Below are 72,089 nucleotides of genomic sequence, written 5' to 3' on the forward strand. Positions count from 1 at the left end.
TAAAGACACGTAAAGTAAGAAAATAAATTTCTGACAGATGTGAGGTGTGTCTGAGCTTCATCAACTGAACACTTAAAGAAATGCATACAGAAAAAAACATGCACATGCTGTTGAATTTAAGCTATTGTGATACAAAGTGTGTGAAGAGTATCAATTTGTTATTGTTCACAGAAGAAGCTCATTCAGCTGGTTTGGGAGGAGCTTAGCTATGTGAAATATAGTTACTAAACACGAGAAGCTCTCGGGCAAGTTCATTTTGTCAAATTATATCTCCGAGGGCAAAAGGTTGGAGACCCCTGCCATTGAAGCTGCTATATTATCAGTTATATCACAAAATCTTCCATACAAAGATGGCAAGAATTGTCAACCGACACGCCAACTATCAGAATGCATGTATTCTATCTGATTGGTTAAAATTAGCCATTGATAGACTGTCAGGCAGATGGTTCATCCAGTCACCTGCTAAAGTAGTTTTTGAAAGTACACTTTCCCAAACAGTTTCCAAAGACAACTTATTAGACGGAACTGTGTAACAAACCATCTGAGCATTAGGTTAGGAAAAGTCATGGTTAAAGTTAAATGTTAACAAAATCATGTTATCTATACATCTTCAGTGCAGTTTTTTTTTTTTTTCAGTACAGCCAAAACCACAGTCTTTGGTGAACAGAAGCCAGTTACAAGTGCTTAAATATCACCATAAAAAAAATGCCATGCTTCAGTTAGTTTGTGCAGTTATAAGATTTTAAAAGCAGATATTACATATAAAAGAAAAGGATTGTTTGCAATGAAAACCCCCTACTTAAGTTGATAAAAACATAACCCAGAAGGCGTTACCTACCCTAAACCCCCTTTTGCAAATAAGTAGTGTATAAATGTAGGTTTTAAGAGTCAAGGTTGTACTATATTTACTCAACATGGGTGACAAATTCAAGGACATGTCTCCTTATTCGGTGAAACTTTGTCCTGTAAATATTTATAGCAGGTCAGTTAAGTCATCACCTTCCTCGACCAAACCACGAGCTACAACATACCTCTCATGTAACACATAGATATTTCTTCAGTACCAACTATACAACTGCAATTGCAACCTTAACAAATTTATTTAAAAAAAATAAAAATAAATTAGTTCATTATACACTTTTTAATTAACCAACATTTCAAATCAATCTGCCCAGCGGGTGCATCACATTTGATGGGGATTTTATTTTTGAATTAATTTTACATTTTTGTGTGGACAGAAAATTTTAACTGAAACCACATGGTCTAACTAATCCACACTGGTATGAACATGTTCAGAGTTTTAGAAATGTCTCTTAAAATTTGAGATACTTCATTTCAAATCTTACTCTGTTTGTTCCAAAAGACCCACTTATTTCTACCGGTGGCGGTGACCCCTCCAACATCGAGAGAGAGAGAAAAAATATACTACTGTAACATGTAAAACATAAATTAATAACATAATAATGGTTTGCTTGTAAAATACATGCGGTAGTCTCTCAGCACCTGTAAGCATTCAATAAAAAAAAAAATTACAAATGATATTTAGTTAATTTCTGTGTAAATACATATTCTTCCTGGTACGGGGTGCCGGCCAAATAAGAGTGAACGGCAACTTCAAATGGAACTGCGGAAAATTCTGTTATTTCTCGGGATGGGATGAGTACTCGGCTGAAACGAGTATCCGGTGCCGATAAGGTACTTTTGAGGAGTACGAGTATCATCCGAGTAAATGCATCAATATCCGTGTTGATGAAGGCTTCTAACAGACACTAGCTGTGTGCACACATTGGGGCCAGCTACACACAGAGCCCCACCTCCTCGTTTACGCAGACTGCTGCAGCTTGAGATAGACACACACTCTGTCAGCATCCACAGGAATTAACAATTCGCAACTGTTCTGGTTAATTTTCAACCCTGAAAAGAATGAAACCTTTTCTCAGAAACACCATGACTCAGGAGAGGCTGAAGGCGCTGGCCATGGTATCAATGGAAAAGAAGCTGGTGACTGAGATGACTGACTTAAACTGGAGAGTCATTCAGAAATGTCATTCAGAGAAAAGCTTTGGGTAACTTTGAGGATTTCAGTGTAATTTGGTTGAAAATATCTAAAGATTAAACAATTAAACAAGCAATGCACCAAGAAATCCATAGTCACCTATTTTGACAATAAATTGATAGTTTATGTCAATCATTTAGCAAACAAAACATTTTCTTTCTTTTGCCAATGTGAGGACATTCCTGTTTTATATCATTGCACCTGAATATTTTGGGGGTTAGGTTGTGGTCAGATTAAATAAGGAACTGTATGGAAATTGTTAAATTGGCATTAGGGGTAGTGTGCTGAAATTTATGGTTGATTTTTTTTTTCTTTTTTTTTTTAATTTACCAGTGGACCATTTGGAGCCCCAACTCTTCCAACATATTTATAAGTAAATAACTTGTTTTTTTTAAACACCACAGACTTTTCAAATTAAACGCGGTTAACCCTTTTATACAACACATTTACCTTTACAATTTTGATTTCTATTATGTTACAAAGGTTTATAGATTAGTAAAAACAAGACAAGTTTCAGTCACTGATGTGATTACGTATTGTGTTTCTCAAAACAGGCATACTGTGTAAGCTCCATGAGCTACAGTGTCCAGCAAATGTATGTTAACCGTAGAATTAAATCAACAAACTTCCTTTTAGCTTTTATTTCATTCTGTTCATATGCAAATAGCTTAAAATAGCACAGTACTATCTTAACAGCAGATTGAAACTCACACTGTACTGTTAATATACGTTTGGATATATATCAATATATATGACACTTTTGGATATCTATATAAACTGTATATGCTTTTTGCATATAAATAGCGTGAAGCAAAAGCTTAAGACAGTCTCTACTTTTTTTCACTCGTGTTTTGATCTTCCCACTCTTCAGCAAAAATAGAAATGTCACCATCCCCTCCCTTCCATTTTTTTTTATACAGCCCGACGTTTAAAAACACAACTTAAGTTGTTTTTTTCTCCAATCTTAACTTTTTTCTGACATTCTAAAGACTAAATAACACAGAAAATAATGGCTAGACTAGTAGGCGATAAAAATGATAACTCACTGCATTATCTTTTGCTACCCTACTTCTAAAGTCTTAAGACATCATTAATGATGTTAGTGGACTTTATTGTACTCAACCTTATGCTGTCAACGGATACCGGATTGGATATGGATCTAAAAGGAGGAAAAGATGCTCTCAATTGATAACCCAACCAATAGTCATCGACTGTCTGGTCAATATGTGTGTAACTATGACGAGGGAGGCAGTGACCGATTATCGACTCGCCATCTCCCTTGGTACACTCTTTGTTTGGGTTCATTCTTCTTCTTCTTCTTCTTCTTCTTCTTCTTCTTCTTCTTCTTCTTCTTCTTCTTCTTCTTCTTCTTCTTCTTCTTCTTCTTCTTCTTCTTCTTCTTCTTCTTCTTCTTCTTCTTCTTCTTCTTCTTCTTCTTCTTCTTCTTCTTCTTCTTCTTCTTCTTCTTCTTCTTCTTCTTCTTCTTCTTCTTCTTCTTCTTCTTCTTCTTCTTCTTCTTCTTCTTCTTCTTCTTCTTCTTCTTCTTCTTCTTCTTCTTCTTCTTCTTCTTCTTCTTCTTCTTCTTCTTCTTCTTCTTCTTCTTCTTCTTCTTCTTCTTCTTCTTCTTCTTCTTCTTCTTCTTCTTCTTCTTCTTCTTCTTCTTCTTCTTCTTCTTCTTCTTCTTCTTCTTCTTCTTCTTCTTCTTCTTCTTCTTCTTCTTCTTCTTCTTCTTCTTCTTCTTCTTCTTCTTCTTCTTCTTCTTCTTCTTCTTCTTCTTCTTCTTCTTCTTCTTCTTCTTCTTCTTCTTCTTCTTCTTCTTCTTCTTCTTCTTCTTCTTCTTCTTCTTCTTCTTCTTCTTCTTCTTCTTCTTCTTCTTCTATGTCCCCAACGCCACCACCTGGAAATCAGTCCCTCTCCCTTTAAGTGGGAGGTGAGCTACAGGGCGCTGCGGACAGTGAGCGTTGGGAACCCAGACCAGCAGATAGAAAGTCGCCGAGAGTGAGCGAGTGCGCTAGCTGTCTCCAAAACATTTACGCACCGCAACAGTATTTCGCTTCTCTGTGTTCTCTAGCCGTCCTCTTAAAACCACATAACAGCCGCAGCGACCGGCTCTCTGCACTCTGAAGGACCGGGAGCAGAAGTCCGCCCGCATACCGAGCAGCCTCTGCCCCAAACCACCGAGCTTTGCATGCGGTGAGCAACTAAAGCGGGAGAGGAAGAGGAGGAGGACGGAAGTTTATTTTTTTTCCCCCTCTCTCGTGGAGAGCGCAGGGCGCACCGGGACTGGTGAGTGCGGGCTTGGTGATCACAGTTCATATAAGTCCTAAGCTTTATCGTTAAGGTGTTTCGGGACCTCTGCACAGATTAGAACTCACCGGGAGTCTTTAAATCAAGCAACATCTGCTTTGACAACTTCCAAAACTCTCTCGAATCTTAAGTGATATTATTGATTGTGATCAGTCAAATTCCGCCTCATCACTGAACTTCCAACTTCGAAAAACTTCCATTCGTTCTATCTACTTTTTTCACTCTCTCCTGTGACTTCTTTATTTTATTTTTTTTCCTTTCGAAATGAGAGCGCTGCCCTCCTCTGCTACTCAATTATGTAATGGTAATGAAAATGATGATTATGATGAAGATGATGGTGTCAGTTCTGTTGGCAGACCTTAATGAGCAGATATCAGCAGCTTCACCGAGAATAGGTACAGGCGTCAACATTTCAGCTAAGGCATAAACACCCTTTTTTTTTTTCTCTTCCCTGCTTCAACAGATTGTCTAAAGTTTGACAGTGAATAATTAGAAACTTCATCAAGTTTCAGAATGATAGAATGTGTCCATGTAGTCAAATATTTGTATTTTAAGAAAGGGCAGTGCTAAAAATGTTTTGTAAAAATATGTAGTTTTAAGTTATTAAGTCACAAGGCAAAAAGAAGATACAAAAAAAAAAAAAAGTGACTCTCGCTGTACAGTACCAGGACAAGGGTCCTTTAAGAATTATCAGCTGATGAAAAGTGTCCAAAATATGTCAGGTGTGAAACAGTTCACAGACCTGCTACCAGTTCGGAGGTGATATCTCAGTCTGGGGGCAGAGTACAAAGTATATAAACGCTTGTGGTCATTGTGTCACAGTGTGGGTCACACTAAACACCGAAATTGAGGATTTGTGTGGAAAAAGAGTGCGTGTGTGTGTGTGTGTGTGTGTGTGTGTTAAAGGAGTGACTGCGCCTGTCTTTACAGTGACTGGCTGCATACAAAGCTGTCCATCAGCGGGGAGTCCCTGACCTTTTTTTCTGTGACTCCTTTCTTTCCTTTTTTGCTGTTCATTCCCATCTTCACACCCCCAGCTGCTGTCACCTCTCTTTGTCTTTCCTTTTTGGGCTTGTTACAGAGACAGCACTGCTGAATCTCCATATCCTATAACTTTCATGCAAACACTCCCATTATGATCTTCGATCTCTCTACAGTTTGACAACAGGACCGGGCAGTGCAGACGTTAATAGTGTGTCTGCCAACACGGCCACATACGGTGCGCTATATATCTCTCCTAACTCTGAGACACACACTCGCACAGACGATAATCTCAAGGAGTGGTTTAGCATTTCACCCTTCACCTCCACCACCACCACCCTATCGTTGGGAACTTTGTCTTCCCAGGTGAATGGGTTCACGCGGGGGGGAAAGGTAACCCGGGCACCTACTCCTTCTCGTTCTCTGTCAGTTGGCCTAATGTCTCATGTCACAACCGTAGGAGATACTAGTTTCTTATTGGCTGGGAGGTGTCCGTTAGAATAATCTCCCTAGTACATCTTAAAGTAGTTTTAGATCAGAACGATTCTAGACAAACTCCAAAGGTAAGGTAGAGTGCAGTGTTTTCGGTACCGGAACTCTGTTGGAGTACATTTTAGAGATTATAACATGGCTTCTCAGGAGAAAGGGAAAGTGTTTTTTACTGACTAGTAAACATAATGCGTCTTTAAAGATTGCTAGGCCTTTATTTTTTCAGGAAAAACATGTACGTTGTGCTGTGAGTCACATGTAATAGGTGGTAAAGTGCTATAGACGTGCAGACCATTTACCATTGTGATTAAAGCTGATAAACATTTATATATTTAATTTTAGGTTATTGCAGATACTGTGTATTAGTATGGGTGTTTGTTGGCCAACAGGTAACAAGACATTGCAGTACAGAAATGAGAGTCGGCTTGAGGTCCTTTATAAACTGCTGTCACCACTTCATCATATGTTCACCAGAGGGCACTGGTGTGCACTGAAGTGCACTGTAAAATGTAAAATGTGGCAATTAGAATGTCTTTTGGTCTCAAAAATAAGAAAATAACAAGGAATCTGTATTGTATCAACATTGTTGGTTTCCGTTATTAAGCTCCAATTACTATTTAACACCAAAAATCCCCAATAAGGGTAATAGGTGATGGGCTTAAACTGGAGTTATAAATAAGTGATCTAATACAAATCCTCAACAGCCATGTTATAATTCCCATAATGCACCTCAGAGCATTCCAATATAGAAAATAAGGGGGTACACATTCTTTTTTTTTTTTTCGTTTCTTAGTTGTTGTTGTTGTTTTTTATATCAACGCATCTGGTTGTTCATGATATGTTGCATTTGTTGAATTAGTTGCCACTGCATTTTAAATAGCCTGCTTGTGAGTGTGTGTGTGTGCGTGCGTACCGTTTCCTATACTTTGGACATCACCATAAGGACAGCAGAGCAGACCAAGGTTTTTTCCCTTCTCTCCTGCTGACCTTCTATATCCTCTGGACATTGTTTTCTGAATCCTATTGAGTCCACAGAGAAACACCACAATAGAGAATAATGGTGTGTTTTCGTGTGTGTGTGTGTGTGTGTGTGTGTGTGTGTGTGTGTGTGTGTGTGTGTGTGTGTGTGTGTGTGTGTGTGTGTGTGTGTGTGTGTGTGTGTGTGTGTCGCTCAGCCTGTCCTTTAGCGCAGTGAGGCCAAGCCAATCACACAGAACAATACTGGGTTCGGGAAAGCCTTGTGATCTTTAAAGAAAACTCGCTGTATTGTCTCCTCTGAAAGAATCACAAGATCTTTGAAAGTTTACACACTCAGCTGGGTGATAAACACTTTGATAGTCGACTGTTTTATCCACGTCTCTGATGGTTGCGTTAGGATCATGGACCCTCGCAGCCATGTCTGTGAAACTTCACTCTGGTCAGCATCAGCACTTGACATCATTTATCTATCTTGTGCATTTTATTCTTTTTACTGCTTATTTGCCAGTTATTAAACAATATACAGTGACTGAATCATATTGTGATAATATGATGATATTATGTTATCTTGCTACAAAGTTTTGTTGTTCAAATTAATTAATCTGACTGAGGGATAATTTAAAAAAAAAAACAGATGAAGAGTTACTTTAAGTAGGCATGGTTTATAATGTATTATTTTTAGAGCTGAAATTGAATAAATAGTTGCTAATTGCTTCACTGAGTCATGTTTAACCACATATTGCAAACAGTGGCTTGTTCTGTTTGCATTGATGTTAAGATTTGCTGCTTTTATCCAGTTTTGAACTGTTTCTTATTTGAAGACAATGGCCTGGATTCTTGGAAACTAGAGTTTACATTTCTTTCTAACAATTTTAGGTAAAACAAAAAAAAGATAAATTCATTATTACCTTGTGAAAATAAGTGACAGTTGTGGCTATTTTTCTTTTAAAAGTCATTTTATTTCATTAGTCATTTCCCTTTAGTTAACCATATAAGAAGCACAGTCTGACCAGGTTGATTATTGATTTTTTTTTTTTAGACCAATACTGATATTGATATTTGTTAAACATCAAAGTTTGATAGAACCATCTAAACAATGTTAACGTGGATCCCATTGATTCAGTTTCCATTTAAATTGGTGGCCAAGATTCATAGAAATCCAAAACAAATCAAATATTACCTTCATAGTCCATATTAAGTTGTGACAAAAATCCAATTGGCAACCTCCGGGGTTTAAACTTAAAGTCAACGGTAAAATGCTGGGCTCCAAAAGCGAATCAATCCCCATAGACACCCACGTTCATCGTTCAAATTACAGGTGAAAAGGACGTGCTCCCCTGAAAGCCTACTTTGAGACATTCTGGGGGAGTTCTGAATCATCGTCCATTTTTTGACAATTGATTTGTTGTCAAGGTTCCTCAAAAAAATAATAATAGTAAAAAAAAATGCAATGTTTTCTTTTAATTTGCTCGTTACATACCAATTCAAAATAATCACAAGCTGCTACAACGTGCTGCAGCGATGGATGTGAAAACTTTCTCGGTTTAGCACCTCAAAAAAGACACTGAGGTTTTTTTTGGACAGTTGACTTGAATTGACCAAAACTAGTCTGTCATGATTTCAAGTTCTTCTGCAGATATTTTCATCAGGAGGTGGCTTAAAAGCTCTCTTACCGAGCTTCTAGCGCATGCAGTAAGAACACACACTCATAAGAAAGGCACGTCGCAGTGATATGTTTTACTATTACTGAATCTGTTAGTACTTTATAAACTTTATACATTATATTATTTTTGTGCGATGTTACCATTATTGCGCTGGGATAAGTCAATTAATCGATCACCACAACTATTTTATTGCTTTTTATTTGAATTATCATTGGTGCACTAGTTTTCAAGCAAAAAATTGCACGGTTGCGTGAATGGAATATATTTGCGTTGACCTGGTGGTCTGTACATTAAAGTAATGAAGGTTTATTGCTTAACAATTCTGTTCAGTTGGATGAACTGACTTCTAAGAATTATTCTCTTTGAATTGATCTTTCTATTTAGGCTTGACTTTTGGTAAAGCGGCTTCTGTTCTATTCTGCACTGTAAAAAGTGGATGAAGTGAGATTATTCAAGTTAATTCTTCACATCAGCCTTGACAAGAGTGTAATATCGCAGTCAACTTCTATCCCTCACCATATCCTTTTTTGTACTGTCTAAAAGCCTGTTCTTCTCATGTTAAGCCACCATGAACTGTGAACATGGAGTCTTTAGTGATTCTGAACATCACGATCACCAAGACCAATTCTAGTACATTTTTAGCGCAAGTTTTGAGAAAACTGCTTTTGTTAGCTGAGCTTAGAAATTCTTGGTCATCGTTTAAGCGTCAGTTGTGTTATTTTTCTTAATCTTTGAGCCAAACAGTTTGAAAGAGAGCAGTAATTAAATGCAGAGATATTTAACATTTTCGGAGAAGCTGTTTGAATTCATGTCTTTGTAAAGAAAACATAAAGGTGGAAGGGGTACTCATCTCTCAACGCTCTTCACAGGAATTTTTTTTAAAAACACTTTCCACCTGTTGCCTTTGTAGAGGGAAAGAAAAAGATAACTGTACACAGGAAACACACACACACACACACACACACACACACACACACACACACACACACACACACACACACACACACACACACAGAGAGAGAGAGAGAAAGAACACACAGTGGCTCATGCTGGGTGGCTAATAAAGTGCAAGTGTTATACTGAGGATGAGCCACTTTCAGAGACACGCAGAGACAGCAGCAGCCTCGCACACACACAATCCAGTCAGCATCTTCACATCTTAAAGGTAAGATCCCTGCTTTACACACACTCACACACACACACACACACACACACACACACACACACACACACACACACACACACACACACACACACACACACACACACACACACACAAAACTTAAGTCTGTGTCCCTGCTCTCAAGGTTAAAAATGTCTTGAAACCTTTTTATGTGTTTAATGCACTTTAAAAGCATCTGATAAGTTGTGTGTAAAAGCAGTAACGTATTTGTTTAGGTTTCTATTCTATAAAAGCTCATTGTGTCCTTCGCATGCTGTTCACTTACATTCTGCCAGCTGCGCTTTGAATGTGCTCTCACTCATCTGCGAGTGCCGTCATAAGCTCATAATAACGCACTCATAATGCGGGAGTGAAGCCCCGCGCTCTCGGGGCTGGCTATTTATCAATAGCTGTAAATCAGTTTTGAAGAAGAAAGAGCGGAAGCATTCTTGAATGCTCTCCTGCGTTTCTCATGCTACTTGTGAACACTTTCTAATCCCTTAAAACAATTTCCAAACTTTTCTTATGTGCATGCACGCCTATGTTGAACGCATGTCTGTTTATTCAGCACGCGATGTCAAAAATACAAGCTCGTACAGGACTAAGGTGTGTTTCAATTGATGTAGAGGTTAGAGGGAAGCTTTTGTTGGGAAGTATGCAGTGAGTTTTAAGCACTAACTACAGGCTTCTTTTGTCTCACTGTTCCCATAATGCTCATCACATAACGGCCCTGTATTGTTTGGGAACCGGGGCATGAATGAGCAGGTTTTTCAGTAGCTTTTTTTGTGCCTCTGAATTTTCAGAACCTACAAACGTATAATGAGCAGATTTTGTGTTGATCATAATAAAAGTGGAATATTAAATATAATTAAATACATGGACTGATCAAGCTCATGCACAGTTTGACATTTCACCCCTCCACAATGACAAAAAGTCCTTTTAATGTTTCTTTTACTGCTTTCTCAGTGTTGACCAGTAAATTTGCATTGCCATCAGAGAAAGTCATGCAGACAGATGTTTTTGTGTTGGAAGATAAACGTATACGCCACCCTTTTTCCAGCCGATTTGTTTATTTCTGCGCCGATCGAGAGAATTCACAACCAGTCTATTGATACACAAGCTTTGCTTGCATGAATAAAAACATACCTGGTTCCTGGTTCATTTACATGACTTTCCCCCACACAACCCTGCTCTGTTGTGAAACATTGATTACAAAAAAACTAAACACAACACTCTATACTTGCTTGTTATGTGTGTTGCCCGTGTGTGTAGTGTCGTTTGCAAATGACCAGGAACCGTTTGTGCCCAACAACATGATTTGCATTTTATTTTGAAAATCAGTGAACTCTAGGATGGCAGGTAACCGTTTTGTACAAGATGGTTGCTTTTTAGACTTTTATGGTATATGTGCAACATATGAAACAGGCCAGTTGCCTTCTGACAGACTTCTTTGAACGATAATATCATTATGTCGTATTATTTGTGTTGTGTTTAGATGTTTGACACTTCTTTTGTCATCCAATAAAATGGAGAAAAGTGAATTTGCAGCATCTTCTGCAGCAATATGTCTTTAAAATGTGATCCTTTTAGTTGTGACAGTAAACCATGTTTCCAAAAGAGCTCAGAGGTTGTAACAGCTGCTTTTCTGCTTTTATTTCCTGCTTACTTAAGCTGAACATAATAACTTCTTAAAACCACACACTCACTTTTACGTCCTGTGCAGTGCGGTGTTATCTCTGACCCTGGCATATGTCCCCCATCATTCTCACTTTGAATTCTAAGGCATTAAACCTATGAAGTTACCACAAAAATAAACACAAAATGTCTGTATTACATTGCTTTCCTACTGAATAAATACAAACTGAGCTGAAATAGTGTACATCAGTGGTGGTAAAGCTGTGCATTGTCCTAGCACATCAGTTCCAAACACCAAAGTTTTGTTCTTACACATACTCACTTGTTTGCTGCTGTCGCTGCTGTTTCTCTGCAGTAAGATAAGAATTTCTTTCTGTGTTTTTAATTCTTTTTCATGTCTGAGTTTTATCATTGCTTGAAATGTAACACAATTGAAGGAGAAACCACCCAGATAAATTTCTGTCCGACTTTATCAGCCTGTCACCTCCAAAAACAAAGACTTCCGCAGCCTGGAAAGAATTGTGAACTTTCTCTTCAAGTTTTAAAATTATTTTTAGATTAGCCTCTGATCTGTTTCATTTGGAAATATTGTCACAATGTAGCAAATACTATTTTACAAGCAACGTGTCAAAATGGCACCATTCAAATACATTAACGAATAAAAGAAACCATTAAAAAAAACACACACAAACAAAGTTAATACAAAAAAAACAAAAAACTTTCCCAAAACAAGTGGGCACTGTTGTTTTTAGAAATGTTACTCAAACAGCAGGAAATAGTGCATTTGTTGGGGACTTTTTTTCAGCTGTGAATTAATACACATTTGTTCCTCTAGTGAAAATGTGTGTGTGTGTGTGTGTGTGTGTGTGTGTGTGTGTGTGTGTGTGTGTGTGTGTGTGTGTGTGTGTGTGTGTGTGTGTGTGTGTGTGTGTGTGTGTGTATTGAGTCACAGTAAAGTACAGTGTATGTTTATGGAAATGAAAGATGTCACTCCATGCAACAGTGTGGCTGATGATTATTATTTTCTTATGTTTTTGGAAAACGGTGGTGCTCTGTTGCACAGAGGACCTAAAAATGTACACAATTATTATTATTAGATTACAATAATTGTTAGTATAGGTCTTTTTGTGGAATTTATTTACCATAAGACAAATATAGAAAATTCCCAGACTTATGTTTGTAAAGTTAGCTGATGGGCATAAGAAAATATTTGATTATCAGCCCTAATATTACAGTTTTTCCACAATCGCTAATCCACCCTTTTCTCAAAACTGTAAACAGAAAACCCAATTTTCAAACAACATTCACAAAACTGCTACTGAGCAGTCATTACACAGAGCACCAAAAAAATAGAAAACACAAAGTTCAGGGCAATGTTTGTTTACAATACAGTAAATGCATTTTGAATTTCCCCAAAAAAGAAAGCATTTCATAACTCAACGGATCCAGCATTTCCGTACGGTAAAAAAATATAGCTGGGGAAAAGGACAAACACTAAACGTAAATGGGAAGATGTTCCATCGGTGGAGATGGTCAATAATGCAAAGGCTGACACTGTTGAGTCCTTCCAAAATTTGTAATAACTCTCTGGTGTATTTTACACAGTCTTAACGGTGTTGTTTTGAAGGGTCATGTCAGCTATGAGAGCCTCTTGCTGTTGGAAGAACACAGGTGTCCTTCCACCCTGCGGTAGAAGCTTATCAATTCTACAAAAAGTGAACGTGCAGTTACAAAAATATAGGTTAGTACGGTACAAACACTGATGGACTTTCCCCTAGTCTCCTTTACTCTATACTGGCGAAATAATGTACTGAAACATCTGTTTACAGTAGTAATGTAAATTTTCAACGACAGAAATTGTATCTCTTCCTTGAATCTCTAGATCATGGTGGACACAGAGAATCTGCTGATGTCGGGTTGTAATTTTTTGTTCCGCTTCCCTCAGTGTCTTTCCACGTGAAGAATAACATCCTTCAATCTATTACACTAGCTTGTGTTTCATTAGAAATTGCTCTTCCTTGACCCCTCATCTTCTTTCTCATACCCCACCTCTTTCTCTTCCTCTGCCTCTCTGATAGTTTCTGTCTTTGTCAGTGAAAACAGTCTATGGTTTTGCCAAAAGAGTTTGTGATTCAATAAATGGGTTTAGGGCACTGAGTGTTTGGTTCAGAGAATGGAGTTTAGTGTTGTGGCGCTTCAGAAAAACTGTAAAACGCATCCCGCCATAATTTTGAGAAGGTTTCAGAGCGTGGCACACCTTTGTGGCACACATCCTGAGGCTAATATGATTAGAATGGATGCAGAATTGTTGTGGTTCATTTCTGTTGAATCAGATTACGTAGTTGCAGTTGGGAATTTTTAGAACAGGTTCAACAGCATTCGTGTTTACTGACTTGTTAAAAAGCCATTATTCACTCTTTAATTTAGAATTTTGAGTCTGCGAAAAACCCTCCTGTGGCCTATATAGAGAGCATGGACAAGCAACTTGTCTGGTGGTAATATTTGAAAGAAGTGTAATAGTTGAGTAGTTCCCATTGAATATCTAACACTGTTTTTGATTGAAATGTCAAACCCTCATACGGTGAGGGGAAAGGAAAGTTTATCATACTGATTAAGTATTTTTGCATTGTTATGATACGTTGTTATTATAAAATATCAAATATAACTGCTTCACATACTATATGCATTTCAACCCTATAATTGCTAGTGCTCCCTTACTGTTCATGTTTCCGGCTTTCATCTGTCTGTGCTTTGTGAACTGACATCGGGATTTGAATTACTTTCTCTATGAACCCAACATAGGAGTCAGTGAAGCATACCTTGATTTTGGTTTTTTTCACTTGTGCTCCTCAGTGCTTTTCTATTTTCAGACAAGATCCACATGTAAGTGCTGTGTTGCTGGGTCTGTGGGCTGGGCCGGTGAACGAAGCCAGGCACCGTGTCATTACAGCGGTCAGCTCGCAACTTCAGGCATGATCTCCAGCTTATTGGAGCTGATTAAGACCTATGGCACTAAGTTGTTTGTAGCATAACACCACACTTTTGAGACACAGGCACACACATACACACACACACACACACACACACACACACACACACACACACACACACACACACACACACACACACACACATATATATGTATATATGTATGTATATATATACACGTGTGTGTGTGTGTGTGTGTGTGTGTGTGTGTGTGTGTGTGTGTGTGTGTGTGTGTGTGTGTGTGTGTGTGTGTGTGTGTGTGTATATATATATATATACACACACACACACACATACACATACACACACACACACATACACACATACACACAAAAAGACCTCCTACAGTTTCTCAATGCTGAGATGAACAGGCTCTCAGCAGAATCACCTGTTGTGCTCCTACTGCTCAAAGGCGTTTCCATAGTAACTCCTCAGAGCTCTGGCCCCTTGGTCTATAAGACCCTCAGCAAATATAGACCCCCACCACAACCATTACAAAACTCCTGAAAACACACGCACAGGCGCGTGCGCGCACACGCGCGCGCACACACACACACACACACACACACACACACACACACACACACACACACACACACACACACACACACACACACACACACATACGTTATGCACATTTGGGTGCTCTCAAGAAGTAGCAGTAAATGGAGAGAGGATATAAAGTGTGCCGGGCTAAAGGAGAGAGCACATTGTGAGTTGGGCCTCCTTTGTCTGAGCTAGCCTGAAGGAGTAGGGGGTGGAAAGGGAGTGGGGGCGGACTGGCTTTGTGAAGGAAGAGGGACAAAAAAAAGTGGCCTTCATACACATCCTTTCTTCCCTTTCTCTTGTTCTATCTCTTTATTGGGAGTGTGTTTGGTCTTCTCCCCTGCCCCCCCCTCCTCCCCCTTCTCTGATAAATGCCACAGTAGCCTTTCGCTAGCCGCCACAATAGGCGACCTGTTTCAGAGACCTCAATGAGAGAGAGAGAGAGAGAGAGAGAGAGAGAGAGAGAGAGAGAGAGATGGCTGCTTTTTAACCTGTGCCTCTGAAAAGCAGAAGAATAAAGGGCCTGTGTCTAAAGCCGTAGTCCTGTTCTCCTCTCTTTTCTCTCCCCTCGGTGTCTTTGTGAAGGGCGCAGTTGTGTCATCAGCCTATTCATACATCTTATTTAGAAAGCTTTTGAGAAGGAGAGACAGAGTGAGAGACTGTTCAGAGAGAGAGAGAGAGAGGCGTATGAAGTGCATGAAGATTTGAACACTGCAGACATTTGTTTGACATGTAATGTCAATCACTGTTAATGTATCCAAGTCATACAGTCACATTTGATCAGAATATCTGTGCTATGAAAGTATTTCATTTCCTGTGTAACAAACCCAATTGGCGCACAATTTTAATTATCAATGACTTGTGCTTTATTTTTGCTATAGAATATTTCCATTGAAGATGGCAGCAGGACGACTTATTCATACGCTTTAGTTAAATGAAAGTAGAAATACTGTACTATAAAATATACTACAACGCTGAGTATGGGATTTTAAACTGAAAACTTTTACATGGTATTTACATGTCTTTTGCCTGGTGTGTATGTGTTTATGTCTGTATACAAGGGTGGAACATACAATTTCATGAATGCAAGTTGCATGCGAACAATACACAGTGTTACAAATTTTGTTGCTTGAACAAAAACTGCACGGGTCACTATATATATATATATATATTTATATATACTTATGCAAAATTAAGTTCCAAGATGGCTCTTGGTGCATGCAAATAGAGTGCAGCACCATGACAATGAATGCCATTTGTGAGTAAGTATTTCTATGTCACTTTATCAACATCAGCACCTGAGTTACACATATTTATATATAACAGTCCACGAGGACCCACTTGATATAAGTTGCTCCCAGGTTACCCATAAGGCCACTTTGCTAAATGGAAAGGGTCAGTTAAAAACAAATGTTTCTGTAAGTAATTTATAACGCGTCTGACAAAGGGCGGATTGAGATTATTTTTTTTCCTGCCTGCCTATTTACGGAGCTATAGCTTCCCTGATATATACAGGTAGTTTGTTCCACATCTTTGGAGCGAAGCTGACAAAAGCTGAATCCTCAATTTTCTTCCGGCTGTTGCTGTGAATCTCCAATAAACCAGCAGCAGATGATCTCAGTGTTCTTGAAGGCTCGTAGTTCACCAGAGAGTTAGCAATATAACTTGGTCCAAGGAGGACCCTAAAGTCAGTCCTGTGTTTTACAGGCAGCCAGTGCAAAGCAGCTAAAACTGGACTGATGTGTTCTCTTATCTTGGTTCTGGTTAACACTCGAGCTGCAGAGTTTTGGATGAGCTGAAGTCTCTCTGTTGTTTTCTTTGGTAGGCCAGTAAAAAGTGCATCACATTAGTCCAGTCAGCTAGAAATGAAGGCATCAATCAACTTTTCAGCATCTGTCTGATTTATAAACCTTGGCTTTGTTTCTAAGGTGGAAAAAATATGTTTTCATCACCTTTTTAACGTGAGTCTTGAAACTTAGATCTGAGTCTTGTTTCCTCTGATTTTATCCATGGAGTTATTCGCCCCAGATCATTTTCTACCATCTCTTTTTTTGTTTGTTTTGTGGCCGACTAGGAGGATTTTGGTTTTATCCTCATTTAATTTGAGGAATTTATTGCTCATCCTTTTATTTATTGCTAAAAGACATTTAGGGATGCATCATTATTTGGTTCAGCAGCAATGAACAGTTGTATATCATCTGCATAACTATGACAACAAACATTGTGCTCTCTAACGATGTTCCCCAGTGGCAGCATGTAAAGTGAGAACAGTGAAGGACCGAGGCAGCTCCCATGTGGAACCCCACAGCAGCTGTCATGTTTCTCCAGTTTAAAACACTGTTGGACAGACCAACCAGCTTCTCAAGGCGATTGATCAGGATATCATGATCAATCGTATCAACGGCTGTGCAAAGGTCTGAGGATTAAAATCGAGACCTCATTTTCATCAGAGGTCGCTGATTATTTTATTAAGTGCTGTGATGTGCTCTAAGGCCTTACTGAAACTCCTCCGGGATGTTGTTTTCTTTTAAGAAAGGAGTGTATTTGTACTGAAACTATCTTTTCAAGTATCTTACTAATAAATGGAAGGTTGGATATTGGCCTACAGCTGGTCAATGCGTTGGCGTCGAGGTTGGGTTTCTGTAGTCATGGTTTTACAACAGCTGTTTTGAAGGCATCTGGGAAAATTCCTGTTTGAAGAGATGTGTTTATAATCTCAAGGACATGACTTGAAATGTTGTTGAATACCTGCTTAAAAAATATGCTGTTGTTATTGTGTCAATACAGGAAGTGGAGGAGTTACACCCAGTGACATTCTTACAAAGCTCAGTTAATGTGATGGAGGTGAATTTTTCCATGGTTGCATCTGTTTTACAAGATTTTTGAAGATTATCTGTGTTTACATCAGCAGCAACACTGGCTCTGATTGAAGTGGCTTTGTTTCTGAAGAACAGTGCTAGTTCTTCACATTTTGATGCCGAGACCTGCAGGAGGGCAGGGCTAGTGTTGAATAGCTAACTCAACACCAGTGACACTGGAGAACAATATTCTTAGACAACTATTTGGGAGCACCCTTAGCTACCCAATACATGTCTAACTGCTGAAAAGGTAATATAACCTGCATCACAGCCGTTGTAATCATTTTTAGCAATATTTTGTTTTGTGTCTTCGAGTATTTTGTTTGCTGTCTGTGGTGAACCAGCAGCAGCAGTTTATCAGTAACAGCCGATGTTATGTGCTATTGCGCTCTAATATGCTGTTCTTGTAAAAAAAAAAAAAAAAAAAAAAATTGGCTGATATTATCTACAGTTGACTGTTTTGTCTCAGCATACCCACGTCAAAAAATGATCCACGTTCTACAACTATTAGGCGAGTCTTGTTTTTCTTGTTGACACTGAAACAATAATTGTACTGAAAGCTGTGAACTTCACACTCTGCACTTACGCATACTTGTTGACTGAAAATAATGGTAATTGTTTTCTTGTTTAGAAAACACTAACATAGTTGTGCTGCTTCCATTGGACATCGTTGTAAACAGAAAATGATGTGACTTAGTATTCATGTCTAAAAAAGATAATGAATTTCCTGCTTTGCTCATTCTGCTCCATCTGACAGAGCTGCTCTTCAAATCGTGTTTTTTATGTAGTTTGACAAAGATGAGAAAATAAGATCATTTTGCAATTTTAGTCGATGAGTAAAACTGCATGCTTCTGTACTTTGTAAATACACGCTATGTCAAGTAGCTTCATAGGCTGTGGATACACGGTTTACACTGTGAGCTGGAACAAAGCCCGAAACTTGTATCTTGATTACGAGGATCTGATCATAGCATGTGCAGTCCATGTGCAGTCAGGTGATGTTCTCTGGTGTTTTGGTTGGGGTTTTGTCTCTTTGGTTAAAAGAGTGACACGAAGCTGTTTCTTATCAGTTCTGGAGAAACTCGGCCACACTGCACAAAGATGAAAAAGACAGAAATCACAATCCTTCATACTGTCACTCAATAGAACATAGAGGACAAAGTCATATGCTTCGGGCAAAGTGGGGTGACTGACTTTGTAACTCGATGCAAACTAAAAGCACTTCCTTTAATGACCATACATGTCGGTGATCAGTTATCGAATAATCATAAACTGCCACGATTGTACTGTTTGATAAAAGCCTAAACTAAAGTTATTCAACTATAAACACACAAAGATTAAAACAAAGCCTGACTCATACCTAGATTATTAAAACGTGTAGACCCCGAGTTAATTGAAAATAGACCAAAGACAACATATCAAATGTTGAAAATGAGAAATGTTATTGTTTTATGAAAAATATATGCTCATTTTGAATTAAATGCCAGCAACGTGTTTCAAAAAAGTTCAGACAGGGTCAACAAAATACACCTGGTGGAACCTCTCACAACTAATTAGGTTAACTCGCTGTAGGTTAGTAACATGATGGGGTATAAAAAGAGCATCCTGCAGAGAGGCGCATTTAAAATGAGGCTCATTGAGCAAGGATGTCTTATTTTGTTAAATGCCTGTTGCTTCAAATTTTATAAGTAGCAGTTTAATTATTGTCTTTGCCAATTTCTTGATAAGTCAACTGAATTACTACATATTGACAAATAGATACCAGTAAATATCCCTGGCTAAAAGGATCCTGATTCTGGTTCGACACATTCGAAACACATGCAGTCATTTAGTTTGGATCTCAGTAATCAAAAGAACTTGACCTATGACCTAGTGATCCGTCCTGGCAAGATCGGCTCACAAATGGTCAGCTTTAAGTACGGCACTTCACCACATCATGCACCCCAAATGTGCCTTGAGTAACCAGCTTATGATCAGATCTCACTTTCTCGCTCACTATTCAAATGACATCTAGGCTGCATCATGAAAATATACAAGTAGCCTAAATAAGCACATGAATACAAACAAAAATAGGAGGAGTTGGAGCATCAGGTATTTAACAAAATGAGAAGTCCTTGCTCACTAAAGCCGCATTTGAATGTTCTGTCTATTTCCTTTAATATATGACATGTTTCATGTCCATAAGTTTCTGAACACAGTTCAGAGAGTTAGTAATTCCTGCGCGTCTGGCTCTGTTGCTGTGAATAAATGAACTGCACGAGGGGGTGGCAGCTCTCCCACAGCTGTGGATCTGATGAGTCTCAGAAATTACAAATGAAAAGAAAAAAAACATTAACCCCGACGAGGCTTTGGTGAAACGAGCGTCAGGTACAGCCTGGGTTTTAAATCACTAATAAACAGCTGCTTTATAGCTGGGAGTTTGCAGGTAAATATGTCCTACTTTTTACTACAGTTTCGGCTTTGCTCAGAAGATTTACACAGGAAAATTCTATTGATAACAAACATATAAGCAGAGCAGGCAGAGATTTTTGGGCGTAAGAACTGTTTGGGTGCAGAAAAATAAACATCCAAAACTAAGGAACCTACTCGGATGCAAACGTAGGAATGTGGCATGGCAGCTGCATTTATTTTGTATTGCTTGTTCAGGGTACGTCAGTTGCATAGGCGGCCTTTCAATGTGGCCCAGGACGCACTGTGGATGCATAGCATACACACTGATAAAAGAATGTGGCCACATGCGTCCCAGACCACCTCCGGGTGTGGCCTAAGGAGATTGAATCTCAATGTGTCCTGAGTGCATCCACACCTGTATTTTTAGCTGACAAAAATGGATCTGATTGAATGTTAATGCCAAGTGTGTATCGGGTGTATGTCGAAGATGTTTTTGATTTGAGGGTTTTTCCTGTAATCCCCAAAACTGAGAGTACTAAAACTACTATAAAATTGACTTTTCTTTCCATGTGGGAGTTACGAACATGTTATACACTCGATAATTAAATGAGATTGGTGTTACAGTGGTAGATTAAGTGTTTTTAAAAAAATACTTCTTTTTTTTTTCTTCAGGTTCAAAGTTCATAATTGACTTTGAAAGCATAAACGCACAAATTCCACACAAGGGACATAGCTTTGAATCATATCTGATGATCTTCATCAACGGAGTAGCAATTAAATGGACTCGGCTGTGGTTTCCAAGGTCAACAATAAACGTTTTATTACATTGATCAGAGAAAAATGGAAGTTTGAATTTCTACAAATCCACAACAACTTCACCTTAATCATTTATATGATTGACAGCTCTGGAACAGCTGAAGTGAGCTTGTGATGAGAGGCACACCAGTGTAATACCAGCAGTAGTGGAAGACATGTTCATATTCCTTACTTAAATATATGTAGTAACACTACAAAACAAAGTTTGAAGTAAATTCACAAGTAAAAAATTATAAATTTGCCATAAAAAAACAAACAGCATTTCTTTGGTTTGTAAAGTTGGGTCCACCTCATCACACCACAGATGCAACTTGCTGTGTAAATTGTGTCCCTGGTGGATGCGCTACTTTGCAATCTTTGCAGAAAGGAAATGCCAGTGATTTAGCCTAGACTCCTCATATTTAAAAGCAGGAACATTCTTATGAGTCATTAAATATAACTAAGTTAATTCTATTCTCCTGATTTTTTTTTTTTTTTATACAACAAAACTTTTCTTAACAGAATTGTTTTTTCATCTTGCCACAACACAGGTCTGCAGAATGTGCTGTAGATCCGCTTCCTTCACTGTATGACCCATGGCACATTTCTCCTTAGCTTGTTTCACCACAGCTAATGCTTTAACACATTGCATTGTGGACGTGCTCTTATTCAGATGACTTGGTTAGCCGTTTTTTTTTTTTTTTTTTTTTTTCCCCCCATACAACTAGCTCAGATTTCAACCCAGTGTCATGGTGAAGCCCATTACAGTGAAGTGTATCAATGTGACATCATTGCTTCATGGGCGGTATCAATGTCATGGGCTTTAGGAAAACAAAACCAAATGAAAATCCATGTGGTTTGGGGTTAGGGAAAACACATTTTGATTAGAGTAAGGGTTAAGTCTAAAAATCCTTGGTAGGGTAAAGCCACGTGGTTACGGCCTAGGAAAAAAACCTCCAGATTCAAGCTCTATTCCCAGGTGTAATATGCCACCAACTGTCCCCCACTTCCCCTTTATGCAGATTTCAGCGGTCTTTGTCCCTTGTCTCATTAACTCAGTCACAGTGACGTTTGTCACACGACATCCGTCATGAGGCGTGCCTCTGTTTTTCGTACGTTTTCCTCTCATGCCTAGACGAGGGCAGGTTCCATTTAGTGGATGGGAGTGTGCATTACAAACTTTTGCTGTAAAACAGGGTCGAAGATTTACATCAAAAATAGAAACTCTCTCATCACACAGCAGCATTGCTTGACGATGTATTAAGATAATTTGCCACTGTAAATGAAAGTGTGTGAAATTCATCATTCCTCTTCTGGTTTTAATTCTATATTTGTCGCATCAGTTGGCAGGAGGTGGATTGGACTTGTCAGACTAAGATGTGTTGGAACTGTGTGTGTGTGTGTGTGTGTGTGTGTGTGTGTGTGTGTGTGTGTGTGTGTGTGTGTGTGTGTGTGTGTGTGTGTGTGTGTGTGTGTGTGTGTGTGTGTGTGTGTGTGTGTGTGTGTGTGTGTGTGTGTGCGTGCGTGCGCGCGTGCACAGTGGGCAGGCCTCCGAGGAGCAGCCCCTGAACTCCAAGAGTAAGTAAAAGGGGAGTAAAATGTAGTCTTTGTGATGTCTCTATCACTCAATCACAGTTCTGGAGTTCCCAACGCTGCTCTTTGTGTGATGAACTGACCACAGAACAACAGCACCTTATCAGAGCTTGTAGCTTTCTGTGTTCGCTTCTCAGTGAACACACACACACACACACACACACACACACACACACACACACACACACACACACACACACACACACACACACACACACACACACACACACACAAACACACTCGCATTCAGCTCAAGATAAAACAATTTTTTTTTTAAAACACCCCCCCCACCACAAAAAGAGAAAACTGCATGTGTATTCTTGATGAGCTTATTCTTTGGACTAGGCACTGCGGTTCAGTACCCTTGACATCAAAAGGCGAAGAGAACAGAGAAAGAGAGGGGAAGGAAAGGACAAGTGAGGGAGACTATTGTGTCTCCAGTCCTGAGAGCTTATTCTCTAATGAGGCCCAGTCAGCAATGCAGGGAAGCTTCTTCAAGAGCTGTGCCAGTCGGTTTCCGTGTACGTGTTTGTGTGCGTGTATCTTATTGACCTCTCCAATGGCAACTGATCTTAAAAAAAAAAAAAAAAAAAAAAAAAAAAAGGATCAAATACCCAAAACATACACTCACAATTCTGTGAGACCTCATCTGTCAGTGTGATCTTAAGAGTGTTCGGGCAAGTGTTCTGAGAGCCTTGAAACTTAATTGAAAAACTGCCATTGAACTGTTATAAAAAAAATCTTTCAGATTGTAGTAAATAAAAGTGACTTAAACTGTCACATGTTGCTTAAAGAAGCAAACGGCTGTAGTCGGAAAAGGTCTGCAAAAATCTGAGCATGTTTGAAGTGCCGGAGCCTGAAGTGTGATTTTTTTTTGTTCTGGAGGTCACTTGCAAGAGAGGCTTATCTCCAGCTGGAATAAGACTTGCTTTAAATCATAATCATTTTGGGGGCTTTTTGGGCTCAATTGACATCAGATTTTTTTCTAAGAACTAGAAAAAAATCTTCAGCCTGGTGTTAATTCTGACACCTAATGTTGATTCAGTTTGTCTTTAGATCAAAAATTGTATTCATATTTGTCAAATTAAAGGATTTTACAATGTTTTTTTGTTGTTGTTTTTTTGTCAACAAAAACTGAAACTATTTTAGTCTAGTTTTTGTCAAGGACTTTTTTTTTTTTTTGCCATGTTTTTACTTTTTTAATGTTTAAATCAACAGTTTGAGGATACGGCTGTTGCCGTGTGTGTATGGTTACATGTTACTCTCATTTATGAAGTTAAAAAAAAAAAAAAGCTCTACATTCTTGCTCTTTCGTTGTGCAGTAATGCAACAGATGCAAAAATCAAGTTAAAGTTATTATTTCTCTTGTTCTCACCCTCACCTAGCATTAGCATTAGCGTTACTGCACCGGATCCCAGTGAAAAGCATCCACTTATTTGCTCACACGTTTACTGAAACCCAATTTAACACATTTCTTCCAACAGTAATATGAAAGAAATCCTACTGACAGTAACCTTAATGTCACAATGACGTCACGTGTTGCACACTGTTACATTAGCGAAACTTTTTTTTACAGTATAATGTCGACTGCATGTTTGTAGCTGCTTTGTTGCTGCTTCTTGTTTAATACTCGTCGTAATTTGCAGATGACTTTAGTTCATACGTCTATGTCTTGGTAGCATAATATAATGTAGTGACAGACACACAACTGAACGTAAGGTACTTTTTTTTTATTAATAGTTGTTGCAACAGATATTTTGGGCAGTAAAGAAAATATCCTTGATAGCGCAGATGCTGATCTGTCTTTGACATTTTTGGTTAAACTTTTATTTCATTTCATCAATGTTTTTGTTTTAAAATACTACTTTTATTTAATTTTTTTTTTTTTTCAGTGTGGAAAAAAGGTTTTTCGTAGTTTTTGAATTTTGAAGTTTATAACATCTCCAACATCTTTATTCTAGTAGTTGGTCTTTACAATGACGTGGAAAAACAAAAATGTGCTTAACGCACCACAGCATCTGCTCTTCTTTATCTATTGAAAGACTTTTTGTTTTTGTTCCACCTTGTGTCCCCATATGGACGGGAAGCACATCACGAAGGCATCTTGCCAGGTGCATTAGATCACACGGTGTGCGCTTTATTTACTTTAGGGCTACACTTTCTGAGCTTTGGAATGGTTATGTAATTTTCTTTTAAAGATCAATCAGCTACAACTCTAAGAATAATTCTGTGTCTTGCATAACACTTGAATTCTCCACATGTTCTGTTTCAGATCTACCAATTACATTTTCTCTGTACTATACACCAATAAGCTCATTACACCACCTGATTTCATGGCTCCAGGCCTCACCTGCACACAATGGACACGTATAGTGAATGCAGATGTGTGGATGTGCTCACAGGCATGGGCTAACGATGAAATATATTTAATACTGCGGCTTTGTGTACTTAAAAAGTAGAAAGTGAGTCATTTGTTTGTGTGAATGTTGTTGTTTTTGTTTTTTGGGGATTTTTGGTTTAGTTTATCATTCATATCAAATACTCTAAATTGACATGAATAGTGTGGTCCATTCATTTTTCAAATCTTATTAAGCAGTTAACTACAAGTTGTTTAACTCTATTTAGAATTATAAAAAAGAAAACTAATTTCCACTCCATTTTTCACTAAAGTGAAATTACATAACTAACAAGTCCTGTCGATGCAAAGTCGTATTCCCCCGGAGGCAACTGTAACAAACAAAGCGCAAACATGTACCCATTCAAGAATAAGGATATTTCTTCATTTGACCGAACAAAATCAGAGTACAGAAACATTTAGGACAAAGAACCTTCATGACAACTTCAATTGGTAAAGTCACGAATAAAAACGATAAAAACTTTTACCTATTTAACGATAGGAATGTTGTGTCTACCACTTACAATTGATGTCTACTTATAAATATTTTCTACATGTTCCCTTATTCCCTTTCCTTTACAATACAGCTCTGACATTAATCTGACCTGTCTCTTCTCAGTTTTAGCCCATGTCCAGGAAATCATGATAGATGATAAAGCTGACTTTGTTAGAAAGTGCCAGAGGCTGATAAAATGTTCTTATCTCACCGCAATCACACCTGCTGGTTAGTTGACTTTCGATCGGTATCACACGCATCTGTGCTGTATCAAGGCTTACCTGCAACAGTGTGCTAATTATGCAAATGAAGACCTTTTATGGTGGGATTTGAAGAGGCTCTTTGTACTTCCCCTCTTGAGAGGAGAGATGGGGGGGTAGGGGCGGATTGGAGGGTGGGAGGTGGGGTGGAAGGGTTGGCTGGTTCAGAGGTAACGGAAGAGTAGAAAAGACAGGAGTTAGTCAGTCAGTCAGTCACTATGACTTGTGTCAGCAGCTCTGTTCGAGTCAGGGAGCGCAGTTGGATCTCCTCACATCTACTCGGCCCCACCAGGTCAGTACAGAGAACTAGAGGGTGGGAGGAGGGATGGAAGTGCTACATTCATTTCATCGTGATTGTTTTGACATACAATCAGATTAGTTGTCAAAATGTCCTTTTTAAACTCGGCTCCGATATTTTTTTTAAACTTTACTTTTCCCCCAATGAGCTGAGTCCAGGCAAAGTGACATCCCTCAGTTTTCAATCAAAGAGGAAGATGCATGTCAAGAGAAACCAGATGAGTCACAGGTGATATTTTCCAGTTGAGATGCTGTATACTTGATTGATGTTTCAGTTTTCTGGGAGCTCTTGGTGTGATAAGCCTGAGCCAGGCCCTGTGGGCAGATTGGCTCTTGCTGGTGCAGTTTGCTGAATTGTGTTATCATCCCTAAGCAAATACTGTTAACTATGAAACATTTCCCCAAATATTTGTTTATACATTGGTTCACACTTGTCTTAACACGACTGATCAGCAGGTTGGAAACCGAGCCGTGTCACGAAATGCAGCTGATAATTAAACGGTGTGTGAGAACGTTTTCTGCAAATGTTCCTCGTTCAGGGATAAAGTGTAATAAAACGGGTTGTGGAAATTTTGAAGCATCAGGGTGTGGGTTATTTTACAGTTTGTTTGATAGATTGTGCTCGAGCTAGCTGACTGAGCCGCGTTATTGTTCTCTGTCTATGATACGTTCCTGCAGGGAACCTTCTGTCATTACAGCTGTCAGTCTCAGGGTTGACAATGAGAATGTCTTTATTTGTTTATCACCAAGCCTCTTTAGATGTCTAACACTATCCTGCTGCTCTCAACTGCCTAGACTGGCTCCTAGCACTCTCTCTCTCTCTCTGTCTATTGTGCACTCTACTCTGCTATTCTGCATCAGGCACTAGTTGGAAAGTGACAAGGACGATACACAACAAGCTAGTCTTGACAGGAGGGGGGGGGAGGCAAAAAAAAACTAAAAGAGCAGTGAGAGAAAGAGTAAAGAAACAAAGAAAGGGAGAACAACAGAAGGGATTTGCATTGCCAATCCTCCACAGGGGAAATGTTAGGTTTTACGTGTTACAACTTGTTGGGTAACTGAAGGAGGTTTGGGTGAAGTGATTTTTGTGTCGTGGGAAGTGCAAGGTTTCAGTGTTGTCAGTGCTCAAAGGAAAGGCACTGATTTTTATCGGAGGGCAATGGCATGTTCCCTCTGTCATCCTCCAACAGTTCCCTGTCTGCTGCGACAGGAGCATTGAGCTCACAGAGGGGAATAGGACGAGTGTACTTCTGTAACAGTACAGCTATAACTTCAGTCCAGCAGTGAACAACTGCGGATTTGTTTTAAAGTCAGTTCACCGCTAAGTTTCTCCTCAGATATTTAGATTATTCTTAAAGTTCTTCGGCAGGCAAACAAATGCATACGATCTGAAATGTATTGCTGTGACAAAAAAAAAAATGACCCTGCAAAATTACAGCAAAATTTAACAGTAATTACCAAAGGTGTAGTGTTGCCTGAGTACACCGCAGCAATGCTCAGCCCTTTTTTCTTCTTTTTTTTTTTCAAGTCGGGAAAGAAAATGTAGTGTTTCCCCCACCCTTATCGTGGGAGGGCAGAACAGAGGATGGACACGGGTGGACGTTACTCGAGTTGATAGCAACTACACTCATTATGTGTCTGTAATAAACAAGTGCAATCAAAGCGCAAAGTTAAGCTATCAGTGGCCTGAAACTGCTAAAAAGCAGACATGAATATAAGCATTTTTTTTAAATGCACCTTACCTGTATCTACTGAAAATAGTAAAGATCCTATTTTTTTTAATTTTTTTTTATAATAACCCTATGTCGAAGAGCTGTTGTGCAGTGAGCTGCATCAATAGTGATGCGAAAACTCTTATCTCCTATTTTTCCTATTTTCATAAAAAAGATCCTAAAAGAAGGGCTTCATTGCGCCACTCTATACAAGGGAAGACAACGGGACGCTGCGGGTCACAATGCAGTGCTATTGTTTGTTCACATACTATTTGTAGAGCAGGACTGAAAAGTAAAATATTTCACTTGTAATTTGCTCACCTCGTGACTCAGTAAGGTCAAGTAGATGTTTGCGTTGGAACACCTTTGACCAATGAGTGAGATGAAAGCACAGGAGACTGAAGGTCACTAAGGATGGTTCAAATTCGACTTTTTTTTTATCTTATCTAAAAACACCATGTCAAGTGAATATTTGTTCCCTCGGCAGAGTGAACAAATATTTACTTGACATGGTGTTTTTGTGTCATTTGTAAACTAATTTAACTGTGGTGGTTTTTAGAAGTAGTTTGGTTTTGTACTGCTATTTTACAGTAAAATCTTTGTCGAGGATAACCCCCCCCCCCTCCAAAAAAAAAAAAAAAAAAAAGCCAAAGTCCATCTAAAAAGAAAAAAAAATCAGCATTAATTTGAATATATGCCTTAAAAAAAAATAATAATAAATAAAAAATCGGGGTCATGTCTGTTTGATTCACAGGTCTGTGATACAGTCAGGTGTCTGTTATCAGTTGTGATGTGAGGTTTCCAATCAGATCAGGTCGGATCCACTGCTTGCTCCTCCCCAGCTCGTCCAAATATGGTCACTTATGGATCCACAACTTATGGATCCACACCGCTGCAAACCAGCAAGATGGCGGCAGCCAAAATCCAAACTCCAGGCCTCCTAACTTCAGTTCACAAACCAATGCATGATGTAACTGTTGGTTGGCATGGGTTCACTTCAGTCAAATAATACTGTGTTGGGAGGTCAGAAAACTGCACACCCAGACCTACTAAATTTCAGGTGCACCTGTGCAACCAATACAAAAATGTTTAGTTGTTCTTAGACACATTTTTGGTCACGTGCAATGAAAATGGCAAGCACACTGGTGCCCTATTTTATCAGAAGTTTTTCACTGCGGTGGGGATGACAAGAGCAGAGTCTAAACATCCATCTAAATTGGGGTAAGGCTAAATTACCCCAATTATAACCCTGTTATTATAAATAAATTTGATTCATGTACAGCTCGGTGACCGACTTAACTATTTTCTAAAATTAGCAAGTAATTCTGTGAAAAATAACGGATGTTAGTGCATTTTTATCGAATGCCCTCTCAATTGTGTTTTCAGGAAGTTCCTCCAAACAGCTCCGAGTTTAAACACAACTGAATGATGGAGCTCACACTCCTTTTAAAGCGCAAACACAATTGAGAGCACAAATCACCTACTCAGGTGGTTTATTCCCTTTTTTGTTATTATTATTATTATTTTTTTTTTAGCAGAACTCAAGAGAATGGTTACACATATCTCTAATAGAAGATTTTGGTCACTGTGTTCTACTTGGTTTTGCTGAATAGTTGTGATTTCTTAGCAACATGCCGTGAGCGCTTATAAAAGCTAAACAAATCTGTAGGCGGTTGGAAAAGAGTTCTTAATCAGATAACCTCTTAAGAAGGCAATGCTATGCAAATCGAGCAACACAAACAATGGAGACATGCATAGACAAGGTCAGGTTCCACATGGGTGCAGTCGGCTGCAGTTAGGCTAAATGTATTTAACTAGATGAGAGTGAAAGCGATAACCTTGACTGATTTGTATTGTTCTTGCGAAGAGGCTTAAGGGCCGACTGTTGTTAACAAAAACAATTACACACACACACACACACACACACACACACACACAAAAAAACACCTTTGTGCTTGTAAAACATACATGTACCTTGACACGCATTCCATGCTGTCAACAGCTCTGTTGGTCCCTGAGATTCTGTGCATACCTCTGGACTTGGTGACAGGCACACTCACTCACTTGTCCAGGCGTGTGAACACCACCTGTGGCAGCTCTACAGTCTAGCCCCTGTGGAACGTGGAGGGGAGACCCAGGAATAACTTACAGCGTGGGACTGAACTCGGTATGTTGCCGCTGAGACCCCCCCCCCTCCTTTCCCTGCTGTCACACAATCAACCCCTCGCTGGCACCCAACGTCTGCTGCAGAGTTGGATAAATACTGCACAAAACTACACACCACACCTGAAAATAATAGTCAAACAAGATTAGACAGGGCTTGTTGGCGCTTTAAAGCGGCTGTTAATTTATTCTAAATATGGCAGATGAAAGTATCAGTGTGTTTGAAATGACATTTTAATTATGGGCCGGTAAAATTGAAGGGGAAGCTTCTGCAGACAACGTGTTTGTTGTCTAGGAGATTTTGACCAGAAATCATGAATATAGCTGTAATATCACATTCAAAGTCAACAGTATCAAGCAGGTGGCATAAAATGAGTTTGAGTGCTGCTGTTCCTCCTGCTTGCAGCTGTGTTTAATGTGCTACAGGGATTTTTTTAGTGTACTGATAACTGTGTAAATGAGATCTTTTATGATTTTATGATTTGATTTGAATACATGCATATATATATATATAAATGCACACACACAATTCACACAGGCTTAGAGTTTGTGCAGGCAGGTGGCTTTGTGTTGAAATATATGAACAAACATTGTAATGCATTTGCCGCAGCGCAATCCTTTTTTTTGAAATTTTATTTTACGTTGCCTGCTTTAAGGGAGGACAGCATGTCAAACTCCAGGAAGTTTTTCATTTATACTGTGTGGTTATCTTTATCATTAAAGGGGTACACCCAAGCCAGGAAATGGTCAATAGAAAAGAAACTGGTGACTGAGATGACTGACTTTTTATGCAGGTCAGAAGGAGAGGAGGGCAAAATTTATGTTCAAGTCGTGTTACGGCAACATTAGTGTGTTGTCTTGTTTTTGGATTTATTTACTTTTGGGCTTAGCTTCAGTTTGTTTGTCCTGCCCACAAACACTGCGCCCCCCCCTCCTCCAACCCCCAATTTCTTTTATCAACAGCCACCACTGTTATGAAGGTTGTAGCTTTCCCCTGCTCCGTGCACATCACTGTACTGAGCTCCATTTGGGCACACCAGGTCCAGTACAAAGTAGTTTGTTGAGAAATGCAGCATGTGAAGTGTTTGATTTTTTTTTTTTTTTTTTTTAAACTCTACACAGTTAAATCTAAAGAGGCTTTTCTTTGCAAAAGAACAATAGGTTGATTGTATTGTGCTGTTACTCCAATCTACTGTCAACATGTGGATTAACTTGTGTGGCATGCTGATGGTCCAACTTTTTCTGCCTGCACTTTTGTTTTGAAGACACTTTTGTGCTGCACTACTTAGGTTTTGAGTCATCACTTGTTGTGTAGAGAAGGTTTTCAGTAGTGACCACAAAGAGGTGCATCTCATTCATACCTGAATTTTATTGTGCAGCTTTAAACACACACACACACATACACACATGAATATACATCACTGAGGTTTGGAGCCTTGGCCCCTGGTAGACAGGTGGCTTTGTTCCGAAACACAGTATGCAGGCTGGGAGAGCTGGGCGAAGTGGAGGGGGGGCTCTCTAATCATTATTATGCTTTCCGTAGAATGGTGGTGCTCCGCATTTTTTTTGCCGTGTTCCCGAGTTGGTCGGCACATTCCACTGGCATTGTTATCCAGCCTGTTTCCTGCGGCCGGTGGCTTTTGTCAGCCTCTCCCCCATTGTCCCAGCTTCCTTTGTTCCCCAGCTCCAACAATGGCTTTTTTCTGCCTCTTTATATATATGTGCACTTTTTGCCCTTGTGTGTTCTGTTTGTTTTGTTCTGCTGTCTGCTGTGTTTTTCTTTCCTCCTGTTGTAGCGCTGGGAAATAACACACAAGCATACACACAAGCCTGAGTTGATTTGTTCAAGTTCACTGTGGTTCAAACCTCTCTCACCCAACCTGTCTGCTCTTCCTTTTTCTCCCTTTGTTCCTCACTGAGATGTTGTCTGTCTCTCTTCGCTATAACCTCCTATTATTCATTGTCACATACTTGTGCAGACACGCACCCCTCAGATAATACATCTTGCTGTGGCTTTAACACCACCACCACATAACCCTTGACCTTGACTTCTGGAGTCACACAAAACAGTGGATTGCAATTACTATTGTGAATCAGACAGCCTGAAAGACATGATTACAAAACACTAGACCATGGAAAAAGTTTAAATCTTCTAGAGACAATGCAAGTGCCACACCACACCCAGATGACACCTGGTATTGTGTGTTGTGCTTGTCTTTCAACAGAATGGTTGAGCCTAGCCCTCCAGCACTTCATCTCCTCTCCAGCGGGGATGTCAGCATGGCAGGTGTTGGTGTCAAAGTAGAACAGGAAGAGTCCGGGGGAGAGGGTGGAGTCAATGCCAACGCTGAGCCTCTGAAGAAGTCTCCCTCACACGACTGGTCAGGAAATCAGCCTCTCGAGGCCCGCCAACTGACCCCACCACTGTCCCGCTCCCCTTCAGTAAGGATTATTACACATGTGGCAAGTATACTTTTCCTTATGCTGGTCGGATGTCTGTTGATGTTTTCTTTCTGTGTCCTGAAAGGAGGGCTCTCCTGGTAAGGAGCTCCCTCACAGGCAAAGCCCCATGAGACTGAAGGAGGCAAGGATGCATGATCGATCAGAGGGACAATCCAACTTCAAGGAAGGTCTGTCTAGACATAACCACGGTCTCCCTACGCTCTCTGTTCTGCAGTCAGGACTAGTGTTGATAATACTGCCAAGTGGTCATTTCTAAAAAGAAGCTGTCCTGGTGATTGTTTAGTGATAATATAATTTTAAAACTGGAAATATCCCTCCTCTTTGTGGAGGTAAAGGTGTAGCTAATTTTATTTAGAACCTCAGCTGTGCAGACTGTTAATTAATTAATTTATTTTTTGGCCTGACCTATCACTGTTGATATTAAACTACTGTTTTAAATAATCTGACAAAATAATCTCAAATTTCCAAATTCCTCTAAAGCTTTTTGGACATATTGTAGAATTTATTTTTCAAGCATCTATCAGTAGCTTAAATTTGAGTGGAAAACTATGTATTTATGCTTCGATAACTTAAATGTTGAGCCACACTGGTGATGTGGTGTAAATTGCGCCAAAGTCTATGGATCGTCAGTCCACCATGGGCGCACAAACAAGGTGTGCTTTTGACAATTGGTACCATATTCAAGTATGTTTGAGCCCAAAGTCCACATAAATTACACTTGATGGTAATGTTGTAAAAACAGGTTGTTTCTACAACAGGGTGAGAGACGTACATGTATACGGATCTGCACAACAAGTACTCACCATTTGCCTCAGTATTTATTGGATTTGAAACAGTTTTATCAGTGCACCTTCACTGTCTGTTTCCTTTCTGCACCTCAATTCTACTTCCTTTGATGGCTGTCTTATTCTGTTACTCACGTATACACAAGTCAAATACAATTTTCCCAGCGACCAGACTTTGATGATTCCATATCTTATGAGTTTAAGTGCACTATATTCCGCTGCTATTCATCATTAAACAATGCAGTCTGCTGAAAATCGATGTGGAGAAGTGACAGTTTGTCTAGCAAAGCATGGGTGTTATTTTGGTTCCTAAACTCGATCAGATTCGATTTTTTTTTTGTCTGATTTTGTTCAATCCCTAACATGTGGAGTAAAAGGCTTCTCTATGAGCTGCTCTCAAGCCTCTCCCTGCCCTCAAGTCTTTCACCAGCCTGCACTCCTCGCCTTAAAATCTTTCTCAAATTTGCTCCACTCGCTGACCTTGGATTGTTCTCAGTCCAAATATTGATCCACTCAAACACTCAAAACTTCTCCCTGATGCACAAACAACCTCTGCCCTTCGACACCTCAAATGTCTTCTTCGATCAATGCCATTAGAAAGGCAGGAGAAATGCTCAGAAAGTAGTTTGGTGTCTGACATATTTAATTTGACAGAATATGTTTTTCACAACGTCTAGTGCTGCCCAGTGCGATTCTGCTGAGTACCTGTTGTATCCTGTTAACAGTTATGCCCACCATTGAGAAGCTGCTGAATGTTGACTGGAAGGAGAAACTTCTGGATAAAAGCACAGCAGGGGCAGGACAACTGAAAGGTCAGCTTTCAGGCAATACCAACTTTATAGCATTTATGTACCATATATATGAGATTATACATATGTCAGTCTTAATTTTCCGTTTACGTTTTAAAATGTAATGTCAAATGTTATATAGCACACATTTCAAAAGCATGCAGCAAAGCTGTCCGCATGCATTAGTTTGGTACTCCATCAGATGAACAATTGTGCAATCAAAATTGTTGGTGCTAATTTGGCCGTAATCTGAGTATCTCAGAATTAATCACAAAATTCTTCCCCCTTTTAGTTATAGTCTTTGCCTTTAGTTTTGGCAATTGATGAAACATACTAAGTATATTATGATACATAAATCCATATATAAAGTGAGAATGCTTCCATTCAGAGAACATAATCCACCATTTTTCATTTAAACAGTTTGAGTTTGGTAGAGCAGCGCGTTGCTGCCACCGTGACAAAAATACATTTCCGTTTCCTGTCACAGCATTTTTTTTTCTCATTATCATGAGATTACAAGATAACAATTTATTCAGTTTTACAAGAATATCTTATGACAATATATAACTCAACACAACAATGTGAAATCAAAGTATCTCTTATATCGTGATGATGGTTTTGTGAAATAATACATACATACAATAATGTAATAAAAGAAAGGGATATGTTGTTACAATGAGAAATGTTTCTTGTAAAAAAATTTATAAATTGATCGAATTTTAATGTAAACGGAGCCTGTACAAATTTGATACATTTTTTTCTAACTTTCTTTTAAAAATATGAAAAATATCTTGTTACAACAAGAACTTTTGTGGTCGAAAATAAGTTTTCCCAAACAAGAAAACGGAGAATTTTTTTGCTAGGGCTTTTTGCCATAACATGTTTGTAAGTTATATATATAATTATAATTATAATATAAATATATAAATGTGCTCACAGTTTTTAGAGTAAGCTGGTGCTCTGACTCCTCCCAGGTACCCCTGAGTCTCTAGCAGAGAAGGAGCTCCAGTTGTTGATGATGATCAACCAGCTGAGCGGTCTAAGGGAGCAGCTACTGGGAGCCCATTCTGAGCAGAGGAACATGGCTGCCCTTCTCCTGGAAAAACAGCAGCAGCAGATGGAGCTGGCTCGCCAACAACAGGAACAGGTATCTCTTCGAATCTCTGTATATTCCATCATCCTCACGAGAACATGCAAACTTTAAATTTAAAAACAAATTTCTGTGTCTTTACTGTTTATTATCTTGATGAAAACTATAATGGGCCTTTCTAGCCAAATGGACAAACACCCCTCTTTCCATTGATGTTTGTGTTGTGTATAGTGTATATGAAGGCAAATTAGAAAGAACGAGTTCAAAGGCGATCTTTGTTTGAGATGTCATTTCATGCACAAGAGCACAGTGTCATCAGCTTGTTTTTTTTTTTTAGAATTCCTCTTCCTTGTAAATCCTGGCACCTACCTAAAATGCTACTCATGCATACAGTGCTGTGCTAGAAGCAGATAATGAACATTTCTTGTGTTTCAGATTGCCAAGCAGCAGCAGCAGCTGATCCAGCAGCAGCACAAGATCAACCTCCTTCAGCAGCAGATCCAGGTCAGCTTCTCTCAAGACCTTTCACCGTGTCCTCATATGTCATAGCAAGCAGCGCTAGAACGGGATAATCATTACAAGAAGCTCTCACTGCAGGTCCGGCAATTAGTATGTCGGACAAATGAGGCTGGAACCTTTATGTAAAGTATGTTTGTCCTGCTTTGTCCCAGCAGGTGAACATGCCCTACGTAATGATACCGGCTTTCCACGCCAACACCCAAACCATCCCGGTCACCTCTGACCCCCAGATGACCTTACCACTGCAACCAATCCCCTGCAAACCAAGTGAGTCATCAAGTAAAGTATCAGTTTTGGAAAAAGTTGGATTCCACACAATGGTTCCCAGTAAGTAAAATAAATATATAGAGCATACAAAACATGCAATGGATATCAGAAGTCCAGACCCATCTTTAATAGTGCATTTTCTGTTGCCTTGTGGTCTTTATAAAACCAAATCTTGGGTTTAGATTTTTTTTTTTTTTAAACAAAACAGCATTAAAACAGCTTAAGTTGTTGTTTCAGGAACCAATGATACAATCAATGTTGGGAAGATTACTTTCAAAATGTGAAAGCTTAGAGATTACTCGTTACCCTGTGCAGAATGTAATGAGTAATGTTACTGTTCATTACTTCTTCAGAATTTGTTTTTATTACTTTTCTGACAAATGTTTCAAAGTGGACAAAAAAAGCTTAAACAAAATCCCCAAAAAGATCAATCTAAACTAGTTAATCAAAACTTTGACAACAGTTCTCAACACTGATTATTGTTAAACTTGTATTAACAGGTTTTCAATACAACTTGAATTAAGACTGAAATGTTTTGATTTTAAAGCAGAAAAAGGAAAACAAGTCACAGCTATGTAGATCACAACTGACTGCAGTAAAGGAAAAATGTTCCCAGAACCTCAAACAACATCTGCAACATACATGGCGGTCGGCTCCATGCTGAGTGATGACAGAACTATCAACAAAGCTGGCTACCGTTCACAGGTTTTGACACTGGTTCCTAAATGATTCTCTTTATTTTGTCCAACGACAATACCATCTGCCTTAGTGTGATTTCTAAAAGCAATACACATTGCTTTGATTGGCAGGTGAGAGGCAATGAAAATTCAAACAAATCAAAAAATAAAGCTGCAAGAAGGGGCCTTTGCATCCCCTTGGCCGTTGGTAGGCACGGCTTTGCATTGCTATGCATTTTAGTTTTCAGACATTGTCCTGCGTGGTGTGCATGGCGGTGTACATGATGGACATAAATGCACATTTTCGATCACTTCCTGTGTCCACAATGTGTCACTATGTGTAGCATAATCATGGTCTTAAGAGGTGGATCTAGTTAACCTGCAAACGCACATGAAAGCATAAAACATCTCCTGCTGCCAGTAGGTGGTGCTACGACTATGACCAAATATAGGCTTGTCGATGTCCTCAGGCTAGCACTTTAATCAAACAAATATTCTGGAAAATATTAAACAATGGACAATAAAGTTGTAACAACTTAAAGTTTAATGGCAAAATGTGCAATATGGCCATCATGACATGGACCCATCTTTCAAACAAAAGAGAAGCTTTATGAAAAAAAAGTGTTGTCACAAAGTTCTTAAGATTATACACAAATTCAAGTCGGTTGGATAAATTGTCTTGGAGAAGTTCATTAAAGTACAACATGTGGAAATAGCAAAATATGGACACGAAATTCAGTGGCCTTCCTGTTGAGTTTAGGTTATGGTGCCAAGAGACTTTTTTTTTGTAGATCTGGATATGATACACATACCTACCAAATTTTGTACATGTTGGTGAAAGTAGCCAAAGGGGCTGCAATTTAGGGTGGGCTACCAATCCACGTACAAAAGCCATATCAGATGTAAATTGTCACCACTTTGGACGCGTGTGCCAAGTTTCATCAGTTTTTGAGTTCATTAGTGATTCAAACATGTTTTACCATAGGTGTGAATGAGACAGTGAATGGTCTTTGTTTCTGTCTGTCTTTCTGTGTTGGCCCTGTGATAGACTGCCTATTTGTCCAGGGTGTATCCAACCTTTGCCCAAAGTCAGCTGGAATAGGCTTTGAAGGCCGGAACTTAGTGCTGTAAAAATATTGCTATCAGTGCAGCTCCATAAGTTGCCATCCATGATTGTTTTTGGAAGAGAAGCTTAAGCATATGTATGTGCTTCAACTCAATCGCTTATTTTATAGAAATGGAAAGGTATCCAGGAGACTTCAGTCAAACAATATGTTTTTTCACACGTGTATGCTTGTACAGTTAGCAGGCTATAGAGGGCACAGCTTGGAAAGCCATAGCTTTGTGCAGTCTTTCTTTCACAAGTCTTAAAAGCTGTGCTCTTTGGTGACCTTGTCTTGTCTGTCTTTTCAAACTTAGAGACACAAGGCAAGCTTTTAAAACAGTGTAGGCGTAATTTAAAGATAGACATTTATTTGATTTTCTTTATTTCAAGAAATGCTTGTGTACATGTGAGTGCCTCAGAATGTTTTTGACAGATGAATGTAGAAACATTTCAAAAGACGGTTCTGTAGAAGAGGTCAGCTGTAGCCAGAAAGCCCTTTCAAGATATGCACAGAGTGAAGCTGTGAAGCAGAGTAAAGTGTGCTATTTGCCTATTTCATTTTGGTAGTGTCTTCCTTGTGGTTGTACATTTGCATATAACCTCACTGGCAATGGGGGTTTATATTTTGGGGACTTTTCCTGGAAGTCCAAACTAAAATCACCTCTTTTTTTTGTTTTAATTGCATTGTTCTTGTGTTGTGCAGGAGGTCAAAATAAACTTTATAGGAAAAGTGAAAGCACGCCTAATACTCTAAACTAAAGACATACTAAGAGGTCACTAACATTTCACTGTTGGCAACTATTGCAAATAGTCACCAAACATTTTGTTCAACAGCAGATTGTTTAAACTAGATTCTCTGTGATGCTCCTTTTCTTTCTTTTTTTTTTACATCTTAAGCTATGTTTGAATCTATGCATTTATGGTTTGCGACCAGTGAAAATGCTTTTCACCTTTCACAGCTCTGGATTATCCAATCCAGTTGATGCCGAACACTCACTCCACCCCTCTGAAGAGGAACAGTGGTGCCTTCCGACAGGTACAATTTTGCTGTTGTATATAATAAATATCAGCCAGTTTGTACTGTTTCAATGGACATATTACTGAAAGGGTGTGAGAAGGTTTACTGTAGTGTGTGTGTGATGTTTTGTGTACGTGTGGTTTAAGAAAAGAAAGTGACGCTCTCTGGATTGAACAAATAATATTCTTCTCTGGTATTTGGGAAGCTGAAAAGCTTTAGGAATACACCACACCCTTTGTTCAAAGGTCTAAGATGTGTGGTATAGGTGTGTGTGTGTGTGTGTGTGTGTGTGTGTGTGTGTGTGTGTGTGTGTGTGTGTGTGTGTGTGTGTGTGTGTGTGTGTGTGTGTGTGTGTGTAGCATAAACTATATTTGCACAGCAGGTTCTCAAGCATGGATAGACCAACACAGCTTAGATAAACAAAAGGGAAGAAAGGATGACAAAAGACCAAAAATGCTACAAAGGTGTGACAAATACGCTCTGACATGCCAAATGTGCCGTGCATAACCGGAATACACGCACACCCTTGCCCTTGGTGGTTACGCCTGAATGTGTGCAAGTAGCCCCACCCGTGCTCATCTGCTCTCACTGTGTGTTTAGGAAGCCAGTCAGCCCTTGAACCTGACCTCCAAGCCAAAGGGGCTGGAGCTGGGAAAAACACCCAGTCCGCAGGGCCTGGAGCTGGGATCGCTGGTGCTGCATGGGGCCTACAGACCCAGAGATCTCCAGAGAGAGGTGTCCCACAGCCCACCACAATCTGCCCTCAGTAAGTTATGCAGACAGTTACAGTGCTGTCATAGGTGGGGAATTTGTGGTCGCAAAGCTGAAAAAAGTCGAGCTGCGCTGTCTTGCTACGAGTGTTTACCCCATGCACTGCACAGAGCAGTAAAGTAGTTTACCTGAAATGGTAATGAAGCTCCAACTATATACTATATATATATATATATAAATTCTTCACAATAAAAGCATCCCACCGGTTGGAAAGCTTTGCAAATCTCGGGAAGTGGAAAATCACCCTCTGAGTTTCAGGTTTGTCACAGTAACAGAGTTTAACTGCCTCTTTATTAGCCACATGAGCCCTCTTTCAGTGAGCAGGGGCTGTTTTCTTTTTCACCCATTGCACTCACTGATATGGTTCTTAGTACTTAATGTCACCAGTTATCAATGTGTCAGCAACGGCTCAGAAGACTTGCATGGATATAAACATGCACAAAAATCAGTTTCGAACATTTATTCGTTCTTGAGTACTTTAAAGTCACAATGTGTAGCCTTTCTTTCAAATTATGGTGATGACATAATTTGTGGCTTAAGCAACTGCAACTGTCGGTGCTGACATTTTTAATTTTACTACTTGATGTGCCAAAGTCAACCATTTTAAAAGTCTACACAGTAGCTTTAAATTCAAAGGAGTGACATACAGTAGTCCTTGTCACTTGTAATCCAACAGCCACCGACAGCTAATATGAATAAATAGACAAAGAGAGAACTGCCTATAGAGCTTGATTGGCAACAAACATAGTTAAATTTAAAGCAGGCACTTTTAAAATCATACTTCAAAAACAAGGACCACGGTCTGGACTTTTGTTTGCATATGAAAAACTGAGCATTAATGACTTTCTGGCATTTCCAGACAGAGGATATGAAACAAATCATCATCTGTAGGTGACTGGTGATAATATCCGTGATGTCTTTCTATAGGAGGGCTCCTGATGATGGCTGATACTTACCTTTCTCCGTCTCATTAGGGGTACAAGCAGCTAAGCTGTGCAAAATGTATTGTTTTTGTTCTGATTTTTCTTATTCTGCGCTAAAAGTGATTCGACAGCAAAAAACGTAAGGCCTCGAAACACCAAAATCAGCAGGTGTGTTGGTAATTTCCCCCACTACCCAAGTCCCAAAAGATAATTGGCACTTTAAAAATTCAGTTTGCATTTTTCCTCATAGCTCAGCAGTGTGGCCTATGGTCAAATTTCTTTCTTGATGTCAATCGCTGAATTCATCTGCATCTTTGTTTCACTGGTCTTCTGCTCTAAAAATGTCAAGTAACTTTTTCTCCATTTTCTTGAAAACCTTTTTTTTTTTTACATTGTGTTAGTCACCGCTGGAACAATAATTATGAAACTTTACCAAGATCATCTACACACTTTCCTGATGTACTTTTGTGAAGAAAACATCCAAGAGAAACTGTTTGAAATTACACAACCCAATGAATCTTTATGAAGACTGGCTGTGGCTCAGACGGTAGAGTTTAATGGATGATTCTTTATCAAAATGTCAAAGTACAGTAGATATTGTATGTCTCGCCAATGCATTTTCAACATATCACCACAATATGGTTTACCTAGCTTGTAGTCTTGATAATTCACCAGTCTGATAGGATGAATTAGTGGGTTAGATCAAGAAGGGACTTGGGGTTTAACCCCATTTTAATATTTAGAGGAGTTCCCCACCTAGAATCTTATAGGTTTGGTTTTCTAAATGAAACAAGAAACTAGCTTCCAAATGCTTCAGATCCACTCAGACCCTTATTTTTGCCACTTGTGGCTATATTTTTCCTTTCCTTTTCTTCATCGCCATGATTTCCGTGTTCCTCACTGTTTGCTCTTCTCCTCCCCTTTGCTGTGTTTTTGTCTTCAGGTTTCCTGGGAGATGGTGACGTGGTTACTCAGGCCATCCACGATGCCCAGCAGCTCCTGCGGAGTCACAGCAGTGGTGGGCAAGAAAGGGAGAGGGACAGGGGGAGAGATGGCAGTCGAAAGATGGTGAGCTGATGTTAACACTACACAGTAGTCCCAAAGTTTGTTTTGAGGTCTGTTCTGACATCGGCCTTATTTTGGAGATGTAACGGTAATTTTATATGTTGCCCTAATTTCTGAAAAAGCTCCTGAGACGCTTTTAGGTTAGGTTTGACTAAACCTTTAACTCTTACAAAATTGCAAAGACTAAATGCCTTAAGATCATCTTACAGGGTATAGCAGCACAAAATAAAACATGCACAGACAGAAACTTAAGACTGGTCACGTGATTTATCACTATTTTTAACTCTCCCACACTCTTACCTGACATATTTTTACATCTTTTTCATTTCTGTGCAGTCTTGTCCCTTAGCACTCCAGGTTTCCTAGTTCACCTCAGATAACGTAGCTTATTTTTGTTCCAGGCCTTGCTATTGGGAACTTTCTCTACCAAATAGGCCTACTATTACAACTCCGTCTCCATCTGGAAACTGAGGAGAGCAGTTGCTCGAGGTTTGAAAGTGAAATATTGTCCAATTCCTGCCTTAGTCAGGCCAGTTTAGCACCTGGACTCGTCTTCTATAGAGCCATGCTGTTGTAATACGTGGAGAATGTGGTTTGGCATTGTTTTGCTGTAATATGCAAGGCCTTCCCTGAAAGAGATGTTGTCTGGATGGCAGCATTTGTTGCTGCAAAACCTGTATATAATGTTCAGCATTAATGGAGCCTTCCCAGATGTGCAGGCTATCCATGCCACGTGCACGAATGCACCCCCATACCATAATGGATGCTGGCTTTTGAACTGTAAGCTGATAACAAGCTGACTGGTATTTTTCCTCTTGAGCACGCAGAGCGTGGTGTCCATGATTTTCAGAAATAATTTCAAATTTTGATTTGTCAGACCACAGGACAGTTTTAGACTTCGCCTCAGTCCATCTTAAATTAGCCCAGGTCCAGAGGAAGCAACAGTGTTTCTGGATCATGTTTATGTATGGTTTCTTCTTTGTGTAGAAGACTTTTAACCTGTGTTCACCGAAAATATTTTTTTTTAGAAGTGTTTCTGAACCAATGCAGTGATTTCCACAATAGAATTGTCTGTTTTTAACGCAGTGCCCGAAGATCACTGCCATCCAGTGTTGATTTTCAGCCTCGTCCCTTGCATACAGATATTTCTGTGGATTCTCTGAATCTTTTAATAATATTATACCCAATTATGTTACTGATTTGTTGCCAGTTAACCTAATTAGTTGTGAGATGATCCACCAAGTGTGTTTTAGCATTACACAACTTTTCCTGTCTTTTGTTGCCCCAGTGGGCCAAAATACTGCAGATGCAAATGTGCATGCATGTCCCTTTAGATATGAACCCTGATTTAAAGGCTACTCCCACACTAGCAACAACTAGGAGACACTTAACTCTCATCCTTCTGTGGTGCACGGGCGTCCAGGGTGAAGCCACCGCAATGCGCTGAGGTTCCGAGTGGCATGCCTGGATCGAGTGGCACCCGGTGTCACTTTCTCGTGTACCCCGACATCATTTCTTTCAGCCGTGGAGCAGGCCGCCAAAATTTCTTTTGGACACGGGGTTGTCCGGTCGAAAGCAAGGCCCAGACTTGAGTTGTGTTTTTAACACCGGTCTTGCAAGGGCAACCGCCAATCCTCTCTGGCAGCAGCCAATGCCAGGATAGGTCTGCAGCCATGGATGGGGGGGGTGATGAGAAGCCCAGGCGCCCCCCCGCCCCCCTCCCATATCACTCACGTCGGGAAACAAGAAGCCACAGAGTGAGCGAGAGGGGGTGACGAGCCAGTATATCAACAAAGAATATAGTCAAATCATAATGTAAATAGATGGAGTGTGGAATGCAGATACCTTCTCACTGATCAAACTGCAAATGAGGAAGCAGTCTCAGTCTGCCTCTCTTTCTTTGACTGACATCTAGCGGTCTAATCAGTGGGTCAGAGTCTGGTTTAGAGTTACAGGGAGTCATGCTCCTCCTGAGCATTTAATCAACAGACAAATACCACAGCTGTGGTGTACCCACCTACCCTGTTACAGCTCGGCGTAAGTAAACAGTTATTCTACCGTCACGTGCTGCATTGAAAAAGTAAAACGTCACAGATTGAGTTTGCTGTAAGTGCTATTAAAACTTTTAAAAACTGCCGATTTTTCTTGGGAGCCTGATTCTAAAAACACCCAGTTGTTATTTTTTTGTTTTGGTTCTTGTAAAAATGGTCTTCTATTCTGGTCTTGGTTTTCATTCTCTGAGGTGGCTGAAGCTGTGGTCTCAGCCTCGTCCTGAGCAACAGCTGTTGCAGCCTCACAATACCACAAAGGCTTCAGTGTGGCATTGACTGAGCCACCTGCCCTCCCTCTTTGTCCACAGTAATACTGTACTCTCTGTCTCGCCTCCTCGTGTTCCTCCTTTCCTCCTGCTCCTCCATTATCTTGCTCCATCTCGCCTTCCCTGCTGCATTAATACCAATACTGTTGACTAACCTATTTTAGTATTACTTTCCACCCCGCTGCATGGGGATCAAAAAAAAAAAAACATTTTACAACACAGGAACGGGTGATAGATAATACACCAATGGTGTGGTAGTTTTGAGTTTAGAGTTGCCACATATCCATCTCTGCCCGTCTCCTTCACCTTACCTTCGTCCAACAATAAACACCATTCTTCCTCGTCCATAGCATTATGGTTTCCTGTCTTTGCATTTACAGCTCTACATTTAAACAGCAGCTGATATGGCGAGCGTGCCATGTCTTTACCTTAAATAGAGCTCTGTGCAACACATGCATGCTCTGAACGCACCCCTTGAACATTGGGTCATCTTTTTTACTGCAGTCCAAATTCAAATCGTCCCTTTGTGCAGGAGTGCGAATAGTTGTGTGACTGTACGGCATGTCTGACTTGATCTGTCTTTGTCTTTTTTTTTTTATGTCTGCAGGAGTATAAAGGTTCTCCCCACAACGAGAGAATTTCACGCTGTGAGCGGAGTAAAGACAGACACGGCCTGCCGTCCGCAGAGGACCACCTCAGCAGTGACTCGGAGGGTAGGTGGCCCTGGAGGACCCTGTTTAATACTCGGCATTGCTCGATAACCTGCCAACCAGAAATGTTATCATTCAAACATGTTTTATTATTGCTTCATCTGAATATCACGTTTACATTTGAACATCGAAAAGTATCCACGACCTTCGTTTTACCTTTCCATTGTCTTTGTGGTTCAAACCTCAGGGTCGAGAGTGTAGGTGTGGAAAGTAAATCGTAACTGTTTGTGAACGCTGATGTTTGTGGGAGAACAAGAAAATGTTATGATCAAGAACTTCCAATTCAGGAAGAAAGAAATGGGGATGTCCTGAGGCATGATACTGTTAGGTTCAAATAATCGCCTGATTGCGATTGTTTGAGTTGCCCGCAATCATTTTGCAGAATTGTTAGAATCGTTTCCCTTCATCTGTATGAGCTTGATGCCTCGATGGAGCTAACCAAAATGTCATATTTTCTTGTTGTTGTCCACCATTTGAGGTTTAACTGGCGCCCTTTTAATATGTCGTCTTATTGCATCTTGGTTTAATGGCACATGAGTGAAGAATTAGTGGTGCCGACTGTTTATGTAGAGGCCCTTAACTTTGGACTGTTGCATTTTTATGAGCATCTATTGACATTAACATCATGGGTTTATATGCGAACCCAAACACCGCAGCATTGCTTTCAGCACATTTTCATTTTAAGCCAAATAAAAAAAAGAGATCTGATCATTTGAAAGAGGAGATTTGCCATATTTGCATCAAAAAAGTGGCGGTCAAAGTAAAATGGATTTTTTTTTTTTTTTAAATTTAAATTAATATCAATTGAAAATTAATGATTGTGACAGTCTGTCAATACTGTATTCCAAACCCAACCTGTAACCTTGTTTCTTCTAGGTACACTGCCTGTCTCGGTCCCAGGCAGCTACGCAGAAGCCCGACCCCCTCCCTCCTCGGGCCACATCAAAAGGCCCATGAACGCCTTCATGGTGTGGGCCAAAGACGAGCGCAGGAGGATCCTGCAGGCTTTTCCTGACATGCACAACTCTTCCATCAGCAAGATCCTAGGTGAGCCCAGCACTGGGTAGGGGTGGGTTTCTCTCTGTGTCTCTATTCTGAGATGCTGCTTGGCACATGTGAGGACATGAAGAGCCACCTGCTTCTCCAACCACACACACACTCATACACACATGCACACCAATTTTGCACAAATAAATATATACTTATACTATATTTTTACTAATTACTTGTTAAATGCTTCACGTCTGTATGAAGCATGGTTTATTCCAAAACACTACAATAGTGGGATGATTAAGACACAGATAAATTAAAAGTTGAATTCAGAAGTAGTGAAACACGTTGCGCCGTTCAATCCATCGCAGGGTTTTGCAATCAACATGAAACGTAGTAGTATTTAATATGACAGAAACCATATTTGGGAAAAATGTATTTGAGGTGTACTTATTGTACTACTAGTCTACAGATATCTGTCTTGTGCATATTTATGTACATTTGTCCTTCGAATAGCTTAAGAACTGTTCATCCCACCTGCTTCAAACTCGGTGGATGTGTTGCTGGGGACCCGAGGGGATGCACTGGTGAACTTAATGTAATTTGGACACGCAACACTTTTGATATTATAAAATTTTCATAAAAAGGCAGCCGCAAACTTTGCAACCCCAGTCTGCTTACTTGGAAACCCGCTTTTTCTGCAAGTGTAGGCGGAGTCCCCATTCTGATGCAGCAGCAGGTCCGCAGAGCATGAAAGTGGACATAGTCCAATGTTTCTTCAACCTAATTAAAAGCAGCGAGCTTTTCTCAAAAAGCAGGATTTGTCCTACTATTAAAACACTTAGGAGCAACACCAAGTCACTTTCACTTTGCACCAAAGCCGAATAAAAACTACGGCCGTGGCGAGGTCGAGCGGGGAGGACAGACAGAGGGTGTTAGAAAGCAGAATACTGACAAGCGATCGTGACACCGAAAGGGACAGACCCTAAGGTGGGAACAAATACCGAGTTCAAATTAGTTAGTAACTGGTCACACTGTCTCGTGTCCTCACAAACCAGCATATACTCCCTAAGCAGAGCAGGAGGACAGAGAAGTGACCTATGGCTTGTAGGGTGACTGATAGTGATGACTGATGTCTGTGCTGTTAAAACAATATATTGTCATATTTAAAATATAAGGTAGTAGAACCAATAAGAGTACTGATAAAGAACCAGACTGATAAGAGTCGCCTATGGATAGCATAACCAAAGACGGTTTAATCATTAGTAATCATAAGTCTAAAATTCTGTAAAAATGCAGTTTTTCATTAAATAGCTGCAGCTGGCTGGGCTGGTTTGAGGAAAGAAGAAGAAAAACTGTTAAATAAACAAATATTTAGTGTGGAGAACTTAAATAAGGTTTAAGCCTGTCTGTCTACTCAATCTTTGTTTGCTGATTTCATAACAAAATCACATCTTAATATTAAATCATTTCAGGGATCCTTTCAGTGGTGGAAGAAGTATTCAGATCCTTAAGTAAAAAGTACCAATACCACACGGAAAATATTGCTTTACAAGTAAATGCCCTGCATTTAATACCTTAATTAAGTAATAGTATGTAGTATGGCAAGTACAAGTGAACACTGTGCAGTAAAATGGTTCCGTTCAGTGTTTACTATTATGAAATGTATTAAGGTGAAGATTACTGCTGCATTATTGTTGTGTGTGATGCATTTTACGGCTTTAGATGTTTAAGGTTGTGCTACTTTTAATAACTATGTGCTTGGGTAGTTTAATCTAAAGCATTACTATACAAGATCATCATATGTTTAGCAGTCAAGCACGTCTATCCCTACGCCCGCAGCAAGCTGCTGTGACCCACATTGCCAGCCACCAGGGGGCGATTGAAATGTTTTAGCTTGACTACTGGGAAGCTATCATATCGTCCATTCATGGTTGCTGTAGAACTTTAATTAGACAGTTTCTGACTTTTTTCAACTTTTGTTACTTTTACAGACTGTTTTGACTTGTTAGTTATGTAGTTCTGTTATTTGAATGCTCTTGCTGCAAAAGTAAAACTTTGAAATAGCATCACTAATAGGCCTGTTGGCTGAAAGTGTTTCGCTAATGTTGACATGCTTTGTGAGGTGATCTCTATGAACCAAGAGTTGAAAGAGATTACTTCAATTTCAGGTACTAGAAAATTAGGCATTATACAGTCTCATGCAATTTGAGAATGTTCTCCCAACATTTCTGAAAATATGACGGTCTGCTCACGAGGCAAGCCAGCAAGTCTAGAGTAGGATTTATATGACTTAAATTTCAAAAATCTGCCCGCCTTACCTTTTAAGATGAATGAGTTTTTTGTCAGTTTCACTGTGCAATAAAATTCTTAGTCCGCATTCCTTCTGTTCACCAGGAGGAGAGAGTATTATCAAAATATGAACAAAAATAGACTAAATATAATATATACCTGAGGTTAATCGTAGCAGATGTGTGCAATAAAGAAGAGACATTTCATATCGGTGACTTTTCTTTCTCATAATTCCAAGAAAAGATCTCATAATTAGATCATGTATAATGGTACAGGAGGGAGTATTTACAGATTTTGGTCAAATGATTTTGGAATCTCGTCATAATTTAAGTCACTTTCTGTACTATTAGTGCTGCTTCTATACCACAGAGCTGGTCTATATTCTGGAGGCCCAGACGCCTCTAAAAGCAACAGGCGAAGTTAGTTTTAGAGTCAAATATCAGGAGTCAGTTCTGAACAACAAGGAATAATTATTTATAGATGTGTTAAATAAACTTTTTGAGAATATGATTATCTTTTTTTTGTCCACTGCAAATAAACACTTAGAAATCTCAGAAAAAAGAAGCTTCGGGGCTTGCCTGACAATCATCACGTTTTTGTGTTTTCATTGAGGCAATTCAGTGATAATGGTCAGTACATCCAGTGGTACATAAAAAAATGGAATTGTAATTTGCTAATTCAGCGTGTTTCATTTTCCAAAGATACTTGATTGATACTTGATTAAAATGTTTCATGTTTAAAAACGGTGACATTAATATCCCATTTTCTCAAACCAAGAAGGAAATCAAAGTGTATTAACCACACCTTAACTTTTTCTCGCATGAGAACCTTTGTTATAATAACAGGAAAGAGGGTCTGGACACATCTCGAAAAGAATTTAACCAAAAGATCAAAAGCTGTTATTGAATGACAAATTTCAGTTTTTGTGAAAGGTACATTTGACATAAAACAAATTACATGATGCCAAAAATCAGACTTAAAAACCTAAATCTGTGAATAAGACTAAAACTAACACTTAAACTGGAGGCCAAAAAGGCATTTGCAGCATACCTGACTTTTAGTCGCTATAAATGGTCTGTAAACCCGCCTTCCGTTGTGCCAATGTGTGTATGTCTACAGGGTCCAGGTGGAAGGGCATGTCCAACCAGGAGAAGCAGCCTTACTACGAGGAGCAGGCGAGGCTGAGCAGGCAGCATCTGGAGCGCTATCCCGATTACAAATACAAACCCCGGCCCAAAAGGACCTGCATTGTGGAGGGACGAAGGCTGAGGGTGGGCGAGTACAAGGCCATGATGAAGAGCCGCCGGCAGGAGCAGAGAGCAACCTACACACACAGGTAGAAACTACCGAGATAATGTGAGAGAATTTGTCCCTGACAGACAACACCCGCAATTCACTCCACTGACAAGAGTGTGCGCTGCACCTTCACACGCCGTAGACAATGCCAGCAGCTCTTGAAGCTCTCTTTTTTTTTATTATTATTATTATTATTATTATTTCTGAAGACACAAACAAAAGTGGAGTATTAAAATGGCAGCTGGGCTGTTTTTTAGTCTGTCCTCGACAATGAATGGAATCCCTCTCCATTAGTCCCTCGAACTCCTCCAATAATGGCAGAGGGGGAGGAGGAGGAGGAGGAGAAGGAGGAGGAGGTTGGAACTGTTAACAGCGGTCGGTTTTGAGTGCTTCTTCCGCCTCGCCACATCTTTTCTCCTTTAAACTCTGTTAGAAATAAAAAAAACATCAATATCAAAATGTCACAATGAGCTAAGAATTCTAATTTAATTACTTTTAAAGTTTGTACTGGTTTTGGGGCGAGTTACTGGGATATACTAGGATATACTAGGATAACAGCAATTGTTATTTCTGGTAGATGGTAGGTTCAGCCTGATGTGTTGGATATGTTGTTGCTCACCAGCACACGAGGGCAGATCAATAAGTTTCGAGGCTGCTGACCGTGCGCAGAGCGCAGCGCGCAGCGCCACGACGTGCACAGAGCAGAAGGAAGATACAACACTTAACGTGTAAGCGGTACAAATTTAGTCGCTTTCATCATCATCATCATCATCATCATCAGTTCCCGAGTCGCACACACATTCTTGTGAGCAGTGGATCTCGTGTGACCGCCATGTCTCCGCGGACATGGTGGTCAACCTCTCGCCACCGAGCTATTCTGTGATTTTTTTTTTTTTTTTTTTTTTTTTTTCTGAGGCGTCTGAGGAAAAACAGTTCGTTCAAAATACCTGAACTGTTGCGCAATGGCACTTGGGTTCTCCAACACGACGGGGCGCCAGGTTCACAGCTTGTCGAAAATGCACAAGTTTCTCGCCCACCAGAACGCAACCGTCGCTCCCCACGTCTCCTGCTCGCCAAATGTGGCTCCCTCCTGCCTCTTTCTGTCCCCCCCCCCCCCCCCCCATCCACTGCTCACAAAAAAAATGTGGGTAACTCTGGTACCGATGATAATCAAGCGATAAAAATGTGTACCAGTTACTCATCGGGGTTACACCTCTCTCCTGCTCCGTTCACGTCAACCCTGCTGTGCTTCCATGCGGACGTCCCGGAACTTATTGATCTACCCTTCGGAAGCGCGCCGTATCAAATCGTTCACGATAATACCGGTATCATTTTCAGACGATATATATAAAAAAAAAAAAGTACATCGTGATGAAGGCAATTTTCCGACCTCCTGGCGTAACGACGTCACACCGTTACGCACCGGAAACGTACGGCATACGCTTGCCGCTTTATCGGGCGTCAAACATGGCTGAGAGCCGCTGTATTCTCCAGGTTTTCAACTTGGTGTGAGTTTAATTGACGGTCGCGCTATTTCTCCTCCGTTCCTCCGCTGTCCTCGCTGATGTTTCACACCGGGCAGCTCCACCCTGCTCCACACACACACACACACACACACACGCGCACACACACACACACACACACACACACACACACACACACACACACACACACACACACACACACACACACACACACACACACACACACACAGAGCTGCACACACACAGAGCTACACACACACACGCACACGCACACACACACACACGCACACACACACACACACACACAGAGCTGCACACACACAGAGCTACACACACACACACACACACACGCACACACACACACACACAGAGCTACACACACACACACACACACACACACACACACACACACACACAGAGCCACACACACACACACACACACACACACACACACACACACACACACACACACACACAGAGCTACACACACACACACACAGAGCTACACACACACACACACACACACACACACAGCACTGCAGAACGCTCAGGTGAACAATTCGACTCGTTACAAAATAAAAGTGCTACAAAAGCCCAAAACTACGTCATTAATGGACAAACGTCGACCCTAAACTTCAGAACATGGCTGAATCTGCCGACAGCGGTGAGGAGGTAATTAGAAGCCCTGCAAGTGATCGTGGTCGTCGTCCTGGCAGAGCAGCAGCTCCCCTGCACCCCTAGATTCTCTCTCGGCGCTGTTTACAGGATCTGAATCTCACCGAGATACTGTTGTTCACAAACCGAAGTGTTAACAGTTCATTTTTGCTTAGATTTAAATGAATATTTGAAGGTGCAATGTTACATTTATACTGACAAAATCTATTAACACTTTTGTTTAAATTTTATGTGATCAAAATTAATAATCAAATATTTTTAGGATTTTGTCAGATCGTAAAAAATAATCCGTTATCGCAAAAAAAAAACATATATTTTGATGTTATTTTAAGGCCATATCGCCCATCCCTACAACCCTTACACACTAGGTAATGTGCTGTTGGTCCTTCAAGTGAGGTGAAAACAGCTCCGACCTGTCAAGGAGCGGATTCGACAAGACCTCGAAGGGCGTCCTGTGGTATCAGACACCAAGACGTTTGCAGCAGATCTTTTAAGTCCTGTGTAGCCAAGTTCAGACCAAGGATTCGTGATGTGACGCAACTGTTTTAAAACATTGCCGGGGGGAAAAAGTCGCAGCGGCGCGAACTGGCCCCTCTCGGCTCGACTCAAGCCAGCTGATGGTGTCACCAGGGACTCAGCTCGTGAAGTTGCAAGTGGGACGGTAGTTAGTGTTTGTTCTGTTAACACTCCTCTAAAGCAGAAAACTGCTCTGGAAAAAAAAAAAAGGCAAGACAAATTGACAAAACAAGGGAGATCTCCTGTCTGGAGATCACGGCATAAATTCCCTTGAAGCACTAACGGGTGCTCCAAATTCTCCATGCTTTTTTTGTTTTGTTTGTTTGTTGTTGTTGTTGTAATGTTTATGCAGTTTCAACATGACTCTCGATCACTATCCTCGTTCAACTTTTAAGACACCACAAATTCAATCCAGCTACAAAAAAAAAACCCCAAAAAAAGTCTGGAAAACAGTCAGTTAAAACAGAAGTACAGAGAGACGTTACATCGTCCCATCTCGTTGCTTCGGTTTAAACTGGCGGGTTTCTTAAGTTAAATCGACGTCGTGTTTGTCGAATTAAAAACGGCCGTCCCGCTGACGATTGCGGCAAAAAAAAAAAACGGTTAAGAGCAACCGGCGTGCACCGCGGCGGTTCCTCAGTTGAACCTTATTTCGTGGTATGAAAGGGTTTCCGAATAAACAGCAGTCTGAGTGTACGCTTGCCCACTTCCTGTCTTTTCAGTCAAACAGAACCGCAGCAGATCCATTACTCCCATAGCGACGGCCCGTACCCGGGCGCTGGCAGCTCGGTCGCAGCCATGCCCTTCCACCCCGCGCTGCTGGAGCATTACCTACCGCAAGCCCCGCCCGTCCCGCGCCGAGCCGAGGGCCAGGCCACGCCCACCTCTCTGGCCAGGGAGAGGGAGCGAGAGAGGGAGCGACCCACATACAGCGAAGGAGAGGAGAGTGACGGGGGAGAGAGGAGCGAGGGGGAACTGGTGCTCCTGACGGACTGAAGAAGGCCGGCACGGGTTGGCAGAGGGAATAATAGGAAACTAAACGATTGAGACGCGCGGGAGGAAGAGAGGCGAGGTGCAGCTGAGGTGGACGGGGGGGGGGGGGTGGTGGTGGTGGTGGTGGTGGTGGGGGGGCGGGGGGGGAGGCCCTCTTTTGTTTAGACGACAGTGAAGAGAGGAAGAATGGAGGATGAAAAGTGAACGTGTAAATTAGCACGGGTCTGAAAATGAAACCCTGCCCCGTTTACAAAAGCACACATTTCCACTCTTAAAGATGCGATGACGTGACCTGGTTTGCGTCAGAGCTCTGGAGTTACCGCCGCATTTCAAACAACGTTGGGGGGGGGGGGGGGCGATGTGTTAAAATGTAAATAAAATTAAAAAAAACGGAATGCAATGATTTGCGAATCATTTAAACCCATATTTAATCGAAAATAGACCAAAGACAACATATAATATGTTGAAACTGAGCATTTTTATTGTTTTATATAAAATTTTAAAAAAAAAGTGGGCTCATTTTTGAATTTGATGCCAGCAACACTATATACATGTTTTACATGAAATATGTGCTTACATGATTTGCAAATCATCGCGTTCTGTTCGCGTTCTCATTTTACACAGCAGGGTTGGTTTTTTTTGGGGGGGGGGTTGTATAAAGTAGAAAGGTTTGTCGTTGAACCCCTAAATGCTTCTTGTTTTCCTCCCATGTTTTGCATCCGCAAGGATCAGAATCATGGAAGGAAACTTTGAAAAGAATCGTAAAAGTTCAATAGAATACCTTTTGTTGTTTTGATCTGTTAACAGATGAGGAGGCCCACCGAGGCCTGTGTATGTTATCAGCGAGTCAGCTCTGCCCCCTGCTGGTGAAGGCTGTTTATTACTTGATGGATTCACTCGGGAGAAGTCGAGCTCCTCTGCTATTTGTGACATAGGCTGCTTGTTGCAACACATGCCGTTCAGATCCTTCCACATTTAATTCGATTTTCGATTCAAAAGTGAGATTTAAAGATGTTTTTCAGCAGTTTTGTCATTGCACTTCCGTAAAGTGTCCGAGACTGTGAAGAAACAAATGGTTTGATTTGAAGCAGCAGACCTTTAGTCCCTACGTTTATGTTATAAGCCACCCCCCCCCCAAAAAAAATACTCACAATGCCACTTGATGTTATATTTCTTACAGTTTGACTGGTAAAAGGCCATGTGTCAAACTCCACACTCCTCATACATAACAAATTATTTCTGTTCTAAACATTTTTAGCTTCTTAAACCAAAGCTGAGATATCCCTGATTACAAGAGTGTGCAAATTGAAAATGGGCTGGAAACAGACTTTTCTTTTTTTTTTTTTTTTTTTTTTTAATACTTTTTATGCCCGGGTGAGGTGGGAAAGTTGTCATATCGACACAAGAAGATGCAACAATGGAAACGGACTTAAATGATGATTCCACCTCATCGTGGCCTACAGGCCATGCTCGTAGCTGATGAGTTTTCAGAAAGTTACACATGTAAGCAAACCGGCGTGTGCAGATGCAAAGTGACTTCATTTGGTGTATACAAAGAGGGACGTTTTTTTGAGGGCTCGAACCTACCTTTCAGTGACGTGTTTGTTTTTAGTCAGATACCATTTCTGCTGCTGCCCCCTGTAATATAATCAACAATCAAACCTTCCTCTCCTTCGCCCTCCCACATCCCACTGTTCAGTTGAGCTGTTCTGTACATGCTGTATTTGTATGTCCATCAGTTCCCTCTCCAAACCCAGCCTTGCCGGTTTTTTTTCCTCTTCTTTTTATACCCGTGTTTGCTTCTTTGAGTGTTAATTGATTGTGGTGTTAAGCGCCTCCTTTCTGTGTAGCCAAATGTCTGCTGTGTTTTTCTTGAGGTGCATGCTCCGCACTGCAGGAAAATATCCACGAGACATGTTTTTTTTTTTTTTTTTTTTTTTTTTTATTACTATGTTTGTTGTTGTTGTTGTTATTGTTGTTGCTGTTTTTTTTAAAAGGTGAAGTTCCCATCTAAAGTATTGTCCTTTCATTATCTTTTACAATCTGTGTGGCTGAGTCCAAAATCACTCATTCACTACTGCCTATCTTATCAACAGTGAGTAGTAAAGTGAGATTTCAGACACACACACACACACACACACACACACACACACACACACACACACACACACACACACACACACACACACACACACACACACACACACACACACACACACACACACACACAGTGGTGTACATGCCATGGACGCTACTTTTTCCCAGTGGAATTTGAAAGGCACACGCGGTGGGTAAATGGACACACTCGGTGTCAACTCTGGGTGAACGTAGTGCACTACGTCCTGAGTGATTTCAGACGCAGCCTGCGCCTCACACGGAGAGGGAAATGCTGACGTACGTAGTAACCCTCACCCCTCACGCCCCACCTCCACTTCTTACGGTGGATTTAAAAAGAGAGAGCGGGAAAAAAAAAAGCGTGTGGTACACCTGCTGGATCACTAGAGGACGGTGTGTCAACATCACGGTTTTTGCCTCACTTAGGCGTGAAAACCCACGGGGTTAGGTTCAGGAAAACGAAACCGGATGGATGGATGGATGGTTAGGAAAGGATTTCTTGAGAGAAATCCACGTCTCTTTCTTTGGATTTGAACCCTGGTGTCCTGAGTGAAAGTTGCCTCATTCATTCATCCATCCACTCCCCCTCCCCCCCCAATTCGGCATTTATGGACTTTTGTCAAATGACTGCTGTCACATGATGTTAGTCGCATCCTATGTCACGTGACTTGTTGCTGAGGCAAAGCCCACAATCACACTGACACACTGTTTTCTAGTGGACTGGCATTTTTTTTTTTACACTGGGCTAGATTATTATATATGATAGTATCACCCAAAGTGAAATAAATCAACTTTTTTTTTTTTTTTTTAGGGGCTACTGAACCGCTGGTCAATTTAATAGTATGAACAAAGACACCAAAATCCTCCCTCTAATTGGTTTAATTTGCTAAGTGATGTTCGGCACTTAAAAGCACTTTGATAGTCTGCTTTCACTGATGTTTGCTTAACTCTTGTTGGTTTTGTAGTCGATTTAGAAATAACACTTAAAAACAAAGCTGGAAGAGTTTTAAACGCATACAGCGCTTGTTACTGAAGCAGTAGACAACAATACACCCTTCTTCCTGACCAGGAACACCAAAAATAGTGATTTCATTTATTTATTTATTTTATTTTTTTGGTGCAAGAAATGGGAAACTCAGTTCCATCAATAAAACACTGTAAGCCCCATGTTCACGAGGCGAACACCTTAGCATACACTGGGGTCAAGTGACTGAAGGTGCCTGAATTGACTGAATGATATTATTCATAAGCTTTAAAGTCAAATGTGCAGTCATTTAAATGAGCTCAATATGTACTGTGATGTAAAAAAAAAAAAAAAAAAAAATCCCAATTTAAACAAAATGACAAAAAAACAAAACAAAACAAAAAAAAAAGGTCGCTGGCAAATAAACCTGCTATGTAAGATTCTCTGGCTAACAGTTTTGGACTGAATCATTTTTGGTGTCTTTGTTCTCTCCACTCGGTATAACCTTGTTCACCAACAGGACAACTTAAAATAAAAAAAATGTGCATGCCTAAATAACACCGGCCAATCCACCATCATCAGCTAACTGCAATTGACAAATCAAAATGGTGGGAAAGGCCATTTTCGACCGCAGGGTGGGTGGGTGGGAGATCATCGTAAAGATGCTAGTTTTTGTGTACAGAGATGGATATCAGAGAAAAATGTTTATCTTATTTTAAGTGGAGACGCGCTGAAAGGTCACCTGTCGTTACCCCTGCTGATGTAAATATAGAAAGAGACTTTATTTTGTTTATACAAGCTTGTGTAATTTAAAGGTGTACATTTCTCTATGTCTTCAGAGTTTTGTGTTTTTTTTGTTGTTGTTGTTGTTGTTTTTTGAAAGACAATAAATTGGTTGTGTTAAATGTGTTGGCATGTTTTTTTTTTTTTGTTTTTTTTTAAATTGTGTGTGTCTGAGTCAGGCTGGTGTGACTCTCCTCATAGTTGGTTATGTAGTCATTTTGCTCTTTAATTCAGGTTTTATCAAAGTATGTTCTGGTAACTCCCCACCTCAGCTATTTTTTTTTTTTTTTTTTACCTCATTCCTGCATTTGTACATCATATCATCACGTCAGTGTATTTTTTTTTTCCATGTTGTTTTAAAGTTATATAAAACAAATTTTTTTTATTAAAGTTTGACTGTAATCAGTGTCGAGTACTTTTGTGAGGTTTACACGTCTTAGTTTAAAACATTTTTTTTTAGGACAGCTTTGTTGCCCAGTTTAAAACATTAGGTTCCTTGTATTAGATACAATATTAAATGCCATATCAATCACGTTAAATATTTTAAGATGACATAAGAAACGCATTTTTCATTTTCCAAAAAGTAAAACTGTACTCGTTTTGTTTCTTAAATACTGTGTTGGTATGATGTGATCACATTTCACGAACAGTACCCCGGTAACATGAGCAAACAGCCTGATCCATGTACAGAAATACACACCATCATCTTTTCCGGCTGAGGCACGCCATCTTCAAACCGGTGAGAAGAGCAGAGAAAATCGGAAGTAACCAAAACCTGTTCAAACTTTTGGCATCAAACAGATCGGGGTTCCATCGCGTACATCCCAGAGTTAGAGGAAGATCGATAAAACAATCCTAAAACAGGAGGGTCACCCGCTGTAAGCTCATTAACATTACAGGTTGTTGTAACGTCAGCTGCAGGTCGATACTGCCGTTTTCTTTTGAGCCCAGTTTACATTTTACAACTGGTGCCATTAAAAAATTTTTTTTTTAAATGGCCAAATTAAGTGCGAGCAGTTTGTTTGTAATGTAGCCAGAGTTGTACTTACTGCTGTAACTGGATGATTTCTGAAGCGTGTTCTTGGGATTTTTACAGTTTTTTTTTCAGAATTGCTAAAACAGTTAAACCTCATTCTCTCCAAATAATTGGTGGCGTGAACACATTTATTGAATTACACTCTTTTTGGGGCAAAACCGTCAACGATTTTCACTGAGTTAAGACAGAATTTGCAAATCTCATTGACTCTTTTCGCAAAAACTCGAAACGCATTCTCACTTGCTAAAACACATTTTCCGCCGTGATGCACTTGTGATGCACAACGGTGACCACGGGTAGCAAAAGTTTGAACACAATTAAAGCACGGGCGTCGTAGCTTGGACTCAACAACTCAAAACTGATCATCACACTTGTTGCGAAACCAATATAAGCCGGTTCGGAGGTTCACAGGTTGTTCATGTCGACGATGGGCAGAAACTATCAGATGGGCGGGGGAAGGTAAAGAGGCGCGGGTATGAGGAAGAAAAGGACGGGGTTAAGGAAGAGCAATTTCTAATGAAACCACAAGCTACTGTAAAAGACCGATCTCGCTCGTGGCAAGGCACCGAGGATGGCAAGACAAAGAATGCAACCCGACATCAGCATACGTTGTCCACCACAATCCAGAGATTCAGAGAAGAGAACATGTAAACATTTCTTCTGTCATTGAAAGTTTCCAGTACTACTATGCAGATGTGTCAGTACATCCCTTTGCCAATATACAGCAATTATGGAAAAACTGCGAGTAGATTTGTGGACTTTTCTCTCGCTTTGTTCCGTGGAATGAAAGTATGCACAATTTTAAGCCAGACATTCGAATGGGGCTTTGCGGGGCTCTTGATGAACTACGGGGGAATCATTTTTTTCTTCATTAGTTTTAAACATGAATCATGACCGGTTTGATCATGAAGTCACGAACGCTCTGATCAGTGTACATATGACATTTTATAATTACAGTTGTTAACCACATGTTTATATGCCTCTGCCAACCGGTCAAGTTTGCAGGTTACATCCATGTCTGTAGAGACTCCTATAGTAAAATGTAGGGAAGTAAATGGATCCGTATGTGTTTACATGTTTGGCAGTAGACAATGCCTCAAGTGTGGATGTTGCCGCAAAGAAGCTACAAACTCTTAAAACGTGGACGCTTCACAGATATTTCCAACTCGACTAGCACAGATGATCAGTACCAACAGCGCAGTTTTCAGGGTGACGAGAGTCACCAATTCAGTATCTGGACCAGATATGAAATATGTTCACAATCTCCCAGTCTGTTCCTGAGTTATGGTGTTGAATGATGGCAAGTAATGTGTTTTTTTTTTTGCAGAACTGTGACACTTATGGTGACCTTTTGGACATACAGCACTTCACCATTTTCTACTGTTAAGACATGCGTGTGAAATTTTGTCATAATTAGTGTATGAATTCTTGAGGTCAGCGACCTTTGACCCTAAAATTCTAATCAGTTCCTCCTCGACTCGGAGTTTGTACAAGTTTGTGCCCAAGTTTGTAAAAATTCCACTTGGATTTTATGAGGTAAGTGTTCACCAACAAACCTCATGCCTTGAGCAGCGTAAAAACACCGTCATCTCGACTGCTGGTTTTAATCTTCTGCAGCAGCCGCATACGTTTTAGTTGGGGTCTATTCCATTTAACTGGGAGATGGTGAGTATGTTTTAGAAAGGAGACATGAAATGTTGCATGTGGAGGGATGTCGGGATTCATTCGACGGCCAGCCCGGCGTTTTGTTTTGCCAGGCTGTTTCACAGAAGAAGTGTTCGTACTTCCTTCCTCCCGTCGGGGCCGGGGGCCGAGGGTCAGCTGGGCCTACAGAAACAAACACCGGGGGAAACTGGAGTGTCAACACAAGTCCTAAATTGGTAGTTTCGTGAATTCTCAACACTTGTGAAACCCAAGGAATCAAACGACTGAACCCATTTCATCATTTTAAGACTTTTTAATGGAAATATTTACTGACAACTGTTAAATAATTCTTCTTGCCACTCCTTAACGGAGGTGTGAAGGATCACTGTACAGTAAGCTTTTCACAGTATTTCTTACAGTATTTACATCCTTCATCTCCGCACATATCAACGCAGCATCTCCTTTAGCAATGGATGAGCACATTGACGGTCACATCTGCAAGCCAAACGCTGGCTCCTTTCACACAGCGGCCTATGTTTCAAGTCAAAGCATTTACAAAAAGTAAATATCAGCATACAAAGAAAAAAAAAAATAATAATAATGATAATTCTGTACAGTGTTTCTTAAAATTAAGTTAGTACATTCACACACAAAAATAGTTAATCTCAAATGAACTGCAATGCAAACCGCCTGACGTTAACCATTTTGGTATTGTTAGAAAACAACAAAAGAAAAGATGGGAAATGCAAATGCTAGATTCACTCAATAAATTAACTGCTTTAATTACACCAAAACAAGACTTAAAACAGAGCTTAAGTGAAACTTTCTGACGGGCGGTGTGGAACAGCAAATTCACACGGCCTGTCTGGGATCCAGCGGTCACCAGAGAAACACATTACACGACTGTATTGGGTTTTTTTTTTTTTTTAAAAAAGGGAACGTTGTCAAGAACTTCACTCAATGCTCACCAGAATGTCTTGTTTGGCTTGTTGTCACCTTACTCAGCGCCATCGAATAAGAAGTTCTCTATGCGTCTTGTTTTGTCAAACTTCATTGTCAATGCAATAGTGCAAATCTTCAGCTCCATTTTATAATATACAAAGTAATGATCACGGGTCTCATTCCATCACTCCACACCATTTTGCCTCTGGTCACTTCGAGGCCTAATCACGGACTTGTATTGTTAGGTATATCCACGTCGTTAACTAAAGACTTTGTAGATGAAGGGGGGAACAATACTCCCAAACTTTAAGACTTGGAACCATTTTTGAACCGTGTTGGAACCAAAACTACAGTTAATAAGGTCTTAACCTTATAAACTGTAGTTTTCCTCAGGTTAAAATTGATATGCGGAGTCGTCACTCTCATGTTGAGGGTGACGGGAAGTTCCAGGCTTCTGTTTCGATTCTTGATGGTGGGGGTCACGTTTGATTCACATTGTACCTTCAAAGTTGGTTCTTTGCGTCGGCCTTTAGAATACGCGCTAATTTTGAACTATTTCAGGAAAACAAAAAAAAAGACAATGTTGACATCGAACAAGTGCAAACCAACACGGTGGAAAAGGTGGCCAACAAACCAAACAGCTGCTGAATGAGAGCAAAGTTTTCAGACAGCCGTGGTTCTTTGTGGAATGTTTTTCAGTTCGTCGCCCTGTTGCTCAGCTCCGGCATCAGCTTCTGCTGGGGTATTCCATGTTGTTTTCCATTAAACCAAATCAAACTACACCGATGTTTTCTTCAAAAACCCTAAACGGCGTGAGCAGGTGAGTCCGCTCAGGTCAGTGAAGGACGTATTCACTGTGCTCGTCGAACGCAAATGCCCCTTTTATCCCGGCTGAATGCCGACCAGTGTATTGGGCTTGTGCGTTGACGCAGCGACTTCACTAATTTGGCCTCCGTCTGCAAATCTAATCAGCCGATCACTCGGGCATCTAAATTATTCTCAAATTTAAAAAAAAAACACACAAAAAACGCCACACTAATGTGGTTAATTTGAGTTTTATAAAAGGACACCAGTGCTTTTGCTCCCAAATGTGCGGCATCATTAAGTAACTCCGTTTTGCCGAACGCCGCCCCCGAACAGAGTTCTGATTTACACCAGCAGCTTGTAGTGTTGCTCCACTGCCACATTTCAGTCCTATCTGCACTTCCTCTGAAAACATCTCTGGAGGTGAACTGCCCTGACTGACAAGCCATTAGCATCAGTTAGTCTGTCTATTCTGCTGCTCACCTGGTGAATTATTAATCCTGTCAGTTACTTGACACCGGCAGTGGAGGACAAAGGTCAGAGCTCGGTGTCTCCCCCTGCTGAGCCGATGAGGGGGTAAATATTGTGCGCGAGTTAAAAAAAAAAAAAAAAAAAAGGGGAAAGCGTGCACGTGGTGAAGCTCACTGAGGGGAAGATGTGCGGAATATGTTTCACACGTATCCCGGGCCTTCGTGTGTGCGCTTCATACACACATACACAGAGACAAGAGGGGGAACAAAAAAAAAAAGGAAATAGTTGTCAGTTTTTACTCAAAATTTGAACATTCATTTGAATATGTGGGGGGGGGGGGGGGGGGGGGCATTCTGATTCCAAAAGTAGTCTCAGGGCATCGGATTGTTTGAAGTAGTTTCGGTTGTAGTTCAGCAAGTGGCACTTTTAGCATTAACTGTTGACCTGCCGCTGACATAATTTAAACTTAGAAGAGATTGCACAAAAAAAAAAAAAAAAAAAAGACTCTCAGTAGTTCGAAGCTGATCTTTTGAAAGTGTTGGCCCTAAATAGAGACGTTCGCGGCGAGTTCTGGGTTCAGTCCGGGGTTAGCCCCAACACAAACACGCGCACGAAATCTCACAGACAAAGCTGGCTCGTCCGTTGCGTAGCAAGCTTGCAGTTCGGTGTCAGCGCAGTTGGTATATTAGCTATTTGGGGGCAACCAAACATGAAAGGATTTCCTCTGCGTTCTGTCTGAATGCAGCTTAAGAGTGGCCACAGTTTGAAGAATCCTGCTGATGCTTCAGAAGGTTTTTGGGTGGTTTTCTGTAAGCAGGTTCTCAGAGGGTCGATGAGGTTGTCCTTCCTAATGAACGCGGATGCCAGTCTTTTTCCATGACAGCAACAGGCGATCTCATGAGCCACGCAGCCCCAGATACCCAGTTCCTGCCTCTCGTTGAACTCCAGACTTGAGCTGACCGTAGATATATCTTATGCAACGTCTGATTATGTAATAAAATTGGATTTCACATCTAGGACGGGAATGGGAATGGATTAAAGTGACAGATGAGTCTTTGACGTCAAGTTCGCCTGTGGAACAGGTGCTGCTTGCCTCAACCGATAAAGGGAGACGGGGAACAAAACCGGTAGCTGGGTGGAGATCAAAGATAGAATTGTTACGGAGGGAGCTGACACGGGAGGGCATAAAATGTGGGAGGAGGGGGTTGGCGTGGAGGGGTGACGGAGGTTGTGATTTTCCAAGAGGTCTGGAAAGTTTAAATGGAAAGTTTAACGGAGCGATTTGCTGTAACCATAAAAGTCAAGAAGGTGGAAAAAATGGCTTGAGGACATAAATGCACACAGAGTTTAGAGTCCCATTTCCACAGGTCTCCTCTTTTTAACCATCTATCTCCCCACGTCCCAAACTGAAGAGTTGGTAACCTGAGATATTAAATGACCCACAGCCCCTTCACAAATAAATACGTGCACGTTCAGCTTGCTCTCTTTTCACCGATTGCTAGAACACAATGGTGATTTAACGTAAAGCCAGATCACGAAAAGCTTTTTCATTTGCTGTTCCACACACTTGCAGTCTAGTTTTCCGTTTCTAGCAGCAGCAGAATCAGCGGTTTGCTGGGAATAACTAGAAGAGGAGGTACTGACCGAACCTCAGACTGCATCGAGAAAATCAGAGGACGGAGACGTCCCTTGTCTTTCATGCACAGCTATTCTCTGGAAGCTCAGTCCAGAAATTCAGCAGCTAGGAGCCCTTAGCACCGAAGATCGAGAAATAAAAAGAGGAAAGGTGAAACGGATTAGAGCTTCAAGTGTTCAAATATCTGCAGATAGAAGGAGGAATGGTCTCGCCACAAACATGATGTGAGGAATACCAGGAGAAATGCCCCTGAAGTCAGTTTCAATCGCGAGGCCATGGCATTGGGCCGTACGCACAGTTCACACGGGGACCAACTGTCTGACGATGACTCTGTCGTCGTCGTCGTCGTCATCATCAGACCCTCCTGAACGGTCTCATCCCTCCTACGACCTTCATTGCCGGCATTGTGGAATAGTTTGGCACCAGTGTACCAGACAATAAAGCAAGTTTAAGGTCAGCGAGCCCTACCCTAAACAGAGACGGCTGTGCTCACTACGCCTGGTTAAGCTGCCCTACGAGAAAAAGCAAGACATTCGGGGTTTATCGAGACAAGTTAAGGACACAAACAATCACACTCGCATACATGCACGCACGGAAGTTTTTTTTGTTGTTTTGTTTTTTAACAGACGTGGAGCTACGTTTAGAGGAATGAAAGAGTAATTGCGCTTTTTGCAACAAAGGGGACCAAGCAGAGGTCTATTGCCAACTGGCTCACAGAGAAGAGTCCTCACCCTATAGGATGTCCCACAATTGAAACTGCTACACTCTACTCCTAATTATTCTGGCTTCCTCCGTCTTCTCTCATTCTGGGATCTGCAGGGCCATCACCGCAGGTTTGGTCTTGAAGTACTGGTTGAAACGGAGCACAGCGTACCTGCAAGAAACAAGAGCAACAAAGAGGTGACGTCACAGAGGGACTCCAGCCGGAGAGGCCAACTGAAATTGGAAGTAGTCTCACTTTTTTGACAAAAAAAAAAAATACAACTCTGTGTACGCAGGGGACACAACACCAAAAGCCAATATTGGATGGCCGTTATTTGGGGCTATTTGGGGCTCTTAGGCGGTTCCGCGTTAAAAACGGGACACTGGGGAAATCCTTGTCTGGGCTAAGAAACCCTTCCAAAGACCATTAGCTGTGAACGCAGTTTGTCGCTGCATCCGCAAACGCTGCTTAAAACTCGACCAACGCAAAGAATTAAATATTGTATCAACACGATCCAGGAGCGTCGCCGCTTTCTCTGGGCCCCCCCCCGAGCTGTTTTAATCTAAAACTTCTAACGTCAGTTCATCTACATTTCGGATTCTTTTTTTTTTTTTTTTGTGTGTGTGCAAATTATGGACCTTGCATCCTCAGGGCAAAAGAGCAGAGGGACCATCCAGCTCGTTATTCAGCGCGCAGTTCAAACGGCAGCATCCATGACAGTATGACGACGCAATCGTGCACGCGGCACGGGCAGCTTACGCATCTGGGAAGGGACCAGAAGGATATGAGTCCAGGTACCGAACTGGCCTGCCTTCAGTTTAGACCCGTCGCCCATTAAACAAATTTGGTGCATCGTGAAATGAAAAAAAAAATATGACGAAGGAGACACTAAACTGTTCAGCAGCTGAACTCTTACGTCGGGCAAGAATGAAACAACATGTCAATTTCAGAACTCCAGCAGCTGGTCTCCTCAGTTCCCAAACACTTAAAGAGTGTTGTTTAAAGAGGAGGTGACGCTACACAGTGGTAAAACGTGCCCTTGTCCGAACTTTTTGGAGACGTGTTGCTGGCATCGAATGTGAAATGAGCATCTCTTTTACGTAAAACAATAGAACTTCTCAGATTCAACGTTTGACATGTTGTCTTTTCTCTATTTGCAATTAAACATGGATTTACATGATTTGCAAATCATTGCATTCTGTTTTCATTTACATTTTACACAGCATCCCAACTTTTTTTTTTTTTTTTTTTTAGAAAAGGGGTTTGTACAAATTACGATGACACGAGACACTGCTGTATATATTTTTACAATTGGTTGAACAAACGTGACAAATGTTGGGACATATTTCTGGAAACATCTCAGTTTAGCATTAGGCTGAGCGTCTCCAGTGAAAGCGCTTGACTGACATTCAGAAGACACAAGACGTTTTTTCTTTCCGCGTAGCTTATTAGTAAATCAAAATCTGCATTTCAAAATGGAAGCCAGTATCTACTCAGCACAGCAGGCCAGCTCAGCTTGCTAACATCAGCACCGACACCTAAAATGCGTTACTTTTTGTTGCTATGACTTCAACACCCGCTGCTGCACAAAAAAAAAAAAAAAAAAAGAGTGGGTCAAGCCGAGCTACCGTTAGCTGCCTCTCCTGGGCCCAGTTGAGTTGATGTAAAAATGAGCAGCCCGTCGGCTTTAACATAACTCTGTGTATTACTTGGAATAACTAAGCCTCTGACTCACAGTAACGGAGGGAGCAATCACATTATAGGCAAGGCTAAGCAACAGCTACCGATGGCCGCTCCCTCGCTTGTAAAACTGCTTGTGCAGCCTTTGGATTCATAGTAATATGATGGACCACCAGTACCTGCCCGCGCAGATGTTACTCCTATCACTTCACAGGACAAAAAAAAAAACATTTCCGGTCAGATACAAAAATTCACCCCCTGAACGCTGATGACCAATCAAGGTATCTTGTCTACTTGTACAATAAATAAGTAACAGAGAGGACAAGGGCTTCCGTTACTTTTCTCGGATAATGGCTACAACTTTAGAGCAAAAGGAAAAACGCTTATTGATCAGCTCACGTTAGTTTATTTAGTCTTTAACTTCTATTTCATTTAGCTAACCCCGCGTCGGTGTGCGTTACAGGTTTGGGCGCGGGGGGGGGGGGGGTGTTATGTGGTACGGAAAGACCCCAAAAGAAATTAAACCTTTCGGGTTAATGGTTTCAGTCTTTCATAATGCTCTGTTTAACCCACGCTGATAGATTATTTGATACATTCATTTAAATCCTCCATGAACGGGGCGGGGGGGGGGGGGTGAGAGTCACCACACACACACACACACACACACACACACACACACAAACTCACCCGAGGAAGTCAAAGTCAATGGAAGAGTATTTGGCCTGGATGAGAGCCCAGAAGCCCCAAAAGAAGTGGGAAGCCTTGATGAAAAAAAAAACAAATTAGGTATCAGATGTGGTAGCATAAGTAACACAAGACACTGCAGGTGGGATGTGTAAGAGATCGAGCGCGTGTGTGTGTGTGCGTGCGCGCGCGCGCGTGCGCCAACATCCTTACCAGAGCAAACTTGTTGACCTGTACATATAGCGTTTCAAGCTCCCGCGGGCTGACCTCCTCTGTATTCTTGGTGAACAGTTTGTGTGCCTGCAGGTACACTTGGAGCCAGTCCATCTGCATCTCTCGACTGGGGTACAGTCCGTAGTCAAGCTCAGTCATGCCTGAACACACACATGAACACGCAGCTGTGGAATAAGCAACACTGCATGGACATAACAATAACTCTCTCGTGCAAATCACGCTGAGGGTTTCTTCCTGTTAAGAGGGAGTTGTTTTTTTTTCCTTCCCTCTTGTTGGGTTTCTCTGTATAATGTCGTAAAGTTCTGCTGTAAGGACTTTAATGTGTTTCGTGGCATGAAATAACTTCTGTTGTGATTTGGCGCTATATAAATAAAGTTGAATTGAATTGAATTTTAAAAACCTGCAAACTCGTTGAAGTGGTTGCCAATGTCGAAGGCCTGGTAGTTATAGCTGGAGTACTCGTAGTCGATGAAGCGAACATGACCTGAGAGACGAGAAGGTGCATCACAATATCACAGTGGACAAGGCGTACGTTCTCAAAAGCAGCTGTTTCTTTCTCTACCCCCAAAACATCCCGCTTAGAACAAGGCGTTATTGTTTGAGAAGTGCAGCTCGTTGCTGCTTTGACGCTCGTAAGCAGAAAATGGAACGCTAAGAGAAGCTAGTTACGTTTCTTAAGAACTTAAGTCAACCGGTGAGGCTCAGCTGTCCTAATAGTGCAGCCATTATCAGAAATCATCGCCGTGATCGTCTTACTTTGAAATACATGATGTAATTCCGTCAAGGTTCCGTTGGGGCCTGACTCTGTATATAAATGATGTCTGAACACGCGTGTCAGACTAGGAGAGCAGAGCTGGTAGAACTGCACAAACACGCCCAAGCCAAAGAAAGCAATATGCGACACGCTCACGTGCAATGCGGGGTCACATGACAGACGGAGTTACAGTCATCAGAGCCTGCTACCCTGTCGGCCGGGTGACGCTTGTCTTGCGGGTTGTAATAATTCGTAGAGAGTCTTTTGATGCAGAGCTGCTCTGTAAGCTCTCCTCAGTTTTCATTTGTTAAATAAGAGATTGGTTGTTGTTTTTTTTTTTTGATGGTCGCCTTGAGAGAGCAGAAGGAGAAGGGATCAGGTGACTATTAAACATGATGGTACCGACCGTTGGTCAAACTGCACAGATGAGAGGTTTATCTGCTTCCTGTGGAATTTCTGCTTCAGAATCTTCAGTACATGTTCAGGAAAATGATGGAACCATGGAACTACGGACAACCGATTATTGGAATGGGATGTTTTTGGAGACTGTACTCTATATAAGCAAGTATATTTTTGTCGTTAACTTTGGGTTCGTTGCAGAAATATTATGCTGATCAACATGCTATTAATACAAATTTTAGACGACCACAACAGGTGTTTTGTGTTTTTTCTTCAGCCTTGAGTGCTAAAAACGGTTTTCCTGCCCCAACATACTTGAATACAGTTAATAGTTTTTCCACGACAGTTACAGCAGTCTAAAAACACTGTCAATGCGGCCAATGGTGGTTAATGTGGATGGGAGCCTTGTGGCGCGTTAAGTCAGGGAAATGACACTGATCACTATGGTCGCAAAAGGGGACGACAAACAAAAGGGGCCATGCTCGGTTTAAGGAGGGGGAACCTACCCTCTTTGCTGTTGTGGATGATGTTCTTGCAGAGGAGGTCATTGTGGCAGAGCACCACAGGGGAGCCCAGTGTGGATAGATGCTCCTTCATCCACACTATCTCCTGCTCCAGCACTGCCTTGCTGGGAACCTCTTGCTGGATTCTGGACAGGGAAGGAGACAAACCAAAGGTCAGCTTTCTCACACACACACACACACACACACTCTCTCGCCCGTTGTGACAACTACGCCGAGTGTCTGCAAACACAATGGTGATTCCGTGTGGACGGTGAGGGAGAGCGGCAGGAATATGTTCATGAACCAAAATAAACCGTCTTTCCTTGTTTTGGCATCATTGTGAAGTGGGAATACATGTGGTGCGAAAACAACTGAGACCGGCTTTCATGGAGAGAAGACGAGCTGTGCGGGGTTCTGGCCTGCAGGGAACACAGTTACAGAGAAACAAATCCTCGGTGGACTTTAATGGAGTGTTTCACAGTCACTGTGGATATACTACCAGGCCTCCTTCTTTTGATTCGTCATGCTTTCATGCATCTTTTGCAACTGTATTTATATATATATATATATATATATATATATATGCATATGACACAAGCCTGATGAACATTCATGTATCCAGGAAGTGCTCTGCCAGGTCAAATGACGCACTTCGACCCAAATGGATCAACAGCAGACGTGGATTGAAAGTGGTCTGAAAGTGGTATTCTTGGATGGTGGAGAAAGAGTTAAGCCACTGGGTCAGTGTCTGAGCCAACGGAGTCCTGAACAGAGACCCCTGTCCTGACAGTAATGTGCTTATTGGGCTTAATACACAGTCGGCCCGAAAGCAGGGGATGAGAGAAAGCAGGGCAGGAGGCTGAATCAAACACACACACACACACACACACACACACACACACACACACACACACACACACACACACACACACACACACACACACACACACACACACACACACACACACACACACACACACAATAATACTGCATTCCACTAGAATATTACACAGATCTTCAATAAACTGCAGTGCAACAAGTGTCCACTATCCAGGACCAGGACACTAGCTGTCTGCGTTACCAAGGTAGGGACTAAAGTGACTTACTACATAGAGCTAAGCAAACATCTGCTGGCCCACTGCATACCTCAGACTCCCTAATCCAGTCTGCTATTATTGTTACAGTTATATAAGCCACACGCTGGACTTAATCTAACAGCCAGGAGAACAAAGATATCAGCTGTGACTGGGCAGCTAACCAGCTTATGAGACCTCTGGCGGCTCCACTGGTCCAGTTGCAGGATGCAAAGCCAACCACCTTCAGCCTAGAATCCTTCTGCTTTTCCAGAAATAAACACACGGTTCCATAAAACACACTTCAAATGCTTCATCTTAGCGGATGAGTGTCTCAGTCCAGGAGTGACAAGTTACTTACACAAGCTCTGGGAGGTGTATAATGTTAGGTTTTACAGTCTGATTTATGTACTACATTTAGCCTTGACTGCCATTGCTCCTACCGCACTATATCAACAGCCTTTTGTTTGCCTAAAACCCCCGGAAAGAGGGTTACATTTTACGTTTGGTCAAAATTCTTAGCAGAAGTTCTGGTGTCACGTTTTATACAAACAACTGAGTGCAACACAGTGCAACATTACCCTTGTAATTAAAGATGCAAACCATACCAAACTGCCCCGCTGAGTGCTTTCAGATGATACCGAGCTCAGGGCAAACTGCCTCTGTTGACGAATTTCACAGGCAAATCGGGCTGCACTTCATGATATTTGCATGGTTATCGCAGTGTGTGTAGAGCAGCATGCGCCAACTGCAAGTGAGCAGCTAAGAAGCAGGAACTCACCTAAAGTTGGAGGCCTGCTCAGTGAACTCTATGGCCACGAGGGAGAAGTATTTTCGCATCTTGATCCAGAGGTTAGGTTTGGGGATGCAGCCGTTGTGTGCATGGATGGCATGGATACGAGCCATTTCCCTGGCTATCAGTCTGACAGGAGAAAGAAGGAACAATGTTATCATCACTAGACTAGATTTCAACATGAAATGACTATGTTGTTGTTGACTACGCTATATTAGGCTCCGGTTACAAAGAATCCCTGTAATCCAAAGACGGAGAGCAACACACAGGGTAAAGGTACTTGTATTTGAAAGGTTAGATGAGGACAAATAACCTTTGCAGAGTTCCTGGAGAGAGCTGAATTAAAACGTGCAAATATATCATGTAACATACACTTGGCTGACCTCCACAATGGGCTATCAAACAGTACAACAGGTACCATGGTTTCCACATAAAGACCTCACACTAACTGCTTTGCATGTGAGCGGCTGTTTGGCACAAAACGATCTGGAATTGTCTCATCATCTGTTGTTGCAGTAAAAATCCTCCACTAACTATTTGCATAATAATAATAATAATAAAAAACGATATTTGTATTGCACCTTTCATACAAGAAATGCAGCTCAAAGTGCTTCACAGCAATAAAACGACATGCAGTGTTTCGCATAAATACAGATATAAAGGAACATTTAAAAGCAAAGGAAAGAAATGAAACGCTATGTAAATAAAATTGAATTGAAATGCAGAAGAAAAGATAAAATGCATAAAATGAAACACAAATAAGAGTTAAAATATAAAATAAAGCAATATGCATTTTAAAGGCGTGGTAGTTCAAGTGCAGGCAAAGGAGCTTCAAGAGGAGCTAGTTAAAGGTTAATGTGGTTTGAGCTTTATTTGCACACGGCTCAAAATGGTTTACTTCATTCACATCTTTCCTGACGAGGCGTTTCTGCATTGTAAAATCTACAGTGTAGGAAGCAGAACCGACAGAGGCCCCTCACCATCATAATACAATGCTGTAATTTGACCATTTCTGAAAAACAGCAAGTCGGTAAAAGTCCTGAGCAGTCCCATGCCTCTACCATGTCCTGACCTGAGTAGGGACGGATCCCTGACATCCTGTGTCCCAAGAGCATCCCCCTGTATGAACTCATAGCAGATGCCGTTTTGAAAGGTGCAGTAGAGGCGGGGAGCACAACCATTAGCATGCAGCACCTAAAGGGCACAGAAAACATAAGAATTACAGTGGAGACACAAGTCTGAAGCGCATACTGATGAACTGAGGCAAACTTAAGAAAAATGGGAACACTACCTGAAAGCTTTTGAGCTCGTTGTCTCGGTCGACAATCAGCTCCGTCTTGTTCCCGTATACTCGGACCAGGACTACGTCCTCTGGACTGTCGTCCACGTAGCACCCCACTAGCTTGTTGGTGGTTCCATCGGTGAAGAGCTGGAAGGCAGAAAATTAAAAAAAAAATCCTATAACCTCTAACAGAAAACCTCAGAGTGTAAAGAGCTATGGTTCCATTTCACAAAGCTATCAGTCATCAACAGCATTGCAGACGCCATGCAGCTTTGACCTACGTGACGTAAATGTGTCAAAAAGCAAAATCCTCCGATGAATTAGTGTCACACAAGTCTTCGGCCCACAGTAAGTTAGCTCGGTCTTCTTTCAGGATTTTGAGGAAAAAGACATTCTGTCTTTTGTATTCATGTAAATCAAAATACAAACCTTATTTGACAAAATCAGGGCTACATTTATGTACTGAGCCGTGTAGGACGCGGCAATTTTTTTTTAGCTCATTTGTCATCAGCCTAGTTGCACCACTACTTGTTACACTGGTATGAAATGGTGTGACGTACTTATACAGCAACAACTAGAAAAGTGGCTTGAAACCATTACGCACGTCATTAAATGCAAAATACGACAAAGGAGACAACGGACTGCCAACCAGCAACATTTCACTTTCGAAACTTCAGCAACTGGTCTCCTCAGTTCCCAAAGATTTGCGGTGTTGTTAAAAGAAGGTGATGCAGCACAGTCGGAAACCTGTCCCAACTTTTTGGAAATGTGTGGCCAGCATCAAATTCAAAAGGAGCATATGCTTTACAAAAGACAATAAAATGTCTCAATTTCAACATTTGATATTTTTGTCTTTGTTGTATTTAAATTAAGTTTACATGATTTGCAAATCGTAGCGTGCTGTTTTTATTGAGATTTTACACGGCATCCCGACGTTTTTGAAAACAGGGTTGTAAGAACAAGAGCTGTTGTCTCAGTGTAATAGCACGTTCATTTCCATCAAGTTTAATTTAAACATTAATTTAATTTCAGTTGATTTCAGTAGCATGTCTAAACTCATTTCATTAAGATAAAAATCA

The 72,089-nt window shown here is 40.8% G+C and overlaps 2 protein-coding genes across 5 annotated transcripts in view; one reads left to right on the forward strand and one right to left on the reverse strand.

The window, feature by feature from the left end:
- Window positions 1-4,058: 4,058 nt before the first annotated feature.
- Window positions 4,059-52,609, forward strand: sox13 (SRY-box transcription factor 13). 4 transcript variants are annotated; one of them, XM_069718764.1, is made up of 14 exons: window positions 4,059-4,342; window positions 31,992-32,208; window positions 32,294-32,396; window positions 33,740-33,826; window positions 34,777-34,949; window positions 35,328-35,396; window positions 35,564-35,678; window positions 38,420-38,496; window positions 39,079-39,244; window positions 41,116-41,240; window positions 44,162-44,267; window positions 45,141-45,311; window positions 48,666-48,882; window positions 52,240-52,609. In XM_069718764.1, exons 2-14 carry the CDS (start codon window positions 31,993-31,995, stop codon window positions 52,511-52,513), a joined length of 1,899 nt encoding a protein of 632 aa, XP_069574865.1. In that variant the 5' UTR covers window positions 4,059-4,342; window position 31,992; the 3' UTR covers window positions 52,514-52,609. The 4 variants fall into 4 exon arrangements, with proteins under 4 accessions (XP_069574865.1, XP_069574864.1, XP_069574867.1 ...); XM_069718763.1 differs by having other exon boundaries at window positions 4,059-4,249; window positions 35,567-35,678; XM_069718766.1 differs by lacking the exon at window positions 4,059-4,342 and adding an exon at window positions 9,493-9,640.
- Window positions 52,610-59,360: 6,751 nt separating this feature from the next.
- The window catches only part of etnk2 (ethanolamine kinase 2), a 17,755-nt gene continuing 5,026 nt past the window's right edge, over window positions 59,361-72,089 (reverse strand). Inside the window, exons 2-9 of the mRNA XM_069718741.1 lie at window positions 71,020-71,157; window positions 70,801-70,922; window positions 69,717-69,857; window positions 67,866-68,008; window positions 66,607-66,690; window positions 66,186-66,346; window positions 65,976-66,049; window positions 59,361-63,779 (exon numbers count right to left, since the gene is read on the reverse strand). Of these exons, the coding sequence (XP_069574842.1) occupies window positions 63,707-63,779; window positions 65,976-66,049; window positions 66,186-66,346; window positions 66,607-66,690; window positions 67,866-68,008; window positions 69,717-69,857; window positions 70,801-70,922; window positions 71,020-71,157 (936 nt within the window). The 3' untranslated portion in view covers window positions 59,361-63,706. The remainder of the gene's footprint in view (window positions 63,780-65,975; window positions 66,050-66,185; window positions 66,347-66,606; window positions 66,691-67,865; window positions 68,009-69,716; window positions 69,858-70,800; window positions 70,923-71,019; window positions 71,158-72,089) is intronic.

The sequence above is a fragment of the Brachyistius frenatus genome, unplaced genomic scaffold, assembly GCF_029030835.1.
Source record: "Brachyistius frenatus isolate BFR_SWC_R1_liver_20210118 unplaced genomic scaffold, ASM2903083v1 Contig_198, whole genome shotgun sequence".
NCBI classification, from domain to species: domain Eukaryota; kingdom Metazoa; phylum Chordata; class Actinopteri; family Embiotocidae; genus Brachyistius; species Brachyistius frenatus.

Bases quoted from the DNA above. Each gene is read 5' to 3' on its own strand.
- sox13 (XM_069718763.1), top strand. The intron at 32,397-33,739 runs GTCTGTCTAGAC...TCCTGTTAACAG, and splicing joins ACAATCCAACTTCAAGGAAG to TTATGCCCACCATTGAGAAG. The intron at 41,241-44,161 runs GTGAGCTGATGT...TTATGTCTGCAG, and splicing joins GAGATGGCAGTCGAAAGATG to GAGTATAAAGGTTCTCCCCA.